Source organism: Impatiens glandulifera, chromosome 7 (genome assembly GCF_907164915.1).
Source record: "Impatiens glandulifera chromosome 7, dImpGla2.1, whole genome shotgun sequence".
In the NCBI taxonomy this organism is placed as follows: Eukaryota; Viridiplantae; Streptophyta; class Magnoliopsida; order Ericales; family Balsaminaceae; genus Impatiens; species Impatiens glandulifera.
In genome coordinates this window covers 6,497,462-6,569,550 of record NC_061868.1, presented here as the reverse complement: position 1 = coordinate 6,569,550, position 72,089 = coordinate 6,497,462, and the positions used below count along the sequence as shown (strand labels likewise).

The following is a 72,089-nucleotide window of genomic DNA, read 5'->3' as shown; positions in this document are numbered from 1 at the left end:
TGGTTGTCCATTCGGAATGACTATGCGAGCAACTACCCTACCATGTCCAAACCCCCCCTGGGCAGCCTCATAATCAACCCTGTCGTACATCTTCTTCTCTTCCTAGCATCCCAAAATAGGAAAATTTCTTGAGATCTGACTGTTTACCTTGAACTCAACCACCCGGTCCAAGTAGCACAACTGATACATTAGAATAAACAAATATATATTACGTTAAACTAAAGGAAAAATTATGAAGCTAGAACCTACAGCAAATAAATTTCTACACTCACCAAAAGAAACATTAGTGGTCCATGGAAATATGATGTCTTTTTTTCTTTCCACTTATAAACACTGTCAATTAGTCCGTCTAAAGTAAACTTGCACCAGTTGTAGTCTTTAATTTTAGATACATCCTGTAGGGATTTCAGTACTTTGAATCTGTATATAAAAAAGGAGTGCCTCAAATCATTTAAGTTCGAAATAAAATTACAGAATTACTGCTAGGTAGTTTGGGTATACCTGCACTATGGATTTTGGGATGTCCACAAAAAACTAGATACCACAAACACCACGAAGTCCATCTTGAAGTTACTGTCTCCGGCTGTATTCTGTAGAATTTTGTCCGGCATTTTGTAGGTAGAAGGACCTCCACTGTTCTCGAATCCCCATCTCCTTCTCCACACCGTGAGATTGTCATTGTACTCCTTGTCGTCCGTGCGAATTCCTAAACACTCTGCCACTTCTAATTCCCCTCTAGGGATGTTCAATACACATTGAACATCCTCTTCATCAATCTGCATCTCCTCTCCACTGTGTAGGACGATGCTCCTCCTTCTGGGATTGAAGAGACTCACAATGCACCATGAGAATTTAAGTGGGCATTTTGATATGCCTAGTGAAAGAAGTGAACCAAATCCTATGTCCCTCACAGCATCATTATGTTCTTCGGATAACCTGTTAACCAGGTAATGAAGGCCCGATGGAGAGGTTCTACTCTTAAAATCAACATCAGGGTCACGAGTCTTTCTTCTTTTCTTCTTAACCTGGTTTTCATTAAGTGCTTCATTAGCAGTTGTGGCCAGTATATCCAATGGTGTCGTGGGCGTGCCTGATGCCTCGGGTTTTCTTTTCCTTTGTTTAACCCTACATTAACATGTGTGCAATACGTTTATTCCAAAAATTCGATGAACTACATAATCAGAACTGAAGCAAATATGTACATTTTCTAACATTAGCGTAACTACCTCAGTGTGTTAACTTCCGTCGTCGATTTAGTATATGGAACTATTTGCTTATCGGAATCCTGATTCTGAAATGATAGAGTCACATTTAGATTCAAACGAATTCAAATAAGTAAACGAAAAAGACCAACGCATGAAACCGTCAACACTTCTTACCATTTTCGCAGCAGCAGAAGATACTAACCGGAAGAGAAAGGGATTCGGAGTCGAACGAACGGAGATGACAGCGCTAGGTGAAAGAGTAGAGTAACCTGGGGGTATAACAGCCGGAGTCGGGCTTGAGATATTATATTTTCTAAATACGTGCTCAGTGTGAATTTATTTTCATGAGCCCGTTTGGGTTTTTACAAACATGAATAAGTGGTTTTTCATGAACTTCATACGAGGCGAAGCATTATTCGTTCATGAAATCTAACATATAATTCAGCTTTATGAAAATAAAGGATATTCAAATAGGCGAAGAAAGCTTCGCGTTTAAAGCCGGATTGTGCGAAGTATTCTTCGCTTAGGAAATCTTTTATATGATTCAGCATTATGAAAAAAAGATATTCGAATAGGCGAACAACTCTTCGTGTTTAAATTCGGAAGAACCGAAGAAATCTTCGCTCAGGAAATCTAACATATATAATACAATTTGAAGGATTGACATTTGATTGGATGGTAGCAGTTGAAATGTGACTTGTCGTATACAGGTTTCACACAGACTGAGACTATTTCATACAAGACAGGTGAATTGACATGACAAAAAGGTTTTGGCTCTTCATTTTATTTTTTTAATTTAATATAATTTAAATCTTAATTATATTTAATATATTTTTCTTTATATATAAATAATATTATATTTAATTTAATTTTCAACTTATGTATTAAATATAATTTTATTTATATAGAAATAATCTAATATTTAATATAATGTTAATTAAAATATTGAATTATTTGATTTATGATTAGACAATTGAGCGTGTATTTGGAGAATTTTGGATTTTATACAAAAACACACAAAGATCAAACAACACCTAATGGTATTGTTTTTACTGTTTCATTAATAATATATAAATTATGAATGATGTGTCCTGTCAAAAGGACTGCAGACTGGTCCGATTTGATATTTGATGATCACGGGAAATTTACTTTAAGAAAATGCATATCCCCGTAAATAAAAATTTAATAAAAAAATTAAAAATAAACATGAAGTAATTTGAGCGATGATTTCTTCGCTGAATTTCATTTCCAATAAATTTATTTAATATTTAATAAATGGAAATATTAAATTCATGGTAATTTTGGTCTTTACATACATGAGCCAGTGTACTTAAATGAGAGATAAACGGTCTTCTCATGGGAGGGTAAGGAGTTTTACATGAACGTAAGGTTAGAAATAATTGAGGCGAAAAATTCTTCGCTTTAAATCATCTCCTCTTAATTATAATTTTCATTAAAAAATTAAAAATAAGTATCAAGTAATTTGAGCGAAGATTTCGTCGCTGCATGTCATTTTTAATAAATTGAATTAATATTTAATAAATGGAAATATTAAATACATGGTAATTTTGGTCTTTACATACAAGGGTAAGTGTATTTCCATGACAGACAAACGGTCTTCTCATGGGTCGGTTGGGAGTTTACATGAAGGATAGTTTAAAAATGAATGAAGCGAAGATTTCTTCGCTCCTAACGACTCCCCGTAAATAAAAATTCCATAAATAAATTAAAAATATGAATGAAGTCATTTGAGCGAAGATTTCTTCGCTGCATTTCATTTCCAATTAATTTATATAATATTTAATAAACGGAAATATAAAATTCATGTTAATTTTAGTAATTTGTGGGTTATTAAAATGTTTTGGTGCTTCAATTGAATTTTTTTAATTAAATATATTTTAAATCTTATTTATATTTAATATAATTTTCTTTATATAGAAATAATATTATATTTAATATAATTTTATTTATATAGAAATAATTTATTATTTAATATAATGTTAATTAAAATATTGAATTATTTGATTTATAATTAGAAGATTGAGCGTGTTTTTGATAAAATTTGGGGTTTTATCCAAAACCACTTTGTGCACCTAATGCTATTGTTATTACTTTTTCATTAATAAAATATAAATTATGAATGATGTGTCCTGTCAAAAGGACTGCAGACTGGTCCGATTTGATATTTGATCACGGGAAATTTACTTTTTCTGAATGCATAGATATTCCATTTTTTAAAAAAAACTTTTCTATTTGCTATAAATATAGGGATTACATAAACAATCTTGGTCCACATGAAATTCGTGAGCATGAGCATTGTTGTTGTGAGTGTGTGTTTGTTTAAGATATTTTGTTGGGATCTATCTTTTGGGAAATTCTATGTGGTGGAAAACTTCTTCAATGAAGATCAATTGGTGGAAAACATCTTCAGTTACTACAAATTCTTCATACTTCAAGTAGAAACTACTGATCAAATGAAGATCATACGTTTCCACTACTGGTGGGAAGAGCCAGCTTTAGGAGATTCCCTGGGATGGAAAACATCTCAAGAGATATCTCAACAGGTGTATGACCACAGTTATGCGTGAAAGATCCGCTGTGGTCGCTTCAATGGAGATGCAGATGAATATTGTTATAATGTAGAAATTTTTATGAAACGTAGAAATGTTTATGAAACGTTGTAATGAAATTTAGTTCATCGAATTATAAAAAATAATTGTTATATATATTTTAATTCAGATTTCATTAAACATTTATAAAATAACGAATGAATAAATAAGAAAGTATTATAATATGTAATTCTGGCTAAGTATATATGTTTCCCATAATTGCAATCATTGCCATAATTGTAAGCTGAAGTGACATGTAATGTAAAATGTTTTGGCGCTTCTTCAATCATTTAACCATGGATGGGATTTATTATACAAGTGAATCCATATTCGTTCAATGTTGTTGTTGTCAAATCTTAGTAACAAGCGAATTGGACTTCGTTTCCTAACACTGGTTGGTTTAATAAACAAACTAACAAGCGAATCAATCTTCGTTCATAAAATCATTAGAGTTTTACATGAACGTGTCACAAATACAATATTATTTAAATAAAATTATCAGGCGAATTATTCTTCGTTCTCAAGCACCTGGTTAAAAATAATACACTAACAAACAAACGAAGATATGTTCGTTCGATTTACTCATTAGATACGGTTATATGAAGCGAACAAAGCTTCGTTATATCATTATAAGGGGTTTACATGAACACATTAGGTATTTTACATTATAGTTTGAATTGAAAATGACATTCAAATTGCAATCAAACAATCAAACATAACGACAATGATTCGATTTATATAACTTCAGAATATAATTACTACACAAAAACATTTCATAATCCGTTTACATAATTACAACACAGATTAAGCAACAAAAATGCAGTTCAAAAATATAAATGAAGCCCTAGTCTAATTCATTAGAGGATGACTCGTCAATCGGTATTGTCATCGACACGACCACTTGTTCGATGATGGGTGGAATGTATAGCTGAATTGCTTCGTTCATAGCATTGATCCATCGATTGGGGAATGAAACCGTAAGAGAATTTTCTATTATTTAAATGTAATGTAGGTAAAGATGATGAGGAATATGCATCAAGTCATCCGGAGGATTCAGTCCATTCGAAGGTATGGGATTCCGTAGGCCAAATTGTCTATATATGACAGTTGTGCAGTAGGAGGTAGATCCCTCCAGGCCCAACACAATGATGAATGGAGAACCCCTCATCTCGTACATCATTTGACTAAAGAGATACCACGGAACAATGAACCGAATTGGGTGAATATCATAGATATAATTTTGAAGCACGATTCCAGCGACCCTTTGCAATTGCAGATTTCCAAAGGAAGGGTAGGGAATTGAAGGACGGGGCAACCAATGCAATTTGTCTAACAACCAGAGGTAAAGAACCAAATGTGATCCACGTCGGGAATATTTATTTGCCTCTGGGACAAATTCGTTAAGACCAAGGAGTGTCTCAGCAAGTACAAGGCTAGCCATGTTTGGGGCGTTTCCCATCAGTGTAGGAACTACCTCCAGGAGCCTATCCGAAGGCCATCGTCCTACAGCCGGACATAAAAAAAAAATGAGCAAGAACCACAAGCATGATTAGTTTGCTTTGTGTGTGGCTGATGGTCCTCTCAACTCCCTGGACACGCCAAATGTACTCGTCTATGTTTGTCATATTGAGAAATCAATGTTGGAGGGTAAACAAAACAGCGTCAAACATTGTACATCCATAGAAGCTTTGGCAAATTTCGAATGCAATATTAGGTTCATGATTGATAGGCAAAATCATGAGTGCAAGACTCCCACACCTAAGGATTGAAGAGAACTCCTCAATCGTCGAGCATATGTGCATTTCCCCAATAACAAAAGAACAAGTCTGCGTATTCCATCTACTTTGCATGTGGGCCATCATTCCGTTGTGAACGTTTATTCGTAAAAGAGGTAGAATCTCATCTACATGATAAACACTAAAAGGGATAGGGTCATCGTTGATCAGACTTAAGTATCGCTCTAGTTGTTGCTGCGATAAAACCAGCATGTCTGGGTCCATCTCTATCTCCATCTTATGAGTATTACACTAAATGAATGAAGAAAATGAATCTAGTATAGACACCGGTAGAGAGAGATTTGGGAAGGAGAGAGTCAAAATAGAAAGAGATGTGAGAGTGAGAGTGAGAGTGAGAGTGAGAGTGGAGAGTGAGAGTGAGAGTGAGAGTGAGAGTGAGAGTGAGAGTGAGAGTGAGAGTGAGAGTGAGAGTGAGAGTGAGAGTGAGAGTGAGAGTGTGAGAGTGATGATGTTTATCAGCAGCAGTAGTTGAAGTAATAAATGATTTTTCATTCATGAATTCACATCCTTACATAACTCCGGTAGGGGCATTACATGTTGTGAAGATATCTTCGTTTATGAATTTGAAAACATATAGTTAAGAAGATACCTTCGTTTATGAATTTGAAAACATATAGTTACGAAGATAACTTCGTTTCTGAATTTAAAAATATGGGTACAAGAAGATATAAGAAGATATCTTCGTTTTTGAATTTGAAAATATATAGTTAAGAAGATATCTTCGTTTATGAATTTGAAAATATATAGTTACGAAGATATCTTCGTTTCTGAATTTAAAAATATGGGTACAAGAAGACATAAGAAGATATCTTCGTTTATGAATTTGAAAACATGTAGTTAAGAAGATATCTTCATTTATGAATTTGAAACCATATAGTTACGAAGATAACTTCGTTTCTGAATTTAAAAATATGGGTACAAGAAGACATAAGAAGATATCTTCGTTTTTGAATTTGAAAATATATAGTTAAGAAGATATCTTCGTTTATGAATTTAAAACCATATAGTTACGAAGATAACTTCGTTTCTGAATTTAAAAATATGGGTACAAGCAGACATAAGAAACATCAATAAATTAATTAAGTTATAATTCCATAAAGTACATTAGTACACTAATATCAATTGACCAGTTACACATAAGAATTTCTGTATAAGTATAATTCCGTATAACACATACAAATCTCTAAAATCTTGATCTAATTGTCTTCTTTAACTTAAACCTATTGACATTGTGCTCAGACATAAGAATTCTGTATAAATATTTGATCTTCAATGTACTCAAAGCTTCTTCGGCCTTCAAAAGAACAAGAGAAGTTATAAGAACATATAAAAATTTTAAATGTCATAGACTAACATATGGTATAACACTTACATTTTCTTTGTTGATGTCAATATCCCAATCCTTCACCGCTCCTCTAAATGTTTTCATATGTCTCATTAAATATACACCACAGTCTTTCTTGTTTGTATTGTCTTGCCATTTCAGCTTTGGGGCCGTTATCCTGTATTTTTTAACTTTTGCAACAATTTTTTCTAGGCTTTGCCTTTCCAAGAAAGTCCCAAAACTATCGACGTGTTTCTTCAAATTGGTATACTTGTCCAGAACTTTCATTTTATGCGGACGACCGGAGTTGTCTAGTATATCGATTCGGGAAGCAGCAGTATTCACACATACAAGAAAGAAATGACGGGCATGGACGACAGGTAGGAGTATCTATAAAAAGAACACAAACATTTATTATTTGATTGCATACTCGTTACTTGGAATTGAGGAATATGTACATACCAGGTCAGCGAAAATTATGTCTTCTTTTGTGACATTGAAGTTTCTCATGTCTTCTTCAAAGGCTTCGCAAAATTCGAAGCAAGTAAACTGCAGATTAACCTGCAAAATAAGTCTAGAGTATCAAAGTCAAGTACATTGAAGGATACATAGCACAAAAACAAGAGAAGCACTTACATGTGATATTGTTGAAAAACAAATTATTCGTTGTTCATGCCTTGGAAACCTACTGAATTTTTAGTGCAAAAGTATGGCCCAAGCGTCCACCACTTCGCTCGCAATTTCTTCCTACAGTTTCATTGTTAGAAATAGTTGACGGGTAATATTACCCGGAGGACCTTCGTATAGAACGTCACTGCAAAATAGATTCATTTAGAAGAACATAACTACTTTCATATTTCATATTTCTAAAATCATGCTAAGTAACTTACCTTTCAGCTAGGTCTTCAGAAAACACAAAATCGGCCAATCTCTATTCCTTGTTGGTTATTTTGTGGTACAACTTATCCGCAACCTCTTTCATGTAAGGGGATCGAAGGTGCACTGGAATTTTTGTAATCTTCCTCTTAGGATAGTCTCTAATGTTGACGCGTCCCCCCCCCCATCATCTTCATCTTCATCTTCAGAAGATTCATCAGCTTTAGAAGCCTCACCCTCTTCCTTCCCTTCACCTTGATTATTTGGTTCAATAGTGGGTGACTGAGCTTTGTTTTCCTCAACCTCTTCCTTCTGTTCACCCTTATTATTTGGTTCAACAAGGGGTGACTGAGCTTTGTTGGGCAGAACTGCATCCTCAAGATCTTTCTGTTGAACAGGGAGTAATTGATCTTCATTGTGCAGAATTGCATCCTCAAGATCTTTCGGTTGAACAGGGAGTGACTGATCTTCCTTGTGCAGAACTGCATCCTCAACATCTTTCGGTTGAACAGGGAGTGACTAATTATCTTCATTGTGCTCAAGTGAATCCTCAAAATCATTCGGTGTTGCACGGGGTGATAGATTATCTTGATTCTCCTCAGCTGCATTCTCACAGGTGTATTCAACCAGGGGACTACTGATTTTCAAGCCCGCACTCTCTAAAGTGTCCCCAAGTGCCTCACTTGGAGGATCTTCCCCACTTACACGAACCTCAGCATCATTCACCGCCTTCAAGTGTTTCATGAACCCTTCAGACTCTCTTAGGTTCAGGAAACTAGCCTCAAAAAAGGCTTCGGATCGATGTTGCGTTTCTCCAACTCCCCTGATAGGTAATTAAGCTGTTGGGATGTATCTTTAAAAGTTTGCAGGATTTTGGATGTCAACATCTGTAGATTATGAAAAACATATTTTATTAGTCTCGAAAACAAGAAACTATAGACAAATGTGAGTCAATTTCTTGTTTCCACATACCTCATCATCGTCTTCATTTACTTCTACCAAATGAACTGGATTCTCATGTTCTTTATCTACTAGGCGCGCCCTTGCCCTGCCCAGCCCAAAACCCCCGGCACGAGCTTCTAAGGTGGTAAACTCTAACAATGTGATGTCATCCCAACAAGAGATGAATGGAAATTTCCTTTCATAAGGATGACGTACACCTTCCATAAAAACACCATCTAGGTAGCAAATCTGGAGTAAAGGAATGGGAAACATGTTAGTAGATATTTGATACCTATAATTATAAATCATATACAAGAGAGGAATTATTTACAAATAAAAGGGTTAGAGGTCCATCAAAATATGGATTTTTATCTTTACTTTCTTTTTCTTTCCCACTTCTTACACTTTCAACCAATCGTTGTAATGTGAAGTGGCACCAGTTCAGCTCCTTTATGTTATCAACATCCATTAAGGATTTGAGAATTTTGAACCTGAAATGAATAAAATACATGTGTGAGTAATCATAAATACAATTAGATATATAATAGGTTTGAATACATGTTTACCTGGCTCGTGAATTTTGAACTGGACATAAAAAACTTGAGACAACAAAGACAACAAAGTCGATTTTGAAATCGTTGTCTGCACTTGTGTTACTTAATATCTTGGGTATCATAGAAAGTGTTTCAGGAGCTTTTGAGTCTTCCCCGGTCCATCGGGTCTTCCAATCCCTAAAGAAATTAAAAAAATCAGGGTCCTTAGTCTTGTCCCCCCAGCGGACTCAACTACGTTCATTGGCCCTCTCGGGAGGTTCATCACGAACTGGACGAGATCTTCATCGATAAGGATCTCCTCACCGTTGGCCAATACCAGAGAACTCTTATCTGGGTCAAAAGATTTAATTACGTGTCTCGAAAAATGCCCTGGGCAAGTGGAGACACCTAATGTAAGATGAGAACCAAACCCGATTTGCTTCACAGCTTCCCTCTGTTCTACGCTCAATTTAGGAATCATTTGATAAAGGCCGTGAGGGGATGATCTTGTTAGAAATGCCACTTTCCTTTTTTTGATGGTTTTGGTTTTTTGGGGAGATGGTGGTAAATCTTCATCGACTGGTGTAGTAGATGGAGCAATATTAGTGGTTTCTGGGGGTGGTGGTGGTAACTCTTCATCGACTAGTGTAGTGGATATGGCAATAACATTGGTTTTTGGGGGAGGAAAGGTGGTGGTAAAATCTCATTAACATGTGTAGTACCTACAGCAATATCAGTAGATTCGACAGCAACTGTGGAAACTGATTCATCAGTCGATGACTTCGTATTCGTCTTCGTGTTCGTCTTCGTATTTCTCTTCCTCTTCCTTTCATATTTAAGCAAGTGAAACCTCGAAGTCATTATTTTCGGTGGGATAACATAAATTAGTATTCAACTAAATAAATGGAATCAACGGGTGTAAAATTAGTAGAAAATATATAAACACAATAAGATTAACCTACCTCTCTAGTTTATTGCCGGGATTGACATTGGATACAGGATTTGGGGCAGTTTCGTTTTCGTTTATGCTGTTACAAATTGACAAGAGGACCTCTCAGGAGTCGAAGGTATCCACTTCCATGTTGTTGCCTTGGTTTTCTGACATTTTTCAGAAGAAATCCTTGTAGAATAGAAGAAATCTCTAGGGTTTCAACGTTGAATATTTGATGATCGTTGGGAGATAGAGAGAGAAGAATATGAACAGTTGCTTATGAAAATGAAGAGTGGAAGCGAGAAATTGTAATTATAAAAATAAGTAATTAAAGCGAAGAAATATTCGCTCTATATCGTATCCTCGTAAAAAAATCATAAATTATTTTAAATATAAAAATAAGTAATTGAAGCGAAGATTTATTGGCTGCATGTAATTTCCCTTGGTAAGTGTATTTACATGAGAGGTAAATGGTCTTCTCATGGGAGGGTAGGGGGTTTTACATGAACGTAAGGTTAAAAATAAATTAAGCGAAGATTTATTCGTTTTAAACCGTCTCCTCGTAAATTTAAAATTGAAATTTTTTTAAATATTAAATTATGTAATTTAAGCGAATATTTCATCGCTCCAAGTCATTTCCTCTTAAATAAAAATTACAAAAAAAATTTAAAACTAAAATGAAGTAATCGAAGCGAATATTTATTCGCTGCATATTATTTTTAATAAATTTAATTAATATTTAATAATCCAAATTGTATGCTCGTAACATTTCATAAAGAAATTAAAATATAAAAATAAGTAATTGAAGCGAAGATTTCTTCTCTGAATGTCATGTCAAATAAATTTATTTAATATTTAATAAATGGAAATATTAAATTCATGGTAATTTTGGTCTTTACATACATGAGTCAGTGTACTTACATGAGAGGTAAACGGTCTTCTCATTGGAGGGTAGGGGGTTTTACATGAAGGTCAGGTTAAAAATAATTGAAGCGAAGAATTCTTCGCTTTAAATCGTCTCCCCGTAAATAAAATTTTAATAAAAAATTAAAAATAGGAATGATGTAATTTGAGCGAAGATTTCTTCGCTGCATGTCATTTTTAATAAATTGAATTAATATTTAATAAATGGAAATATAAAATTCATGGTAATTTCGGTCTTTACATACAAGGATAAGTGTATTTCCATAACAGGCAAACGGTCTTCTCATGGGTGGGTTGGGGGGTTTACATGAAGGACAGGGATCTTGGGCGGGGAAATCTTCGCTCCCTTCGCTTCTCACCCTTCCTTCTCACATGGCGCCCGGAGAGAAGTGATCTTCGCTGGATTATATGAATAATATATTAATTCCGTACGTTAACTGGCCATTCCGTTAACGACGTCTGGGGTGAACCCGGAATAAAACCCAGATTCCGGATTCTCCCTCTCCCCCTCTCCTACCCAGATTGATTTATTAATATAATAATAATGCTGCAATTTGATTGGTCCGTAACAGAGGAACACGAGAATCGGTAGCAGAAGATCCGGATTGGTTTGTTGTTCCTAATAGGAAGATGTAAAGAATATCAAAAGGAGGAAAGAGCCCACCTCGATAGTCTTAGAATTTTTTTATTCAAAATATGTATATCATTTTGGAGAGTAGATCAACTCTATTTTCTTTAAAATGTCAAATGTTAACAATGATCAATTTTTTATCCTTTATTTGTCTATTTGTTGATGTTGAGTAACATCTATTCAAATTTACAATTTGTGTACCTTTCTTCAAACTTTATATCAACAAGAGTACATATAAACATGTATTTACACATTTATTATAACAAATCATACAATTTATAAAGAAGACATAAATTAATTAAGATTTGGGCCTCCTCAAAATTGGTTAGAAAATAAGGGAAATTTAACGAAATAACCGATAATATGGTTATTTCCAAAATTAACATAGGTAGACTAATTTTTGCAAATATAACTTTTTTCCTATGGCAAAAGACACTTATACTCTTCAAATAAAAATTCCCTCTTTCTCCTCTTCCCTTCTCTTCTTTCCCCTTTCTCTTCCTTCCCCCTTCATTCCTCTCTTCTCTACGTCCACTAAACCATCACTCTCTTTCTTCATTCTCCGAACTTCGAGCCCTCGACGCCGAGACGTCCAAGCACACGCCGCTGAGGCGTCCCTTCTTATGCCTCGACTGTAGCATCCCGCTGATGGGTAAGTTTATATTGTTATAACTATAATAATTCGACGTATGCTTCTACATTGTTCATATTGATCATTTTATACTATGTTTATTGTTAGCGTTTGATCATGTACTGTGTTTATTGTTAGGCCAACAAGCAAAAATGCATTTTCCGCCTACGAAAAATGCATTTTTCGTAGGCGACAAATGCATTTTTTGTCTGCAAAAAAAAATTCGCCTACGAAAAACGTATTTTCGCCTGTGAGGCCATTTAACTTTCTTAACATTACATCACTTGGCTAATCTTGCAGAGATTGTTGGTTAAGTATGGGTCTTTGATTTCGTTGATCTGTTTTTTGGGTTTATTTTTATACCTGATTCTGACTCATCAAAGTCTGGTGGTGCTAAAAGAAGCAAAAAGAAGTGCTAGGAAATCGGTTGTTCTTCTTTGCTTAGGACTTTGAAATGAAATCCACTTTTCTGATAAATTAAAGCGCGGCCACTCTTTTAGATCTTTTTTCTGTTTGTGTTGTGTTTAGATATTTTGTATGTGTTTTAGTTAAAACTTTTGTTACAACTAGTTATTAAAGAAACACAATTTTACTCATTTTGGGTTGTTATAACTTACATTATTATGATTACTTTTTTTCGTCGTTAGAGTTTTATTTCTAGCACAATTGTACAACTGAATGGATTGAGGTGCTTTGAGCAATTATTGATTGAGATATAATTATGTAACCAATCATAAACCGTTTAATAAATTATCAAATGCCTATTTCTTAGGACAATTTGGTTTAAAATGGTGTTGTTTTCAAATTAACTTATGTAATGGTTAATGTAAAAATAACTTAATCAATTTAACCAATCAGATTTAAAACAACCATATTATTCGAACTGAAACAAGGATTATAATAAAATGGAACCATGAGACCATCTCTGATTTCAAACTAAATTCATTCACATTTTACATACAAAGATACATTTTTTTCTCTAACTCTTTCAGAAATCTGAAACAACAATTACATTTCACGTCTCTGTTTCCAAGCTAAATTCATTCACATTTCACATCTCTGTTTCTCTAACTCTCTCAGAAATCTGAAACAACAATTACATCACAGTTTATACAAAACAGTAAAAAGAGAAACAAATCAAGTTTATAGAACCATATACCTGCAATAAGAAACAATTGCAACAAGACCATCAGTTGTGAGGGTTGTGAACCCCTCACAGCTAACTAAAATCAATGTCTTCAAATTTACAAAGTTCAAAACTCTCATCAATCCAGTTTGCAAATAATGGGATAAGTCTAGTTAGTCCATTTCAAAGTTTTAAATTGCATTTTTCGCAGGCAAAAATGCATTTGTCGTAGGCAAAAATGCATTTGTCGAAGACGAATAATGCATTTTCCACCGTAAAACCATTCAGTCACCCCTAAAACCCTAAACTTAAACTCTAAATGCTAAAACCCTAAACCATTTTTTCATTTCAGCATGCATGCAAAAAACGACAGAAAAACGGGAAAATCTCACCTGAAAGATGAAGGCGTTTCGGCGTTGCCTCGAAGAGTTGATCGATCGGCTTCATTCGTTTCGTTGGTTCGCTTGGATCGTTGGGAGAGAAGAATAGAGAAAGGGGAATACCAAAGGTCGAGGGTCGGGGGAGAAAGAAGAGAAAGGGAAATGAAATGAGGAGAGGGAAATAACCCTTTTTTTTTTTGGGGGGGGGGGGGAACGGTTAAAACCATTTCATTAAAATCCCAAAGTGGGAGGGTCAAGGATCAAAGCTAGACAAACCTTAGTTATGATTTAAGGATGATAATCAAGCGACTTTAAAGAAAAATGATTAGTAGAAATCAAACATACAAACAGATATTACAAACAAAGATTATAAACTGTATCAAATCTTAATTATCTCAATCAGGATTTTTATTTCCATATCAACCTGTTGAGACTTGAGAGTATAACCCCATATTTTTATTTAAGGGTATAAGTATTTTTTGTTATGGGCAAAAGATTATATTTACAAAACTTACTCCCCTATGTTATTTTTGGAAATAACCCTATTATCAGGATTATTTCGTCAAATTTTCCAAAAATAAATTGTATTTACATATTAATAGAATTAATCAAGATTTGGGCAACGCTCTCTCACAAAAAAAGTAGAATATACTGACAAATAAAATCGAAAACAAAGAGCAAATAATCATCTTACAATATCAACTAATAAGATTTAATTAAAAACTGTTGTATAAGACTTGATTACCTAATACCTAGCTAGGCTTAGGAAAGAAATCAGCTGTTAATTAATAATTTTATCTCTTAATCAAAGAAGAAGACGTAAGTAAAAAGTCACCATATTATTACAAGAAACCATGCTAAGAAAAACATGATCCTTCTTCATTTTCTTCTATAAATATTATTACCCATTTAAATTCCATCATTAATCAACAATGACAACAAAAATGGCACTCGCCGTGTTTTAATCCCATTTTTGTTTCTTCTATTTCTACTCCATTTCCACATTCTCGAAGCAAACACGACCAATCGTGAAAACACTACACTAGTTCCGACTTCACCCTCTTTGGGTTCACAATGGTTAAGAATGACGGTTAATAACCCTAATGAGAAAACGGGTAAGGACCCAAGAGAGGCCGGTTGTAAGAACCAACCATGGATATGTAGGAAAGACAAGTACCCACCATGGGGCCGTCGGTTATGTTGCAAGAACCAATGTATGGATGGGAATAGTTGTGGGTCTTGCAACATTAGGTGCACCTTTGGTTGGCAATGTTGTCGCAAGTAATGTGTTAACACGAATATTAATCCGCATCTTTGTAGAAGTTGCCAATATAAATGCCCTATAGGGAGCCATTGTAGCAAGTATTGTTTTAACACAAATTTATGATTATTCGTCGTAGTTACAATGATCCTGATATCTAAAAGGTTAGCATGAAAATTAAAACCAAATAAATATTAGTGTAACAAAAATTCTCTAAGTTAAGTCGATCATACAATAAAATACAAATTACTTTTAGTCTTATTTTGGCACATAAGAAAGAAAACATGATTATAGGAATTTGAATTATTTATATTAACACTTAAAAAAAATAGACTATTTTAACCTAAGAGCTGCAAAATAATTGAACTGGTTTTAAAAATTAAAAAAACTAAAGTATCATGGACACAACAACATATACAAAATAATGACCTTATATCCATAAAATTATCATTCTAATTAAATTTATATAAATTTATATATTTTTTGGCTCGGAATTCGATTATCTAGTGTTTCAAAATCACAATTTATTTTCAATTCAACACAAAAAGAGAAACATAAATCATATCCAGAATTACAAATCTAAACATCTTTAATAGTGCAGTCGAATGTCAAGGCGAACATGAACCTTAATAAGTAGGAAGACTCGGGTCAACCTCACGAGCCCACGCCTCAATTCCCCCAACAATATCTTTAGCGGAATTGAACCCCATTTCATGAAGATACTTAACAGCCCTTTGAGAATCATTGCCCCTTCTGCACATAACATACAGAGAAAGAGGATGAACCGAACCAGTTTCATTTTTAAAAGATGAAGAAATCTCGGGCAGTCTAGCTTCAATGTTCGCAAATGGGATGTTGATCGATCGAGGAAGAGAAACTATCTTATAATGGTGTGCTGGTCTTACATCAACCAGTAGATGTTCTTCTCCTTTTGTAAATCTTTCATAGTATTCTTTACAACTTATTCTATCATCTTCAGAGAGTAAGTTTAACTTCAATGGAATCTGCAGGCGAAATAAATTTATTATTTTGTTTTCGAAAGAAAGAAAAAATAGACAAAAGGAAGGAAATAAGCGTACTGTGGTGAAAGGAGTCTGCGTGAATTTCTCGTAATCAAATTCTCGAAATTGGTTTCTGTTGAAAGTTGTATTTTCTCCGCAACCTTGACAGTGTAGTGACTTCCCTCTGATCTTAACCTGGCGATAAAAAAGAATGCAGTCTTAACTTCACATTTAAAAACTAGTATTAGATTCACTCAAATTATTCTCCACAATTGCGAATAAGCAGAATCAAACTAACCCTAGTTTTTAGATCATAATCCAGATTAAACATATTTTATTTTGTTCATGATCAGATTATTATTTAGTTCATAAACATAACAAATATAGATTTTTTCAGATGAAAAATAAGAAGTTGATATCAAAACAACACAATAGTAAATGTAAAAATTGTATGTACCACACGCATCCGAGCTGATAATGCATCGAAAAGCAGCATCCTCTCCGAGAGGGGTTCACCGATATTACTGGCAATCTTTATTGCTTCTAGGGCTTGTAGACAGCCAATTATGCCAGGAACTACAAAACAGAAAGTTTCAACAAATAAGATAAACCGGAATTTTCAAAATATAAATACACAATTGAGTTCAAAACACACCAACTCCTAGTACTCCGCTATCCGAGCATCTTTGACATGCTGTTGTTGGTGGCGGAGTTGGAAACAAGCATCGATAACACGGTCCTCCATTGTAATTGTAAACAGTAAGCTACACAAAATCAAATAAGTTATTACAGATTCAATGTGGTTTGATGGTCTGCCTTGTTTGGAAACATCTGATCCGGTGCTGGAGTTGGATTTGACAATAAAACGTCAACAACTTTATTTGAAAACAACTTTTTTTTGTCAAGTATCTCATTCAGATGTTGATTTAAATAAGATAATATTTTAAAACACAACTTAATTATACATATATTCATAAATTTATCGATGGTTTCTCGTCAAAACTTAGCTCTAGCTTCAAATGTTTCCAAATAGGGCCTGGATCTGAATTTAAGTCCAAATGAGAAAATGCCAATAAATTTGTGAATGTATCTGACTAAGTTCTGTTTTCAAATGTGGCCATTCAATGGATATTTTACCCAAAAAGAAGTGCTTCCAAATGAGTACAAACTTTAAACATTTCAAACAAAAAAAATCCCATTGATTCATAGGAGTTTTAAAACCATAAATTTACCTGCCCTTCCATTCCAATAGCAGCACCAGAGACAAGAGGCTACAAAGGAAAATTTCACATTTTAAATTCAAACATATCATATTCATAATAGAAACGGGGTATTAAATGTGAAGATCAATGAACTGAAAAGGCACATATAATTCGTTATGAAAACAAACAAAGATTAAACACGCAGTTACCTTTCCAAGTACCACACAACAATCGTTTATCATGTAACGGCTAGGTACATTATCTGTGGCATCGACAACTATATCATATCTAGGAAAATAACATTACAAGTTAAGTAAACAATAGTTAAGAACACATAATTGAAACAAAATACTAAAGAAACCCATAAATCAAGGATACTTGCTGACAATGTCCAATGCATTCGATGTGCGGAAAGCTTCTCTGTGTTCGATAATCTTAGAAGAAGAGTTAATCCTATAATTTCGAAAAGCCAAGTTATTAATCAATGACAGGAAAGCATACCAAACTGTTTTTTTGTTTTTGGTAGAAACTGCTTACGCATAGCAAGCTGCAGCAGCAGATTCGACTTTTGATCGTCCAATATATGATTCTGTGTGAATAATCTTAAGCAAAAAGAAAATAAATCCATGGTGAGATCAAAATCACAAATAACCAATGGTCTTCAAGAAACTCTTACCTGTCTGTGTAAATTGTTAAGCTCAACTACATCATGGTCAACTATTCCTATCCTCCCTATAAGATTAGATTTGCAAATTAGGTATTGAAGTTAAAGAAACTTCTTTTGCTAACATTGAACATTGATTTTTTAAGATTGGATTTATAGAACTTAAAATCTTACCCACGCCACAGGCGGCAAGGTATAATAGAGCAGGGGAGCCTAGTCCTCCAGCTCCAATGACCAAAATCGAAGACTTCAAAAGATTCGATTGCCCTGTAATAACATGAAACCCAAGATTCAATTCATTGAATATGTACATGGTGAAGTAAGCGAGTAATAGAGATTCATTGAGGAGTTCAAAATTGGAACCTTGAATGCCAAAGGAAGGAAGTATGAGGTGGCGACTGTATCTGTAAATCATATCAGATGATAAGCCATGATCAAAGGATAATTCGAGGCCATTCGATTTTGATTGAAACGAAGAGATCGAATTGGTATCGTCCTTCTCCTTGACGATGCGAAGCTGAGCTTCTAGAGCTGAAATTCGCCGGTCTATATCGAGCTTATCTGACTTAAGTTTCTCGATTTCGCGGTGAATTACGGAGGCGTCGCCGCCGTTGGACTCCATAGTTCAGTTGAAACTTGAAAGCACAATTTAGAAGTGAAGCGACGAAGACAACACACGGAAGCTAAAAGACACTACACTTTATAAACCCTAAAGACCTATTTTGAAACAATAATATTTTTCTAATCTAAATTCTGGTTTAGATAATTTTATTTAAATAATTCAACTTTTTCTCTTATATCATAATAAAATTTTATCAATGAAATTATTAAATAAAATATTTTTTTATTTTTTAAATATGCATATATATTATTTTTATAAAGTGCAGTGTCTTTTAGTTCCGTGAATGTGAAGTCTTCATTGCTTAATTTTTAAATTGTGCTTTGGAAAAAAGATCCATTTATATTAAAAATGATTCAAGTCGTTTGAACACAATGACAAAGAATAACCTTGAGATAAAAATAAAAAATAAAATAAAAAAAATGTTACTCAAGATTATTGAGCTCGTAAGTTCTCTAAAAGAACGATTAACTCACTAGCGGACTCTACTAACTTTTCGGAACGAATATTAGAATCATCATAATAATAGTATTATAAATGATACGCATCGGAGGACTACAATCATTAAAAATTCGACGATTTTTCTCTAACCAGATGTGCACCAAAAAATAATTTGATGGTAATCCAAATATGTATGTATGTCATATTAGCCCAGTAATACACTCTATAAAAGGCCCTAGATACTAGTTACCCTCGACAATGCAAAAACTTTATTATGGGATTGCTTCCTACGAAAAGTAAAACTCTATTATGGGATTAACTTTATTTAATGTTTAATTTCCTTCTATATCTAATTCAGTTAACAAAAACCACTAGACTGAGGATCAAGCATGTCATTAACCGTGACATTTCAACATATAGCAATGGAACAAGTTCATGATATGTCATAGCTAGACTTTTGACACTACATCAAATATCGTCCCAAAAATTAATCGATAAGTCATCCTTCACAATGAATCTAGATTACTCACAAAAATTTTCCACAAAGAATAAATTTCACTCAAAATGTTACACCCCGCTGGATAATTAGACATTTTAGTGAACCAACCAAACAAATCATGATCATACTTAAATCTGATCATCGATGCCCAAAGACTGCCGGCTCAGATGCAAATCTATTACACTATTTTAATAGAAGAAGCTTATTAAAGAAAATAAGATCTCAAATATTCAAACATCGTTGATTTTTAAAACATTTAACATTATCCCAACTAACTAGACAAAACGATGAGTTAGAAGATCCCCATAAAAATTTACACATTATTCTCCATTTTCACTGCTACATTTTTTAGAATAGTGAATAAAGACATCATATATGATATATGTTGGCATATGTGACAACACACTATTAATGATGATTAGTCGTTTCCTTTTGAAATTATTTTACTTTTCCATTTTGATAGTTTACATTCTATTTTAGTGATAATCGGATCTTAAGTGACTTTGGATAATAATTTAGCACTTAATGGCATACCAAGATATGTTGACAGAACAACATCAATTCTGAACCCCAACACATTTGTCAATCTCACCCTTCTTTTATTCGAAACAGAATTTGAGAAAAAATTGTTTTATTTATTAAGATTAACTCGAAGATCAGAGTATGCATCGAATAACCATAAAATATCCTAAATGTGTTTAAAATTCTTGTAGGTAGCCTGAACCATAAAGAGCGTGTCATCAAGGAAAAGTAAATGTGATATGACAAAAAGATATCTTTGTAACTCACAACTCACTCCACGGATGAGTCCCGAGTTTTCCATGAAAACTATCATTTTTTAAAGGGATTCCATAACAATAACGAACAAGAAATGAAAGAGTGGATCACCATGTCTGATCCCTCGTGAGCTCTCGAAAAATCCATGAGAACTTCAATTAACAATGATAGAAAATTTAATCGTCGAGAGGCAAAATCTAATCCAACCAATTTATTTCGCATTCATTCCCATTCTATTCAATACATTAGACAAAAACTCTCAATTTACGTGATCATAAGTTTTTTTAAATCTAATTTAATAAAAGTACATTTGTCACGTCTTAAATAGCTGAATTTATTCACTCATTAGCTATTAATACATATTCATAGATTTGACTATATTTTATGAATGTCATCTGATTAATAGATATAACAGACTCTAGAACTCTCTATAACTTGTTAGCCAAACATTTTGCGACAATCTTATAAAAAGACAAAAAAAATGATAGGTCTAAAATTCTTCATATCAATAGTTCTTGAAACTTTATGAATGAGACATATCAAAGTAGAGTTTCAACTCTTGTCAAATGATGAAAAATAATAAAAATGATCAATTGATTCCATTATTTTAGTCTTAGGGAAATGCCATGCCTTTTAAAAAAGTCAAAGTAAACTCGCGCATCCGACGTTTTATCGCTTATGCCCCCTTAATGGCCTCATCAACCTTCTCCAACATAACATTTTTTGAAACACAAACAAATGCCAATAAACCCTAGAAAGAGAGAGAAAAGCTCTGGAGATTTTTAAAGAAGCGTGATCGGCACAAGCAGAATGGCACAATCAGCACGGTGGCATGATAGGCACATACAACACGACACGATCGACACAGGCGACACAATATTGTTTTGCGCCAAAAGTCATAAAATTGGCGCCAAAATAACCATTAATCAAAGGAAGTGCAATGGGCACAAGAGTCACGATACGATCGGCACGGACGATAAGGGCGGCACTATAGGCACAGGCGATATGGCCCGATCTGCACGGTGACACAGTATTGTCTTGCGCCGTAAGTTTCTCTAGTCTAGGGTTTATTGTGCATAACACTACTTGAATTTACTCTCAATTGCAGTTTATTTGTGATCATCTCTTAAATTTTCCGTAATTACTTTGTTCTATTACTATGTTTCTATCATCATGAGGAAAGGGAAAAACAAAAGTAATAAATCTAAAAAAGTTAGAAAGTTTGTGTTGAAAGTAATTAAGGAAGAAGCACTCAAAGAATTTTAAAAAATTGTTGAAGAAGTCAGCAAAAAACAACAGGATAACAACACAAGTAAGCAATCTGCTCCAACTACTGTACTGTTGGGAAAAATTCTTTAGAAAATAATGTAGAAAAATAAGGGCATAACAAAAGAGTTTGGAATATACGCTATAATGAAAAAGCTAATATATTTGGGCTCAAGAATTAGATTACAAAGCTCTTTATGCATGCCAAAATGGGAGAAATTGTCATTAATAAGGAGCGTACAACATATTACAATTCAACTCAACATTCACTATCTTCAAGACTGAAATCTGCTGAAAAAATAAGAATATGAAAATTTTGTTCAATGGTCAATTGCTACAATAAAGGAGCTGATGAATGCTCCAAAATCTAAGTCATATAATATCAAGATCAACTCGACATGGAAAACTAATATAGTCTGAAAGAACAACAATGCAAAAAAGGCAAAAGATAATGCCTATAAAGGGAAAATCTATTTGGACAATACACAGATAAAAGTGGATGTACTAAATTCTTCATTTGAATTTAAATTGTCTTCTAAAGTAGAAAAAACTGTTTAAAAGAATGAGAAATGTAGTTGTGGAAAACTACATAGGAAAAAACAGAGATCCTTCCCAATTACTAAAAACGCATTGTTGAAACAATGGGAAGGAAAAGGGTTGGAGAAAATTTCAGTAAATGTCCATGATCTATATTTTCTTAAATTCAAGAAGAGATCTAATTTGGAGGAAATTCATGGAAATGGGCTTATATATATATATGATTCAACTATATGAAGTTGAAAAAATGGTTTGAAGACTTAAACCTATTGAGTAAGTCAAATGAAATTGCACAAATATGGTTCAAGCTCTATAATATACCTGCACATATGTACAATTCTAAAGCCCTTAGTCATTTTTGAAGTTTGTTGGATAGACCATTATACATGGACTCAATTACAGAAGGAGGAGAACACTTATCATTTGCTAGAATTAACATTAAGGTGCATCCTAGAAATACAATGCCGAATAGTATGACAGTAATAGACAGAAAAGGAAAACCTATTGTCATGGAAATCACTTATGAGTGGAGGCCATACATATGCTCTTTCTGTAATACCTTCTAACATGCAAGTCCAAATTGTGATTTGGCTAAGGGAGATAATCAAAAAAATCATAAAGGCAAAAAAATAAAGATGCAATAAAATAAAATAGATGTACCTATTATCGAAGAGCAAATTGTGGTTAAAGAACAAGAAACAGAAAATAAAGAAAATTGTGTACAAGAAAAAAACAGTACGAAAAAAGAGGTGAAACCTCAACCTAATCATGTTGAAAAGATAGTTGAGGAATCACAATCAAATCAAGTTGAAGTTGTTGCTGATGAAAATAGAGAGTAAGATACACAAGTTAATCAAGAGGAAGAAGATAAATCCAAAATTGATATAGAGGATTCCAGAGTTGTTGAGGATTTCAAAGCTGAAGCTAGAGAAAATAAAAACAATGATCTCGAAATTTATGTTGAGAACAACAAGGTGAAGAGCCCGGAAATCCTAAAAAATAATTCTTTCTATCAAATCAGAACGAGTTCATAAAAAGAAAGAATTCAAAATGAGAATATGCAGTATTCATCAACCTCTTTAGTTCATCCCCTTTCATTGCAAGAGGAAGAGAAAGGGGAAGAGGAAGAACAAGAGAAAGAGGAAGACGACCTGTTGAAATATCATATTGGTATGGAAATAAAAATCCTAATTTGGATAATTAGAATTTGATAACAATTTGTAATCTTTATTTGTAATCTACGTTTCTTGTATGTTTGATTGCTACTAATCAGGTTTCTTAAGGTCATTTAATTGTCATCCTTTAATCATAGCTAGTGTTTGTCTAACTTCGATTCTTAACCTTCCCACTTTTAAGATTTTAATGAAATGTTTTAAATGTTTTCCCAAAAAAAACAAAAACCTCCTCCAACATAAAAAAAAGTCTCTAATATATCTTTTTGCGCTATTAATTGAATCAAAATTAGTATCATTCAATTTAAGTCTAACCTTAAATGACTCCTCAAATAAACCCTTATAGAATTGGACAATACTCGTAAGGATTTCTAGTACACTATTATGAACTTCCTCATTGATCGAGATCAAATTAAGCACATTATTTCTTTCTTACACGTTAGATATCCTATGGAAAAATTTGGTGTTTCTATCTCCGACTCTTAACCATGTAGCTCTACTTCGCTGACGTGCCCCAATTTTCTTTCTCCTTACACATATCAAACAACTTACTAACAATGTGAATCCGAGGACTAATCTCATCATTAGAGAGTTCACGAATCTCCATAGTCTCATCAATGAAATAAAGCACACTCTCTCACAAACCAACTTTTGAGAAACTTATGCAAATTCCTTAAGTTCACAAAGAGGTTACTCGACGGATAATCAATCGATGTCTGACACACCCACCATGAATGCACACGCGGTATAAAGTCTTCCTTGATTAACCATTTATTTTTTAATGTAAATGGCCGACCTATTCTCTCCATCATTGGACGTTCCATCAAGATCGGTCAGTGATCTGAACAACTCAATGGAATGACCTTTTGAAATATATTAGCAAACTCTCGAAAAATTGATTTACTAATTAGAAATATGTCGATACGAGAATGAATGTGACCACCATTGTCATTACATCTCCTAAAGGTGAATTGATCACTTTCCAAAGACAAGTCGATAAGTTTAATGTCTTCAATTGTTTATGAGAACTCGCGCATTAGACTATTATGTATTGGTCCATTTTCTTTTAGACAGGGATTTAACTTCGTTTATGTCGTCCGCAAAAATAATTGACAAGTTCTAAAAATTAACCATATTTTAATCTTATTAAATAACTATATTTTAAATTGGGAAGAAAATGGATATATAGACTGTAAAAATTACCCATAAAAAATTAATTCTATGAGAAATAACAATAATTAATATATATTTATTTAAATGCTAAAGTTAGTGGAAATAAATAAGTGATTTTCCATTAAAATTGCACTAAGATTTATGATATTCACATTTAAATTAAGTAGACAATGACATCATCAATGACCATTCATTAATTCATTATGATTGTCTAATATTCACGATTTCCACGTTTCCATTAATAAGTTTTGTCATTCATCACCATCTCACCCAACAACTTCTTTATATAAATTATTTTAATTGCTCATATAATTAAAGTTAAAGGTTTATATTCTATTATTTAAATAATCTAAATTATTGAAAACTTAATTATTTATGATAATTTTTAAGAGTAATTTTTTTTTTTTGGAAAAAAATTAAAATAAAATATTAATATATAATAATAAAATAACTTTTAATTTATTATGTAAATGATATTTTAGTTAATGAATTAAATGATTTAATAAATAACAAATAGAGTGAAATAATATTTAATTAAATTTATTATTTAAATAATTTAAACTTAACCTATTAATGAAAAAAAATGAATCTGAATCTTCTCGAGAAAAAAAATTATTCAAAAGTATTATTATCAATATAATAATGCAGTAAAACAAACTAATATTAAAAATAATACAAAATAAATAAGAACAAAATAAAGAAAATTATTATTTTTATTTAGATTAAATATACTAAAATTATATTATTTAAAAATTTGGTAGAGGATAAATTTACTTTTCTTCAAAAATTCATCAAGTACATACATGACTTTCCTTTTATTATTCTCTCCAGACTACTAAATAAAATCGTTTGTATGTATGAATTTTAATGTAAATTTACAATATCTTTTACTAAATATATTTTTTTGTATCGTTGCAGAGAGTAAATCAACTTTCTTCCACTTGATATCAGCACTGGAAATATATTTAACAATAACAATTCAAACAATTTTATAGGAAAAAAATATACATATAAAGTTATATTTAATGACAGTTACCAAAATAAAATAAAATAAAAGGGCTTTAATCTAGAAAAAGAAGAGGAACTATGGGCTGGGCCTAACCTTCTTAAAAATTTTGTTTTTTAAATAAAGTTGGGTTTTCCCTAGTTCATTTATTGGACTTATTTTACGACAGAGTAAATTATTTTAGTTTAATCTCAAGTTAATCATTTTCTCATAATCATATTATTATTCAAATAAATAAAAAAAAAAGGAATTCGTTGCTGTGAGAAGAAATTAAAGAATTTATTTTCTTGAATGAACTATAAAGTTATATTCAAATGGAAGCTAAGTAGAGCTTATTTGTAAGAATTAGTTAAGTTTAATCTCAAATAATTCATTTAATCAAATTTTCATGAATCACATCTTTAAATAATTAATTAAAATACTTCATATTTCTTTTAACCTATACCAAATAATTATTTAGATATAATTTTGTTTTGTTTAAACGTAACAATTTAATTTTAAGGTCACTTTCTACCATAGTAATGTCTTCTTTCAAGTCTTGAGAATTTGAGACTTTATACAAATTTAAATTTTTGTGTCCCTAAAATAGTAAAAAAAATTTAAAAATTTAATAATATAAACTAAGATATAAATAGTTAATATAAAAACATATATTAAAAAAGAGATATAAAAAATTATATATATATATAAATTGTATAATATATATTTAATATTAAATAAGAAAAAAAAAGGAAAAAATAAGATTAATAATATTAAATATTACAAAATGGGGGCCTATGCAATTGCATAGGTTGCCTTACTCCAGGGTTTACTAAGGGTGAGCAAACGGGTAAACCCAACCCGTAATACCCAACCCGTAATACACAACCCGTATTACCTAACCCGTATTACTCAATCTGTATTCAACCCAAATTAAATTTACCCAACCCATATTATTTACTAATATGGGTTGGATATGGGTTGGGTATGGGTTGGGTTGGATAACCCAAATTATTTTTTTATTTTTTTATTTAACATGTATTTTACTCATTTAACACATTTTTATTCGTTTAACACGTTTTTGACATTATTAACACATTTTTTCACGTTTTTGGCACGTTTAACACGTTTTTGACACGTTTAACACGTTTTTGACACATTTAACACGTTTTCTACATTTTGATACGTTTAATACATTTTTCACACGTTTAATAGGTTTAACATGTTTTTGACACGTTTATAACACGTTTTTGGCACGTTTAACACATTTATGATACGTTGAACACATTTTCATGTTTTTGGCATGTTTAACACGTTTTAACACGTTTGATACGTTTTTCATGATTACAACACATTTAACACATTGTGACATGTTTTGACACGTTTAACACGTTTTGATACTATTAATATGTTTTTCATGTTTTTCACATTCTTGACACTTTTAACACGTTTTTAACATGTTTTTCACGTTTTTGGCACGTTTAACACGTTTTTGGCACATTTTGACATGTTCAACACGTTTTTGACACGTTTAACATGTTTCTTATATTGGTGACATGTTTAATACGTTTTCACACGTTTAACGTGCCAAAACGTGTTAAAACTTGTCAAAACGTATTAACGTGCAAAAAAATGTTAAACATGTCAAAAATATGTTAGATGTGCAAAAACGTGTTAAACATGTTTAAATATCAGAATGTGTAAAACGTGTTTAAATGTCAAAAACGTATTAAATGTGTCAAAAACGTGTAAAATGTGTTAACTGTACCAAAACGTGTTAAATGTGCTAAAATGTGTTGAATGAGCCAAAAACGTGTTAAACGTGTTCAACATGTCAAAAATGTATTAAACATGCCAAAAATGTGAAAAACGTATTAACGTGTGGAAACATGTCAAATATGTCAAAAACGTGTTAAACATGCTAGAAACGTGAAAAACATGTAAAACGTGTGGAAAACGTGTTAAACGTGTGAAAAACATGTTAAACGTGTTAAACATGTTCAAATGTCAAAACGTGTTAAACGTGCCAAAAACGTGAAAACTGTGTTAAACTTATAAAAAACGTGTTAACGTATTAAATATGTCAAAAACATGTTAAACGTGTCAAAAATGTGAAAAGTATGTTAAACTTGTCAAAAACGTGTTAAACGTATTAAACATGTCAAAAACGTGTTAAACGAATTAAACACGTCAAAAACGTGTTAAACATGACAAAGACGTGAAAACGTGTTATTAGTGTGAAAACGTGTTAAACGTGACAAAAACATGTTAAACATGTCAAAAACGTGTTAAAAATGTCAAAACGTATTAAACATGTCAAAAACGTGTTCAACGTGACAAAGACGTGAAAACGTGTTATTAGTGTGAAAATGTGTTAAACGTGACTAAAACGTGTTATACATGTCAAAGACGTGTTAACGTGTCCAAAACGTGTTAAACGTGTTCAAAACGTGTTAAACGTGTCAAAAACGTGTTAAACGTGTCAAAAACGTGAAAACGTGTCAAAAACGTGTTATAAGTGTGAAAATGTATTAAAAATATTAAAAACGTGTTAAACGTGTGAAAAACGTGTTAAACATGTCAAAAACGTGTTCGACTTAAAGTTGAAAGATGATTAATTTATATTTGATTATTAATAGAGAATTAAATTAAATTTATATAATTTGAGTAATTTGGGTAATCCTAACCCAACCCAAATTAAACTCAACACATACTCAATCCAACTCGTACTCAACCCAACCCAAATTAACCAACCCAAATTAATATTTTGGGTTAGGGTTGAGTTTAGGTAAACTCAAATTATGCTCACCCTTAGGGTTTACCCTGTCTTCGTGTAACTTAAAATTTTAACTTTTAATATTTTAAAATTTAGAAATAAATTCATATTTTTTAAATAACTTAAAATCAGGTAATCAACTCGAAAATTTCAACCTAACTATTTACTTATCAACATTGTAATGATTAAATTTTTAATAATGTATATTATATAATTGTTAAGATCATTGGTTTGATTTTCATTTAAAATGATATAAATTAAAATAAAAGTGATGCTATTAGCTTTTGTAAATCTCGGAAATATCTCTATGTGTCCCGTAGCCTAGCACGTGTCGAATGACACGTGGCAATACGGGGATCCGGAGTGACTCAAAATTCAATGTGTTTCAACCTCAGCTTGCGTGTCAAACATCTTTTTAAAATAAAACATTATTTTTTAAGATTTTGGCATGCAGTATCTAACCGCTTTTAAAATCAAGTATGTAAAAATAATTAATTTTATTCAAATTTTAATAATTTGGAGATTTTTTATAATCAAATGATAATTTGATTTGAAATACATTTTAAATTAATCGAATATAATTAATTTAATAAAAGATTATTTATTTGAAAAAAGAGTTGCCAAATAATTATAAAAAAATCAGTAAAATGTACGTGTATAAACATACTTTATACCTGAATTTCCAGAAGGGGTTCGTTATTTGATTACGTTCGAAAAAAAATTTTGCGCCATGTCCTCCGCTCCCGTTGAAAACAGTTTTATTTTTAAAGTAAAAGTCTTACTATTAACAATTTTATTTATAATATTTATTTTCTTTAATTAGTAGTTCGGGGGTCCTAAGTAATGATAAATTTAGATTACGTAAACAATTGTACAAAAATTATTTAGAAGAGCATAGATGTGATTGCAGTTATTTAAGATTGCATACAATATTTGAAAAATATCAGAAAAGTATTGGAATTTAAAAATAAATTCCAATTTGGACCTTAGTCAAAATATTTGTTTGGGAAATATCCGAAAAATATTTAAAAAAATCATTTTCTGACCTCTTAGGATTATTTGAAAATGGATTGGGGTTCTAAAATTACAAAAATAATTTTGGATTTTGAAAAGTGGAACCATGTAGGCCTTAGGACCAGAGCCCTAGGGCCTGGGTCCGTTTTTACATGCCTGGGACCAGATGGACTCGGTCTAGACCGATGATGCTCTAGATCGGGGCTCGGGACACTCGGTCAGAGGACTAGAGGGTTTGATCTTAGGGTTCAGAGGCTCGGTCTTGAACGCGGATTGTTTGGTCATAGGTCTAGGAGTATCGGTCCTAGATCTAGATTTCTCGGTCATGGGTCTTGGGAGTCTTGGTCCCGGGTCAGACCTCTTGGTCATATGTAAGAATCATCGGTCGGATTTCTCGGTCCTTTCTCAAGAACACCGGTCCTAGGGCTCAATCCTTGGTCAATTTTCTCGGTCCTTAGTTTCGATCAAGACCGAGAACTCTTGGTCCTAGTTCTCGGTCCTCAGTCATACAAGACTCGGTCCAAGAGGACCGAGTATTCTTCATTTGGTATAAAGATTGTGGGTTTGTATCTTTTGATACAGATCATGTAAACATGATCTATAAGTTGCTAACAACTCATATGGATGTAAGGATCATAACCCTTAATCATAAACTCGATCAATCAAGCTCTACAACGATTGACTTTTAAAAATGATTTTTAGGGAAAAATTTGGGAACTTTTGATTTAGGCCATCTCGTGGTCTGATTCTTGTTCCAACAACTTTAAAATGATGTTTACAATCGAACACGACCAAAACAAGAACATCAAACAAGCTTTGTAACAACTTTACAAACTGAAATTTAAACTTTATTTTTCTAAACTTTCAGATCGATCAAATGTAATCGGGATGTATCTTTTATGATTTTAAAATTATCCTAACATGTTCACAAGCATATTAGGCAACTATTTGGATCAAAATTCAATCTCAAAAGCTCAAGAACACGAAATTCAAAATTTTTAAATTTTCAAATCAAATTTGAGTTTTTTTATTGAGGTTTAATTGATGAAATTTCTTTCAATAGAAAGCTTATAAATCATCTAAGGATTGATTTCAACTAAAGAATGCACGAAATTGAGCCCTAAATAAGATCAACCCGATCGAACTTGGAAAATCTAATTTTGAATCACAATTTGAATTATAGTAGGTCTAGAAGATTACTAGTGAATGGAGAACACTCCAATGATCTGTAGGAAGCTTTCACAAGCCTTAAATCAAAGCTTAGAACGTCGGAGTAGTTTCTTCAAAAACCAGTTGCTGAAGTTCATATGAAAATCTTTAAATTGTCTGTAATATTTGGATTCTATTCGATGGATTGGAAGAATAACACCTAAGGAGTATTTTATACTAAACTATGTTGGTTATTGAGATCGAATTCATATTGAATTTGTCTTCTAAAATCATATTTCTTCGTTTCTGTTTTGTACTTAGCAAACTAGTTCTAGGGTAAGTTTTGACTTCTAATCTTAGGAGAATTGAAGGAGAGGGAAGATGTGCATGTTGGTGAAAGAATTGAGGGATAAAATTGAGTAACGACAGAGATAAGGCTTCTAGAAAGTCGTCGGCGTCGAACGCGTTTCTCCGGCCTCGCGAAGAAGATGAACAAAACGACGTCGTTTTGTTTAAATAAACGCATCGTTTGCGTTCTGTCCATCATTAGGCTTTCCGTTTGGCGTTTAGGCGTCTAGGCTAACGGGGTTAGCGTCCTTGTTAGTTGATCATGTGTGGACCCGGGTGCACACTCCTTTGGTTACAACCGGCTGTGTGGCGTCTTTCTGAACGCTGGATGAAAATCCAACACTGATCCGATGAATATAATTTCAGCTGCAATGAAGTCCTTTATTTTAGGCCACACTGGATTAGTAGTTTTATTTTTCTAATATAAGGGTTATTTGAAATCGAATTTTTAATATTTTCTTGCGTTTTTATTTACCAAATTAATACACAAAAATATTTTTGACAACATAATAAAAATTATGTTCATTTATTTTATTTTTGGATATTTATTTAATTGTTTTAAGCCATAAATTATACATAATTTTGTTTAAAATCATAATTAACTTATTTCAACCTTTTTGGGTTTAATTTGGATAAAATAAATATAATATTTTAATCTAAAATTATTTTTAATTTTATTTAATTTTTTAATTAGATTTTAATTATCATAATAATTAATCCTAATTTAGTTTTAACTTTCTATTTTGATTATTTTGAATTTAAAAATTCAAAATATTATTTTAAATTTAATAATTTAAAATATTATTTTAAATTTATTAATATTATTATAAATTGGATAAGTCATTTTTTTAATATTTATAGCTCTCTTAAAATAATAATATATATATATATATATATATATATATATATATATATATATATATATATATATATATATATATGTGTTCCTCTATGCAGTAGACTCCTTCTAGACAATTATCCTATTTTAGAAATACATAAAATTAAGACTTTAATTAAATTTGACTAAAAAAGAAAATATTATTTCATTTAAAAATTAATATAGGAAGGAAATATCGGTTGAGTTTGGTTATTTATTTAAATTTGAGAGACCAATTTAGTGTGGACTTTATTTAAGATATTATTTTTTTATTTAGGTTATTTGGATTTTACATATATAAACAAAAGAGAAAAGTAAAAATAAATTCAGGAGTTTGAGATAATAGTTGGAAAAAAATTCGTTTGTCGGAGTTTGCATCGTTTGATCGACTACAAGCGTTACAATTTATTAGTTATTATGAGGTTATGTTCTGAACTGTAAAAATTTATTTTCTAAAGCTTCTAAGTTAATTTAATAAAAATCAGAATTGCAAGAATTGATAAGGTTAATTTGTCTTGTTCTTTCTGTTATTTGTTGTTATTTGTCAAAGTTATCGTGTGACCTTATACAATTGTTTTTAGTTTGGTTATATCTAGAGTGAATTATTACTTATAATATTGTTGATTATAGTAGATTGTTAAATGTCATGTTCAGGTCTAAATCAATCGCGTGACTTTTATTCTTGAATTTTAAGAGGGATTTTTTCACGTTTAAACTTGTTTTTGTGTTGTTTCAATTTCATTATGTTTTTGTTCAAAATTTATTTATTTTTTATTATTATTATCTACGTTTTCATCCAAAAATATATATATATATATATATATATATATATATATATATATATATATATATATATATATATATTAATAGAAGATATTTTTATTTTCATTTCTCGAAATCCGGAAAGTATTTATGGAAGCAGTGTAGAATTATAAGTAAAATATATTAATAAAGTTTACATATAGCTATGGATAATGCTGAAAATTGCTATGAACAGGTGTCACATGATTTGACTGCCACGTAAAATATGGGTGTGACTCAGCCTGCCACGTGTACTATGATTTTTCCCATAATTTGTCATTTTCTCTCTCTCACTCCATTAACAACTAGAGAGAGAGAGAATGAAAAACGGATATCTCTTCCACCTCTACTCTTCCTCCGTCGCCGGCGGCCGGAACAACCTTCAGTCCCTGCCCTTCTCGTCCTTCGTGGTGGTACGTATGAGTATTTATTTGTTTTATTCTCAAGCATAATAATTAAGTACTAATTAAGGAATATTAACCCTGGTATATATATTATGAGTTAATTAGTAATAACCTAATTATTAAATTTAATTATTCTCATAATTATATGACAAGTTATTATTATAATTTTATAGTATAAAAATATTTCATATATTTCAAACACAATTCATATTTATAATCCAAAACTGAGTTTCTAACCAATGTTTTTAATGGATTTATGAAATTGTTTATTGTTTGTGTAAACAATTGAAACTTAGTATGGGCAGTGCAAATTTGGGGCCTAGACAAAAAATAAATTGTATTTAACTTAAATGTTATATTGAAATATAATAGTTTTTTTTTTATTTAAATTAATAAAAATAATGTAGTTGATAAACCTTCTAGCATGCTTCGTAAGGTTGCGGTTCTACTATTGCTTATAGAAATCGAATAGGGCCATCTCATCCTAGTTGGTCTTGAGTATAGATTTGAAGATTGAGTATATTATTCAATATTAATTTAGATGTCATAATATTTTGAAATACCTTAATTATCATAATATTTTAAATATACCTCCTTAATTATTGTTTTTATTTTGTGAAAGCGAATGATCTGTGGTCATGGAAGAAAAGTTGACACTGAAGAAGGAGATAGATTCAAGAAAAAATCGCCTTCCACAGCCGAAGAGTTCGAGAGGTTAGCCGAGGCTAAAGACATCGAAGGGGTTTTAAGTCAAACGATCGATGAGAAGACAAGAGAAGTTGATGGAGATGAAGATAGTCATGAAACCCTAGAGGATCTGGATGTGAATGAGGGTCCAGGGATTGGATTGCCCTAACTCAATCAAATGTTTTATCTCTTTTCTTTTTTAATTTTTTTCTAGAAAAAAAAAAGTAGATTACTAAATGGGCTATATCAGAGCCAACCCCGAGTTTTGGGCTGCTCTAGTCTCGGTAGCCTCGGTAGAAAAAGTTCGATATACTTTTTGTTGCCTTAGGTCTAGTTTTAAAAATTTATTAAAAAAATCATTTTTGGTGTTTTGAACTTTAAATACATAAACTTTAAATACAGGCCCTGGCTATAATATGGAGAGACATGAAATGTAAATGAGGTTTTGTAGTACTTTCTTTATTAGAAGGAGAAGTTGATAAATTAAAATATTTATTTAGAAAGCATGATAGATTATTCACTATGTCATCTTTGTCAAGATGAGATTGAAATCATTAAAAATCATTAAACATGTCATATTTGAATGTAGGTGCATTGAAATAGTATCAAAATATATTTGGATTCATTTTATCTTTCAAATTTTGGTTTAGAATACTATTTAGGATCTAAGTTTTAATCAACAATGTGTTTGTCATTGTTGTAATTTGGTTCATCTAATTAAAAGTATTTTTCTTTCTAGTATTTTTTTTTTTTTTTAAATTGTGTATTCAAAACAATTACATAAACTCTAGCATTTCAAAATTAAAAGTAACAATTTAGTGTAGCATTTGATAAAAATGAATCTAGGATCAACAATTGCTTTAATTTTACCAATATAAAACTAGTTAAATTGTAATTTTTTTTCTTTCTATTTTATTTAGGCAATAGGAACTTCTTAAGAGTTAAAGAATGTAAAATATAAGAGTTAAGAGTATAAAATATAAATTACTTAAAAATAAGAATTGCAATATGATCAAGATCAAATCACTCATCATTCATTCTTTTTCACTAATATTTCTAGATAAATGAATCAAAATAATTATATAAAATCAGTAATATAAAAAGAACACTAAATGATATCAAAATTAAATTGAACAAAAAAACACAGTTAACACAATCAAATTAAATTTTATATACTCATCTCACATCTCAAGAATGATAATTTATTCATCTCATATTTAAAATAAAAACTTCATACTATATTTCAAATTTATTTAGCCATTATAAGACCTTTAAATTTTTTAAAGAGCATTTCTTGGCTAAGAGTTTGTTTGGTATTGGTTTTTATTTGATGTTCGATTTTATCAAAAGATATCCGCTTAATAAAAAAAAAATTATAAAATTTTAATTGGTTTAATTATTAAAATGTCATTTTATATTTAAAAATTAAAATTTAATAAAAACATAGTAAAAGTTTTATTATTTAGTTAATGAAATTAGTAATTTAATAGTTAAAATATTATTAATGTGATATAAAAAGAATTTATAAAATTAGTAAAAATCTTATAATAAAAATTTTAAAAAAACCATCAAACTAGTTCCAACAAATAAATATCATGCCATAAATATATATATATATATATATATATATATATATATAAAAATATATATATATATATTTATTTATTACATGCTACTAATTTGATATTAATTTGAAACATCAATATCATATTAATTTAGGAGTTGTTTAAAATAATAATAATTTTTTTTTAAGAAAAACAATTATATAAAAGTAAAATTTTATCATTTTTTTAATAATTAAATAAAAATTAATAAATTATATTAAAAAAAAATAAAAATTAAGATTAATATCAAAATTTTACCGTAAAAAAATAAAAATAAAATAAAATAATTTTGGGCTTCCGCCCAACTGAACCCTGAAAATAGTCAAATGTGTACCAATGTTCATTGACGTGCAAATTAATACTTGAACTATATTGTTTTTATTAAATTTAGATGACGATGAATATAACTTTTGTAAGTAATAAAAAAAATAGCATTGAAAACGTATAAAAAATAAAATAAATTAACAAAAAGTAGCTTAGAAAACGTGACGAGATCACAAGGAAGAAATGGCTCAAAACCCGATTTTTCTGTTCTTTTATTTTTTACTTTTTTGAAAATGAACTCAATTGATGTTTGACAGCTTATTAGTAGTTTTTTTTAATGTTTTTTTTAATTTAATTTAAGACAATTGTCACAAAATTGTTTTTATTAGTGGGTGAAATTCCTCTTATCTTTTAAACAAATAATAAAATAATAGTGCATATTCACAAAATCTTATATTTTAAGAGCGTGTTTGATTTGGGGTTTGGAGAAATATATTTTGAAATTATTTTTTTATTATAAAATATTAAATTACTTTAAAAATAATGTTATATATTTTGAATTACAACTAAAAATTTACATTATAAATTAATTTCAAAACACAACCTCATTTCATATTTTTTTTTTAAGTGAAAATATATAAATCTAAATTAAGCTTAACCTAAGATTTAAAAAAATTAGCTTTCTTACATGATTTTATTGCTTTCATTAACCAGTGTTAATCTGTTTATTTGGGTTTATTTTAAATAGATAATCAATTGAAATAAATAAATTAGATTATTAAAATCTCAAATTTAGACTCTTTTATCTTATACACGAGGTCTTGACTCACATTTGTTTTTGAAATTTGTGGAGTGATAAATTAGTAAAAAATAAAGGTTTTTTTTATGTGGATGGTTTAGATTTATTTGAGATAATTTATTATATATTTAACGTAAGTTTTATATGAGGTTATTTTAAATAATTTAAAATTATATATGATCAATTTTTTAAATAATAAGTTAATTTATAATATTTTAATCATTTTATTTAAATAATTACTTGTACATTAAATACAAGAATTCAATAAATAAATATTAAATTACCAAAAATCAAACTATATCATTGTTTAATGTATAAAAAAGATTCCATATATTTTATCCAATGAAGCTTTAAAAGCAATAAGGCTAAATTAGCCCCAAACTTATAAAATATGTTCAAATCAAGTCAGTGAGATTTTTAAATATTTTTTTGCCAAATTTTCAAAAAGTAAAAGAAAAATAAGAAGTTATTTGTGGAAGATTATCATTTAAAAAGTTTTAAGAAAAATCACATTTTATATACTTTTTCTTTTTTTTTCCACTTTTTATTTCAGTTATATTTTTTAATATTAAAAACTAATAAATTATTTTCACTTTTCTACTTTTTGAATTATTAAAAAGTGTAAAAAAATATCAATTAAAAAAAATATTTATTGTAATCTTACTTTTTACTTTTTTAAGTTGTAATCTTCTTTGTTATAGTTTATTAAAATTAAAATTTTTTATTTATTTAAAAAGAATAATAAATGTATAAACATTTAATAAAAATAAATAACATTGAATGATCTGATTAATTAACAATTAGAAAAAAATTAATCCCTAATATATTAAACCGAACACGGTCTAGGTTTTAGACATTACTACTCGAATATTGTCGACGTTTGTATGTTTTTGCTTTGTCAAGTTATGTATTATTTGTATATATTTACTTGTAACGAAAGATAACATGACGACACCGAGTGTTTCATTATATATTTTAATTTAATTAATTTGGTTCGGTTTGGAGTGTAATTAGGTTTTGTTTGGTAACAATATTGTTTTTTATTTTTTTATTTTATCAAAATTCAAAATAAAAAATTAGTAAATTTCGAGAATCTTGAATTTCAAACAGGTCATGAAATCTTTTTCCATTGAATGATGTGGTTGGCAGATGGGTAAATGAAAAAACTTTTGGTTCAAAATCACACAATATAAAGTGAAGGGTGAGGATGTGAAAATGGCAGAGAATTGCAGAAGTTTGAGTGATTTCTTGGAAGTGAATTCGAGGTAAAATAGAAATGAAAAAATGTTGAAACTTTAGGACTCTCTCCTCTTCTCTCTCTCACTCAACTCACTCTCTGTACTGAGATATGGAGAACAATGAGGTTGAATGAGAGGGAGATGGAGAAAGTAATCTTCTTCTTATTTGTCGTCATTTTGTTCATGGGTTTTGCAAATCTAGTGATAATTTATCTTTTTTGTGGGTTTGTTTTCAGTTATGGCGAAAAAATTTCAGACGGCGGCGACGGCTGAGGAGGAAGAGATTGATCGTGCGATGGAGAGGGCGAATCAAGATGATGAAAGGACCATATCGGTTCCTGCAACAAATGTTGCAAATTCGATTCACTATCGAGGAGTTAGAAGACGACCATGGGGAAAATACGCCGCTGAAATAAGAGACCCTGTGAAGAAAGGTAGGGCATGGCTGGGAACGTTTGATACGGCTGAGGATGCAGCCCGTGCATATGATATGGCAGCGATCAATCTCAGGGGATCAAACGCTATAACCAATTTCCCATATCCAAACTATCATTTGATTTCACCAAACATTCTCATGGATAGTCCTCTTTCTCAACTTCCTCAGCAACTTAATGCCCAGAGACCTGCTTCTAGTGGTATGAGTAGCACTGTTGAATCATTCAGTGGTCCAAAACTTTCAAAACTTTCAAAACCACCTAACCCAAATCCCATTTCATCAATCGGGAAGCCTCGCACTCCCCCATTATCTCCTGATGATTACCATAGCGATTGTGATTCTTCATCCTCTGTAATCAATCATGGAAACAATGATTTCACTTCCAAAGGCAATGGCAATGGCAAGTATCCTCTTCCATTTGATCTTAACCTACCTCCACCAGATGAGACTGATGACTTCTCTAATCTCCATATCTGAGGATCATTCACTGGTTTACAAAAAAAAAACTACCCCAATAAGACCCTTTTTTTTTTTTTCTTTTTCTTTTTTTTATTATCATGTGGATTATATTACTTACCTAAAGTAGATGATGAATTGATGATGCTAATCATGGTAGACTTCTATATATCATTCAGATCTTTGTTTTTAATTTAATAGTATCTATATTTGACAATCTTGGACTTTCCATATCTTTGTTGTTCAAACAAGAAAAGATCCATATGGACCCTTACATTTATAAAACATCTGTCTATTTGATCTCCATCCATGAAACTTTTATACTTTGAAGTTATCATATGATTTTAGCTATTGCATCGTATGGGTTTGAATCTTTAGATTATGTGCTTCAAATTAACTTGTTTTGTATAGAATGAGAGGTTTTTTTTTATATATATTATTGGGTGATGATTTAGGTAGATGGTCATTTATGATTAGATTGAAGGATTTTCTTTTATCATAAAATTCGATAAGGATTGTTGTTGATTGAGATTGTGGAGGGTTTAAAGTTTATAATTAAGGCTTGTCGCTTATGATTGATGGAGTTCATTAAATTCATTGTACAATAAATTGTTGTTTATGATTGAGTTCGTCAAGGGTTGTCATCTATGGTTAAGAGATGTCATTTACAATGGAGTTCCAATGTAAGAGGTATACCATTTATGATAGTACATTAAGGTTTGTATAGAAGGAGAGGTTTCCTTTTTATATTAATGGGTGATGATTTAGATAGATTATCATTTGTGATTAGATTGAAGGATTGTTTTTTATTATAAAGTTTGATAAGGATTGTTGTTGATTGAGATTGTGTAGGGTTTTAGTTTATAATTAAGGTTGTCGTTTGCGGTTAAATTCATTAAGGTGTGTCGCTTATGATAAATTATTATTGTTTATGAGTAAGTTTGTCATTTATGGTTAAGAGATGTTATTTACAATGGAGTTCCAAGGTAAGAGGTATACCCATATATGATATAGTCGTTTGCGGGGTTTGCGGGCGTGTCGCTTACGATAAATTATTATTGTTTATGAGTAAGTTTGTCATTTATGGTTAAGAGATGTTATTTACAATGGAGTTCCAAGGTAAGAGGTATACCCATTTATGATATAGTACATTAAGGTTTATCGTTTATGGTTAAGGATTGTTATTGATTGAGTTCATTTTAAGGCTTGTCGTTTATGATGGAGTTGGTCGCGGGTTGTCGTTTGTAGTTAATGGACAACATTTATGATTGAATTTTATGGTTTATGATTGAGCTCATTAAGGGTTGTCATTTATGATTGAGTTTGTCAAAGTTTGTCGTTTATGGTTTATGATTGTCGTTTATGATTGAGTTTGTCAAGGTTTGTCGTTTATGGTTTGATTGAGTTTGTTAAGGTAATGTTTGTCGATTATGGTCAAGGAGCATGGTACATGGATGCCATTTACATCGAAGGTTGTCGTGCATGGTATATGGATGTCATTTACGTCGAAGGTTGTCGTGCATGGTATATGGATGTCATTTACTCGTGTATGGTTAAAAGATGACATTTATGATCGAGTTCGTTAATTATTGTCGTTTATGATTAAAGATTGTTGTTGATTGAGTTCGTTAAGATTTTTCCTTTTTCAGCACAATTGTTTGTTTGCCTGAGGTTCCAAAGTCTACCAAACAAGATGCTTCCAGTGGTTGAGTTCATCAATGGTTGTGATTTATGATTGATTCACTATGTTTTTTCTATTTGTGATAAATGATTCTCTTTTATGGTTGAGTTCGATAAGAATGAGCATTTATAATTATGTTAAGAATTATGATCAATTTTGTTGAGGGTTTGAGTTGTTAATCCAAAATCTAATTATTGTGGATGAATCAATTGAACTCTTGCCATTTGGTGATTATTTTTTTTTTAAATCTTGACACTTTGTTTATTTTTAACATCACCGTTAGAGTGGTCAGACGGGCCAACCCATGGTGGGGCGGACCTACCCACCAAAACCCATTGTTTGACAGGTCGACGGCGGGCCGGCTCACCATCCCAACGGACCGAAAATCCCCAACCAAAGGTGGGTTGCAGGTTAGGCGAGCCAGCCTGCGAATTGTCTCACTACAAATAAAAATAAATAAAAATCATTAATAGTTCTAGAAAACAAAAGTTTAAAAACATGATCAAATAGTTATAATACACACCAAATAAGAGTCATGTCTATCGTTACACATTAATTGACCATAGTTTAACAAAAACTAGAATTTAAAATTTTCATAAAATATAAATTTCAGTAAAATCAATGTTCTTTAAATATCATCGAGATATAATCCATGTCAAATCCTTCTCCTTTAATTTTCTCTTCAAAAGTTCCATCTTATCTTGGCATTTAAGTTGAGAATGATTATCTTAAATACCAAGAGAATATGGAACTTGTGAAGAGAAAATTGTATAAGATTTTTGAACAATATTCTAACAATAACAAAACAAGTTCTTCACAACCATGATCTTCTAGCACGCACATACCTCTCCAAAGTGTAAGAGTAGTTAAAAGAAAGAGCAAAAGAATCTTTGATGTAAGTTTTCTAATGTTTTTTTTACGTGTACTCTCTAATTAGTTTATATTTTTTTATTATAGCTATTTAAATTAATGTAGGAAATGATGGCATATGATTGCCAAGCAATTACAAGTATAGAAGTTCCACTATTCCTGAAAATGTGCAAGCTCTTATTTGTACTCGTAGTTTGTTACATAGATATGCTATCGATAATTCTATGTACAAAATTTTAATTAGGTTCTTGACTTATTTGTGACTTGTGATTTCATATATTAGTTTATTTTGATATGAATTTTTTAACTCTTTTCATTTTTGTGTATTTCATATGTAGATAAAAATCAAGAAGACACCGTAATAATTACATCAATATTGTCCAAGCAATGATCAAATATTTTAGAAGATGCTGACATTGAAGAGAAACAATAAAGGAGAAGGATTTAACATGGATTATATCTCGATTGATAATATTTAATAAATGTTGATTTTCCTAAAATTTCTATTTTATGAATTTTTCAAATTTTAGTTACTTTGTTGAATTATTTGGTCAATTAATGTGTAACGATAGACAAGACTTTTGTTTGATGTGTATTATGATTATTTGATCTTATTCTTGAACTCTTGTTTTCTAAAACTATTAATGATTTTTATTTATAGTGAGACAACCTGCGAACTAGCCCGCCTAACCCACAACCCACCTTGGGTATTTTCAACCCGCAGGAATGGTGGGCCAGCCCATCATCGACCCATCAAACGATGGGTTTTGATGGATAGGCCCGCTCCGCCATGAGTTGACGCTCTTGTTTGGAGGTGGTGCCAGTTAAGAAAGAAAATATGAAACAACTTCATAAAAAATTATTATTTGAATCAAGAAAAATAAATTGGGTTAACATTGCATTTTAAAAAGAAGAAAATATATTTGCTACCCAAATTAAAATTGGAGTTGCAAAATCTATATAGAGACTGAAAAAATCAACATAACCAAACCGACTAAATCTTTTAAAACCGATATCTTCTATAACCATGAGTGCAATATGATTGCATTTCAAAAGTTTATGATAAAATCGATACCCGCTGCAACCATGAATTTTCACAAAATGACATAAAATAGTTCAATTGTATTTTTATTATCTCTAATAATCAAAGACAATAGAACCAACTAAGAAAAAATATGTTATTTAATATTTAATAACAACGTGCCCTTAAAACACTTAAAACTAATTAAGGATCAAATCGAAAGAAGACAAAACATCGTTGTTTGAGTGTATGTCATAATTATGGTGGGTCATACCAGCTTCCTATATTAAAATATATAGATACAAAAATAATGATCTTAGTTGTCCCTAGAACTAAACTAGAGTCCATTCTCAACCTAACCAGTTAATTTTATGTATGAAACAAAAAGTTCAAAAATCTCAAAATAAATTTAGCAATTTCTAACAAAAAGTTGTTTCAAATGAACAAAAAGAATCAACAAAAAAGGCTGTAAGCTTAAACAAAATTTCATGTTAATGTACAACTACATGTTACAGGTGATCTAAAACAAGGAATAGTTCTATATTTTCTTGGCCTCAGAAGAAAAAAGAAGATCAAATAATGATATTAGAACAAGATATAGAAAACTGACCAGGAAGAACGTTTTCTCAGACTTTTCCTTCGTATTGGAAGTTGGTTTTATAGTCGTGTTGCAAAGCTGCCAAAGTATTTCTGCAAGGTCCCTCTGTAATAATAACCGAATAAAAAGGACCTCAATAATACTGAGCCTTCAAACAAAAACGTTACCTTAAAAAAAAAGGCAGTTTTTAATAGAATGAATGCATGTTTATTTTACCTCCAAATATGGTGTGTAGATACTGAAGATCATCTTCTGAACAAGCATCTATTAAAGCATATATACCTGGTCTCATTGCTTCATCTATTTCCCTACCATAATCAAAACTCAACCAACTATTAGTATCCATATTCATTTCTTTTCAACTGATTTTTTAAAATGATTTAGGTATGAAAACTTGAACCTATATAAACTAGAATTCATTTTCAATTTCAACTTTGACGATTTTGTAACCAGGTTTGTAACAAAAATATTGTGCAAAAATACCAAGGGGTGTGATAGTTCATCTTTCTGAATGGTGGCTTGAGATCATAATGGAAAATTGGTTAACTTTAAATGGAATACATTTCCTTTATAAGATCCAATTATTTGGCAATGGTTCATGCAAAGGAATTTGGGTGACAAAATAATATGATTGAATCATTTACATGTTGGCTTAAAGAGAAATGACTGCTAAAGATTCAAATGGGAGCAAGGCTTTTCAGTTTGGTTAGCGTATACCAATCAAGTATCACATTTTCTTGCATATTGGGGGCTTGTCTAAGAGCTTGTTTGAATTTGGTTTCTTGCAAAAAGTGGTTTGTTTGGATATTATTTGGGTAAAATGACCATAATATTCTTGCTATTTAAAATTTTAAAATGTTATACAAAACTAAAATAAAGGTGTTTTGTACATTAATTGATGATTGGATGGAAGAAGTGATTGATGATGGGATAGTTGAATCCAAATAAACCACATCAAACAAAGCCCTAGGTGTGTTTTTAGTATTTCATCAGGTTGTGTTGCTATATTCTGATTTGTCAAAACTATGTTTCTTCTTAGTTAAAATATTATATTGGACAAAATAATAGGATAATTACTTCACACGTATTATTATTACCTTTTTATGCCCATTTTAAGGGGCCCATATCCTGAATAGGTCCTGATGTAAATTGATAGGAACAAAGAACATTGTCCACCAAACGCATCCTTCTGCTGGCGTATCTACATAAATTTTGCAATGAAATTTTCATACAGCGTAAAAACACAACTACTATACATTGTCGCACTTCCTCAAACATTGCACATAATGACACTGTCTCAGATTCCATTTAGAGAGAAGTATATGATAAATAAGCAGGCATCAAATTTGATAATTCAATTCAATTCAAAACACTTATTCTATATTTCTCATCTCAGATTCCTCTTATTTCTCTGTTAAAATATAGGCATCCTTGTATAGCTTCTTCAATTTAGCGATAAAAAGAAATAGGTTGAATGAAGTAGTTCGGGTTCTTTCTCATCTATGGCTTTGTGAATTCTATCTAACAACCCTAATTATAATTTTGTCATATATCCTCACAACCCTACCAAATTGATCTCTATCAGAAGTATATTATTAAATAATGATAATCATAGTGAATACAAAACAGTCATTAAATTTTGTTAAGCTTCTGTTACGGTTGTAAACATTAAGGTAGGGTCAGTATATGACTGTAAATATAGTAAGTGGCATGATTGTAAATAGTTATAGTAAATAGATATAAATAGCATAGATTCCTTGTATTACAGTATATTGAAAGAAATTGAAGTTTACAGTCTAACATTAAGACCACTATACATGTATTTGTTATTTGAATTTCCAATGGACATCGATAGATACATTTCCAAAAGTAGCGGCGGTGATCTACAAAACTGACAGATGATATAGACTAAAAGAATACCCATTTGGAAACACTTTCTGTTATTTCTGTTTTTGTATCTGAATCCATATCCATATGAAAAAACACCAATAAATTTATGAATTTGTTTCCAAGTGTATCTGATGGAAATGCACAGAAACTTGAATTTGTTTCCAAATTTATATGTTCTGTTTTCAAACTTGAACTCGTCTGTATTCACATCCAAATGAGATATCTTAGTGGGAAAAAAATGTTTCCAAATGTACCACCATGCAAAAACATGTTAATATTTCATCGACGTACCTCTTCGTATATTCTTCGGAGAAAATAAGCACATTTCACCCCCTCTTGAAGTTCCCACGCAAAGCATCCTTTTCCATCAGGTATCTCCAAACAATGCAAAAGAATGGAAACAGAATCTCCTACTAAAGCTACATTGTGCACAATGTCACTGTCAAAACACAAAAAATGGAAATCAGTGCAAATGCGTTAAAACAAATGCATAAAGTTTACTAGTTGCTCAAAAGACAGCCTACCTTGTGCGATGTTTAACAACTGTACATAGTAATCGACAACAAGCAGCAAATAGATCTATGGATAATCGCCTGTCTACAGCATGCATTTCGTCTTTGGTCTGTAAGAAGTGTTTAAATACTGATCCAGGTATTCGCAAGGAAAGCACAACATGATAAGGGTCCAATTGGTATAAGGAATGCCTCCCGAGAACCCTAGTCATAACCTCTATGCACATTAGAATAGCTGCTCCTGAATCAGGATGAACTGGGCCTTGACTGATGATAACTTTTCCATAGAAGATTTGAGGGCATTGCAAGTGCAAGATAATGTTGGACAAGCAAGAAACAAATTTCTGTATGTGTCTTTTGATAATACTCAAACGCTTCCGCCCTGAAAATTTGAAGCACTTTTTTCACATGACTTATGCACAAGGACTTCAAATTGATAGAAAATAGAATGTGCTCCACAATTAATTAGCTATTCAAGGTTTTGATATTTTTTTTACCGCCATACCCCCACTAAACTCAAGGTGTTTTTAGTGGGAATCGAACATGAGACCTCGGCCTCTCAGGTGAAGAAACTTTTCACTTGAGCTACCATGGGCGGGTTAAGTAGTGATTCAAGTTGTAATTGTATGTAAGCAAATATGGAAGTTTTTATGCCATATCAAAACTAAATCAGTAAAACTGTTTCCAAATAGGCTAAGATGTAAGATGTTTAAATTCACTACGAGAGTAGATTTATTTAACAGGTGGACAATTTTGCACCATATCAAGTTCGCAAGTACTTATGTGTGCTAGGGTTGGTGTATTAGCTGTTGCAAGTAATTTTAAATAAGTCCTTAACTTTATAGTATTTGTATACTGTTAATGTTATATGTGTTAGGGATGGTATATGAGCTGTTAGATGTAATGTTGAATAAGTATTTCAACTTTTATAGTATCTATATTGCGCTAGACAGTATTGCGAGATCAGTAATTAGGTGGCATATGGAGGACCCTATAAATACAATGTAAGGCCAGGCCACTAAGAATCATGTGAAATGAATGTTGAAAGAATGATTTCTCTGTACCCTCTCCTAAAGGGCTTTAGGCCATTCTACTTTCTAACCTAAAACCCTTCTCAAACCCTATCTATAGTAACATTATGCTTTTTTAGACCTTCATGGGCATTTTCCCTCAATTGAGAAAGTTTGTGTATAAATATTCCCTTTTTTTCCTCAATGAAATTGAGACTCCTTTTAGCAAAACCTATAAAATGTGCAGCATAAAGTTGTATAATACAGCCTATATCTGTCAAAACCAAATTTCAATGTATACAACAAACCTAGGGCCTTGTTCATCAATTAACTAAAATACCCTTACTTTATTTTCTTTAACCTTTTAAAATGCTAAATACAAAAGATATTTTAGTCATTTAACCCAAATAACCCACTTTTTCAACAAAAGAATATTTGTTTTCCGAAAAAAATAGATTATTTGAAAGGAGAAAACTACATCAAATAAGATCTAGTTTTAGATATTCAATGGTGGATCCCTAGTTCATCACCTCTCCAGTATACTGTTACGAGGGATTATTAGGGGTTAGGGTTCTTAACCCTAAAATAAGTTGATGGGTAGATGTAACCCTTATTAATAAATAAGGCAGTAAACCAAAATATGGAATATTAATTGATTTAGAATTAATAATTATTTATATAGAAATAAATAATTATTAATAAGGTATTGTTAAAAATGTGAGATTGACGGGCAACTGATTATGGCAGCTGGAGAGTATATAAGGAAAATAATATAATCTACAGAATATTCGGCTGAGGATTGATTATGGTAGGTGGAGGCTATATAAAGAAGAGATCGGGGGTCTATAGAAAACACAATAACATTATTCGAGAAATCTCTCAAGATCAACTTATCTCTATCTTTTCATTCTCCTCTCATTGTATTCACCCTAATTGTTAGGGTTCTATCTCTCCTCTATCAGTATCTTATATTCTCTTCGTTCTTAATTCTATTTTTATTATTTATATAATTTCAAGTTATATATACCTAATTCGAGTTTAAGGTGTATCATATACTTGACCCATAATGAGAAGAGGAAAAAATTACCTGTAACAAACTCGAGGACTAAATCTAGGCATTCAATAGCAGCAGCAACTATGGGAGAGACTGTGCCTCCATTTGTACAACCAGTACATACCTCATAGGATATGGTACTTTGGTGGGCGCCAACAAGTGCTCTCTCTAACGCCTGAATTGCAGATAATGTATGTAACTCTGGTGATTTTTTCATAAATGCTTTGAATGACATTCTCAACCTGCACTTGAATTCATCAAGATAACAAGATCCATATGAAAGGTAAGGTTCGCCTAATCTCGAATGCCCACTTATTGTCTTAGTGCTGGACTCCATCTCATGAACTGCTAAAGTAGCTCTTTTTCCCTGTAAAGCAATGCACCTTCCTATACCTTGCAAGTGTAAGTCTATGAGCTTGGCATACAAATCTCTTGACATAATTGAATCGGTACGAGGAAAATGATTCCCTAGCTCTTCTAGGAACATAACCACCCCATCCAACCAAACAAAAGAAAGTGGGTGAGGAACTTCAACTTCATTCACAAACTCTTGGAACAAAACTAGAGAGAAGTCAATAAGAATTGACACTGAGCTGGATGGTAAATCTGTTTTGATATTTAAATTCAGCCTCAGCAGAGCTGCAGAAACAATAAATATCTGCCTGAGAAAAAATGCAACCTCCAAGTTTTTCCCCTTGAGAAAGACCTTCAAGAAAGTGTTCTTTAAACTGCATAGCTTAAATGGATAGTACTTAGTAAGAATTGTGTTCATGCTATCAGGTATATCTATCGAGGATTTCTTTTTTCCAATAGACTTATCAGAGCAATCTCCAATCTCGTTGTCTTTGCATAATGGACCTTGGATCTTCAAGCAACCATCAATGTCATGGAAGACGGGAAGAGTCAGATCCCCATCTGCACCACTAGGCATCTGACTGTCCTCAACGAATAAAACACGTAGAACATAATCTAAACCACCTGACAACACATTTATGCAATATTTGATTTTCCCTATAACCTCACTCTTGGATCGACTAAAATCTACATTATCCAGGCTGGATGAGAAACCCCATAGGAAACCATAACAGCAAGAAATAGTAGAACTTAAATTATTGAACTCTCGAGTGCTGGCAGAAGATCCCAAATTTTCGTTTTGGAGGCTGCTACTTAAACAGAGTAGTGAGTTCTTCAACTGTTCAGTCAAAGTCTCAGCCACTTGGCCAATAATTTTCCAGGCATCAGAATCATCCATGTTACCATCATCATCAGAGCATCCTGGAATATCTTGTCCTTCAGAAGACTCCTCGTTCATATGTTTGTTTGCACTTAAAATATGATATTTACTTAATGCTAGAAATGTATATGATGTATGATCCATCAAAGAAAATATGACTTCTTTCATCTGGGAAGGTCCATTGTCAGATAATGAATGCAGAGACTTAATCAAGGTAGACAAAGATTTTGAAAGCCACAAAGCAGGAAATGAGCTCTGGTAAAAAATTGTAGTAATGATAGACGAACCAGACTCAAGAAAACTCTTATTCGCTCGACGGCAGGAAAGTAGCAACCTTAATAGCTTATATTGATTTTGCAAGCATAAAACGCCTCCACGTCGTAATAAATTCTGGACTATGATCCTGAAACATAATGCAAGAAACGTGAGTGGAACTTCTGCATCAAGTGATCAAAGATCTCGATATCTCAAGTAAAGACTTCGATGCTAATAAGGGGAAAACTCTACCCAGAATTATATAGCATATCAAGTATATTTTTATGGGAATTCTTCTTAAGAAATATGTCAAGAAATAAAATCGTTGACTAAATAAGCTACAATCAAACTATTGTGTATTGGGCAAGCTATAATTTATTCTTGCCAAATCATCCAGTCTGGGACTTTTTCTTGCGGTATTTTAAGTTGCAATGACCAGACCAGAAATTTTGTTTCTGCCGCTACCCTTTCAATATCACAATGACCTTAACCTAAATTTTCCTTGCCCACTGTTACTGAAGTAATACGTGCATTCTAGTATGTGAAAATGTATCAGTACAAGAAAAGGGAAAAATCAAATGTCTCTTTTAGAGTAAAGAGAAACAATCTAAAGTGAAAAGAATTTGAGATAGTAACTGCATGAAGCACCTAAACTAAGAAAAATTATCATAGATTAGTGACTTGTTTAGAAAAACATACACAATAACATTATTTACCTGAATATTAACACTACAGATGAACACACATAATGTCCCTCCAATGTAAGGTCAAAGGAGTGATAGCTATACTCAAATTGTATGGAAGCAATTACAATAATTCACATAAAAAATCAGATCAACTTCTAAATTATGCAATTTGAACTGAACAAGCAACAGGTATGCCACCTTCTTTCTGTGTACCATGTAGGGAGTGTGAGCTTCCATATAGGTAGATAGATGGAAGGATAAAACAACTAACATAGAAGATTACCTTTCAAGATTGAAGATACATGTTGTGTAAAGTGACAATGATTTAGAATCCATATAATCTTTTGGCTTCCAATACAGGAAATTGAGTAAGCCTTCACAAACTGTAAACTCCATTTTCAGAGACGAAGTGCTTTCTTCACTCTCTCCTGTATTTTTTAATGACTTAGAACATTCAACAACACAAACACTGAGAGGTTCTCCAACTATGCTCATAAACGCAGAACAGTCAAGTGGCAACATCAAATCAACATCTACAGAGCTACTAAATATTGCCCTGGCAGAGTTCTCCAACAATGAAGAAAACCTTGATGCCATGTGCCTGCAAACAAACTAGTAGATGAGAGAGTATTAGCATACTTATAGTTCCCAATTTGCAGGCATGGTAAAGGAACCCAACATCCCTAAAGGCATTCAACAGAATCCATAGAAACTTAAATAACAAATAAAAACTTACTCTTTGCTCATAAAAAATAGTATCATTGAGAAAACCCAGTGAGTCAAGATAACCTAGAATTCTCCTGTGATGACCAGGTTCATCAGAGCACTTCCTTCCAAAGTCGTCTGGCTCGCTTCTCAAAGAGGAAACAGAATGATCAATTAAAAGCGAAAGGAACTTCTTTAAATGCTTCTTTGAAGCATGGCCACACCAAATATCAAGACTTTGGGAAAAAAGCTTCCAAAGTGCATAAGGCAATGACCTCTTACCTAAAACACCAATACCAGAATTCCTCTCATCATATTGATGCAGAGACTGAGCATTACTGGTATTAGAAGTAGCAGCAATATATGATGATATGGAGTCTTGGTCTTTAACAAGTAAAGATAGGTGTCCCATTATAAAGTTGGTTAGATCTTCTGCTTCTTGCTTAAAACCTAGGGCGTGCTTCTTCAATTTTTTGCTTCCTTTACTCTTAACAGGACAAGTACTTTCATCCTTAACCTTGTTTCGACGAGAAGATTTAATCCATTGTGAAACATACTCAGAAGACTTCATCAACCTATTCAACTCCACAAGCCTCTGAATAGCGGCCATGTTCATTACATAAATCAGAGGAGCTTCTTCATTAGCTTTGTTACTAATATAAGTGGATGAAAGTGATTGCATAATTCTCAAAAGAGAAGCTGAAGGAAGGCCAGCCCAAGAAAAATATCCTCCACAAGTCCAGTCAGTTCTTTCCAACAGGTCTTTCCCGGAGTAGGCAGTAACTAAGTCACCCATCTCCTCTGACATCTTTATTGATGTTTTTGGAGGAGCAAAGCTGATCACTTGTCTGTATATGTATCTACAAGACATGTATAACCGAAAGAATAATAGGACAAGCCAATAACAAGATGACAAATTACTTTGATTGTCTGTATTGCCCCAATCTTCACCTACAACTAAGCGGAGGAGCTCTTTACAGCTGCCTGGATTTACTTGTACAAGTCCAGTAATAAAAGGGCACAACAATTTTATAAGATTGTTGACAGAAAGACCAATCATCTTACTGTTACCACTTGTAACGGTAAGGGAATCGAAAACCAACACATATAAATCACATATGGCTGTTCCTAGAAGTTCTGCTTGCGCGTCTAGCTTGGCAACCCCAAGTTTTAACCATTGCAGAGATTCGAAAATATCTGTTTCCAAAATACGGATGCAGCTGCTGGCTTGCCCTTCAGGTGTTGAGACTATAGCTTTGTGTATAGCAAGCCTAAACTCACTCGAAGTTAACAAAATCCTAATTGACTTTCCATATACATCGCAACCTAATGCAGGTGATTTTATTACATACTCGTTTGAGTCAGTCCTTTCTCCAAAATTATTTGGCAAAATCAGTGTCCTTGCAGCTTTACACATAGCTAAAATAGCATTGTTGACCTGCAGCGATTCAGTATGTAAGGACAGGGAGAAAACTACAACTAAGAAAAATAGATTGATGGAGAAAAGATTGAGGAAAAGAAAGGAATGGAAAAATAGTAAATCGTCTGTCTACAAATAATGATACTGCAGTATATTTATTCTCAGTTCTATTAAAACAATTGTGTTGATCACTTACCTGTCGAAGATCACTATAAAGATTAACAAGCTGGCATCCAAGATGAATGATATGGGTAGTTAATGTGTGTTCCTCTGGTGTTTGTGATGATGAGAGAGCAAGAGCAGCAAACGAAAATATTATCATCCATAAGTTTTCCAAATCATTCCTGATAACCTCATAGTCAATTTTGACTAAATACTGCAAAATGATAATGAGCTCTTTGGCTATCAAAAGTAGCATTTCCACTTCTCTTGTTCGACTTGAACAGAGAGCTAATGGAGAGATATTATTCACTCTACCTGACAAGGAAAGTACAATATCATAAATAACCTTTAGAAAATTCAGTGAAGCTCCATCAGAATCCTCCTCTACCCGTATATATACATTTTCTTGCACAAATGTATGAAGCACATTACTGGTAGTTCTGAGTGTAGCCTGAATCTCCGGCAAGTTATATCCTGCTTCCACTTCATCTTTAAGATAACTGTTAAACTCAAGCAAATAAGGTTCCAAAATCTGTGCAAAAAAGTTGAATACTGATTTGCGGGTTTCGGCAATCAAACTGTAACCCTTGTTGTTGGAATGTAATTTAGACACGTCACTAGGAGAATCTTCCTTCAATTGTAAAAACCCTCCAGAAGCTGACGTGCTTTCCAGATTTTTAACACAGTTGATAAATAAATGAAACAACTCCCCTACACCACCTAATGTTAAATAACGCTTCTGCAACAAAAACATTTCTAACTTGTCAAAGAGATGCCTATGATAACTTTTAATAATAACTTTGGCATCTTTTACAAGTTCATCACCGGAAATCGCATGTTTCCCAACTTGCAAGTTCATAAAACCATCAATATGAACTGAGTGGAACAGCCCATGGGACAATATATCCTTAATAACTTGCAATATATTATCCAACAGGACAGAGTCACGTCCATGAACATAACAAGATAACACATTCAACAAATGCAATAGAGGATCAAGGAGCTTATCCAAAAACTCATGGTAAACATTTTTTCGAATTGGATGAATCTTCAAGAACTTTCCGAATGGTTCAAGTACACTAAGTGATAACTGAAGGGAAAATAAAGCCACCTTATTACCATCTTTATTGTGATCAAGCGTCTTTTGGACAAGTTCCAATACCGCTCCAGTTACCAAAATCCATAAGTCTAAGCTTTCATTTGAAACACCACCATGAGATGAAAATACCAACTGCAAACAATCAAGAACAGTACCATACAGGCCAAATAATGTGGTCTCCATGTCTGGTTCAACAAACAGTGTGGAGGTTACATGTTTCACTATACAGTGAACAACCCGAAGGATGTCTCGTGAAATGTTCAATGAGAGATGTAGCACCAGAGACTTTTCTAAGCAAAATTTTAAAATCTCCCAGCATCTATTGTCCAAACACGAGCCCATGGTCTCTGAATGAGGCTTGCATTGTTCTGTTCTAATTCTCTTTTCTGAAGAAATCAGCAAGCTCTGGACCCAGTCATTGAGAAACGTTACAACTCTTGAGATGCTAACTGTCTCTAAATCTTCTCTGTCGTTATCTCGTTCAGTAACTCCCAATTTGACATAATTAAAGGCCAGCTCGACCTTCCTGCATTACAATTCACTATTGTCAGTAAAAGCAGAAAAAAGTTGAGTTTGAATAAGAAGCAAGAATATATAGTAAAACCAAAACAAAAACCCTATCGCAGAGTAGCTAGATTAGAAAATTAATCAACATTCTAATCAATCAAAGAGAAATTTAATATGAAGCACATGAACAGAGATAAGACAAGCACCAACTTGTGAACATTGGTAGTTTTGTTCTGAAGCACCAAAATCAAAGAAAGGTTTCTCCAAGGAGGACAATCTTCAAGCTTTTCAGCTGCTTCTATGTGTTGCTCTGACTTCTCTTCCTCACAATAATCGGAGCGAACGGTTTTTGCAGGTCTTTGCTGCTCTACCTCTTCTCGAGAGCTTGACATCTTCCTTTTCTTTTTCTTCATGGCCTTCTCCACCTCTCTTGTGGTTCGAGAATCAGCCATGATTGACATGGGAGTATTCCAAAAGTGTAAGTGACAAATTCTCCCGGGCCGATCCAATCCCCTACCTACCAGCTTAGCTTGTAGGTTCAAGACGAAGAGTCGCTGCCGCCGTTGACAACGTCCCAATTTTTTATCCCTGTTTTTTTCTGAAAAATGTGTCATACAAATAAGACATGATAAACAAAAATTGAAAGAATTAATATACATTAGCAAATCCATCTATTGCTAGACAGAAGGCCACCAATGTTATCAAATCATAAACATTGACTTACACTTCATTTCACATTTTCCAAATCTTGTTCTTCATCTATAATAGTATCATTTGTTTCTTCGTCTCTAAGAAACTATGTTTTTGCATTGAATAGTTTAGAAATTAAACCCACTAGTGACTTTGTCAATCCATACAAAACCTCACTATCTTAACAATTTTGTTCTTAATCTTAGTCATAGAGTACCTATAATAGAAACAAATGTTTTTTCTTAGCAATTATCATGCACATTAATCATTATTCACATTTAACCTAATTCCTAAAATCTAAATTCTAAACTAACATACTAATTACTAAGTATAAAAATGATTAAAATGGTACCTGGAGGCTGGAGGACCGCTGGACGGAGATTGAGCCGTGTTCTGCCGAGTGGTGAGGACTGTGAGATTCAGTCGTGCTATACCGCTTACCGAATGTCGACTGCCGTGATGGTCTGACGCCGGCCGGGGGTCGGAAGACTGAAGCTCCGGAGAAGAAGAAGAGGCGCGAATCTGTTGAAAAATATAAAATAAAAGGGTGGCGATATTGGGCCGTGGGTCTCATGGGTCTGTTGAAGGTTGGGCAATTTATTTTGTTAAGGGCTAGTTTTATTTGAGCTTTTATTCATAAATTTTCATTTAACACTTTAATTAGTTAAAAATGATCAGACATGACTATAACCTCAACTATTATCTTTAGTATAGGAATTAATATCACATTTAATTTTACAGTTATGCTTAATTAAGTTAATATATACGTTTTCTTGTTTTCATCATTTTTATAGTCGTAGTTTATTTCTTTTGCTGTAATCTTTTCATCTTCATCTTTTGACAATAAAAAATTTCTCTTCATCTGTTTTTTCACACTTCATTGTTCATCACTTTCTTACATTCCGCACAACAATTGGTATCAGAGCGGGATGGTTAAATCCGATCAGATTATCACTATTTGTTTTCTAACGAGAAGATGTCTTCAATGAATTTGAAAATCGAAAAATTCACAGGGCGAAAAAGTTTTGGTCTATGGCAGATCAAAATGCGAGCCTTGCTTAAACAACAAGGCGTCTGGGCATCATTGTCCAAGAAAAATGTGAATATAGTTGCAGGTCCTACAAAGGAGTCTACCTCTGGTAAAATCACTACTGAGCTTGAGGTCTTAGAAGAGAAGACACACTTAACGATTTTACTTTGTTTGGCTGATGAAGTGATTACTGAGGTATTAGATGAAGATACCGCAATCGGTATGTGATCGAAGTTAGAGGCTTTGTACATGACAAAGTCACTAACTAACAAGTTGTTATTGAAGCAACGTCTGTTCAGTCTTCATATGTTTGAAGGTAAGTCTCTTCGTGAACATCTTGATAAGTTAAACACTATATTATTTGAATTGAAAAATATATATGTTAAGATCGAAGATGAAGATTCTGCATTAATTCTGTTGGTATCTTTACCCAACTCGTTTGAAAATTTTGTTCAATCGTTCGTTGTGGGTAAAGACTCCGTAACTCTAGAGGAAGTTCGGTCAGCACTTCATACTAGAGAACTGCACCATAAGGCGAGCGTTGAAATTGTAGACAGTCAAGCATCTGGGTTGATTGTCAGCACAGTCAACTACAAAGACCTGGAAAGAAGAAGGATTAAAAATACAAAGCTAAGGGCCCTAGTGCTAAAGACATCTGCAATTACTGTAAAGAACCTGGTCATTGGAAGAATAATTGTCCTAAGAAAATGGGCAAATATTCTACGGTTGCGATAGCACATAAAGACAGAGACACCGACTCAGAGGAGGACATTGCCCTTGTAGTTAATGCTTCTCTACACCCTATTGATACGTGGATGTTGGATTCAGGGTGTTCATATCATATGAGTCCGAACAAAGAATGGTTCGATACCTATGAATATTATGATGGTGGAAACATTGTCATGAGAAATGATGCCATATGTAGAACGGGGGTATTGGAACTATCAAGATTCTGACTGATGATGGTAAGATACGGACCCTAACTGGCGTTCGGCATGTTCCTCAACTAAAGAAGAACTTAATATCTTTAGGCATTTTAGATGCTACAGGTTTCAAATTTAGCGGTGAAGAAGGAACATTGTGCATCAGTAAAAGTTCAGAAATAATACTGAAAGGTATCAAACAGAATACTTTATATATACTACAAGGTAAGACGCTGACAGGTTCCGCTGCGGTCGCATCCAAATCTGTGAATCGGCACCCTGATTTAACCAAGTTGTGGCATATGCGACTTGGACATATGGGGGAGATGGGGATGTAAATTCTTTCCAAACATGATCTTCTATCTGGCCACAAGGTTACCAACCTTGAGTTGTGTGAACACTGCATTTTCAGGAAAAAACATCGCAGTAAGTTCAGTAAGGGAGTTCACAAAACTAAAGGCACACTGGATTATATCCACTCTGATTGTTGGGGTCCTCCTCAACTTGAAGGTATAGGAGGTTATAGATATTTTGTAACATTCATAGATGATTACTCAAGGATGACCTGGTTGTATCTTATAATACATAAGAGCGAGGTATTTTAAGACTTTCAAACATTGGAAGGCACTGGTGGAGAATCAAACTGGAAAGAAGGTTAAGAGGCTGCGAACAGATAATGGACTTGAATTCTGTTCATCTGAGTTTAATGAGTTCTGTAGGGATATGGGGATTGCAAGACATCACACTATCTGAGGTACACCACAGCAAAATGGTGTAGCAGAAAGGGTGAATCAAACATTGTTAGAGAGAGTTAGAAGCATGCTCTCTAATGCGGGATTGGCTAGAAAGTACTGTAGCAAGGCTGTCTTAACGACTTGCTATTTGATAAATCGTGCACCACACACTTGGATTGATTTCAGAATCCCTTACGAGGTATGGTATGGTAACGTCGTTGATTATTCTCATTTGAAAGTCTTTGGGTGCACATCTTACTATCATGTTAATGAAGGGAAGTTAGAACCAAGGTCAAAATAGGGTATTTTCATGGGCTATGGAGATGGAGTCAAGGGATATAGAATCGGGTCATCTTCTAAAGGTAGAGTAATCCTCAGCAAGGATTTCACCTTTAATGAGAAGTTTATACTTAACTCCTCTATCAAGCCATCACTTTCTGGAGAAAATAATAATACCGAGAAATAGGTGGAGCTTGAGGTGGCTCTAGTTCAAGGGACAACTGACATGACACACGTTACTGATAAGCCATCTGAGGAAGTTTATCAATTTGGAGCACCTGAAAGTCAATCTGACATTGCAACACGACCTAAAAGGCAAATTAAAGCTCCTGACAGGTTAATTCATTCAATCGAGGGAAGAAAGATCTCAACTGGTCCTGGAAGTAGAACAAGCAATCCCTCTATGAATGATACTGAAGAAATGATAAGTTATGCACTTCAGGTAGCTGAAGATGTCATACATAACGAGCCATTTTCTTACAATGAAGTTGTTAATGGTGGTGATTTTGCGCAATGGATTGCTGCCATGTGTGAGGAAATGGAATCACTTCACAAGAATAATACATGGGAGTTGGTTATTTTACCTAAGGGAAGAAGAGTCATTGGGTGCAAATGGATTTTCAAAAGGAAAGATGGAACCTCTAGTGCTGAAGGGACCAGATATAAAGCACGATTAGTTGCAAAGGGATTCAGTCAAAAGGAAGGCATAGACTACAATGAGATATTCTCACCTGTAGTCCGACACACTTCTATCAGGGTACTACTAGCTATAGTAGCATATCAGGATCTGGAACTCGAGCAATTAGACGTGAAGACGACTTTCTTACATGGTGAGATTGAGGAGGATATACTGGTGAGTCAGCCTGAAGGATTTCTTGTTCCTGGTAAGGAAACACATGTTTGTAGTCTGAAGAAGTTTTTGTATGGACTTAAACAGTCTCCTCGACAGTGGTATAAGAGGTTTGACAATTTCATGATTGAACATGGTTACAATAAGAGTGCATATGATTTTTGTGTCTATCACAATAAAATCGGTGATGGTTCTTTGATTTATTTACTCCTGTATGTAGACGACATGTTAATCGCAGCCAAGAAGATGTCGAAGATTCAAAAGCTGAAAGACCTTCTCAGTTCCGAGTTTGATATGAAAGATCTAGGTAGAGCACGAAAAATTCTAGGCATGGAAATAGTAAGAGATCGAGTTCAAAAGAAGCTATTTCTTTCACAGAAGAGTTATATTTTGAAAATGTTGTCTCGTTTTGGGATGAGTACAGCAAAGGCTCTCAATACTCTTACAGTTGTTACTGATCATTTGTCTATATTCGTACCCTAGTCTGAAGCTGAGAAGTTATACATGTCTAATGTACCGTATGCTAATGCGGTGGGTAGTTTAATGTATGTCATGGTATGCATTATACCTGATATTGCGTATTCAGTTAGTGTTGTTAGCAGGTTTATGTCTCGACCTGGTAAGGAACACTGGCAAGCGGTAAAACGAATATTTCGCTATCTGAGAGGCACATTCGATGTTGGTTTCATTTATGGGAGTAATAACCAATGTCTCGTAACTGGTTATTCGGACTCAGATTATGTTGCAGATATCGATGGTAGAAGATCAATGACTGGTTATGTTTACACCCTTGGTGTTGTGGTTAGTTGGAAGGCAACATTATAGTCGACGATGACGTTGTCCACTACCGAGTCTGAGTATATGGCGCTAACTGAAGCAGCCAAGGAGGGTATATGGTTGAAAGGATTAATCAGTGACCTTAGTATCCATCATGATCAGACAATTGTTTTTTGTGATAGCTTAAGTGCTATTTGTTTGGCCAAAGATCAAGTGCATCATGATAGAACCAAACATATTGATGTTCATTATCATTTTCTTCGTACTGAGAGCATAATCAAAGTGAAGAAGATCAGCACACATCATAATCCTGCTGACATGTTCACGAAGTCGGTCCCACTTAACAAATTCACCCATTGTTTGACTAGAAAATAAATTGAGAAAATAAATGTAATATTTATTTTAAATGTTATGTATATTTAAAAAAAATCAATTTCAAATAAACACTTAAGGTTTAAATAAATAAAAAATTTATAATCGGGTGTAGCCGAAATCTAGAAGGATCGCTATAGTTGAAACCAAAACCATCAGATAGGCGCTGAATTTTCATCCAACGCATAAGAATCGTCTACATCGCCCATTGTAACGTAAGAAGACGCGTGTGCGAAGTAGAAAACAACTACTCCAACACCGTCTCCTCCAATCCGGACGGAACACACTGACGTTTTTATGTTTTAAATTGAATGTTTTTTCGATATATATGCATTTAAAATTGTCGAATACGGTTTGAATGACTAAAATTTTTATAATGGGTCGTAATAATTGAAAAAATAAAAAACAGAGAATTGATATTTTACTTTTACAATATATTTGGAAACCCAATTCCGGTGCTGAATTTGAAAAAAAAATATATTTTTTAATTTATTTAAAAAAATTAATATCTCATTGAAATATTAATTTAAATAAAATAATATTTTTATTTTCTTATAATTATATATATATATATATTAACTAATTTAATAATATTTATTATTCAAATCTAATTATATTCCAACATGATATATTTTTAAAGAGAAAAAATTATATTGAAATGAGAAATTATTGATTTTTGCTTATTATTTAAGTAATTAAAATAAAATATTGTTAAAAATTGAAGGGTTGAAACCTGTCAGTCATTAGCGTGCCATGTGGCTCATTACATCTTTGATATCTCTTTTTTCAAAACTTGGGTGCAAACATAATTTTGTTTAATCACATCTATTATATTATTTAATGAATGAAAATATTTATTCTTTTATTAATATATATTAATATTTATAAGTTTTTTGTAAAAGAAAAATCACATTTTTAGAATCATAATCAATCATAACTTTCTTTCACTCTTCAAATTAGAACAAAACCCTAATTAGCAAGTAAACTTTTAAATTTGATTATTAGTTAACTTAAAATATTAAAAGTGTATAACTTATTTATTTGAAAATAAAATCATTATATTTACTAACATAAAATTTATTTTCTTTCTGCACAAAGAACAAATATTTTAAATAAAGCTTTATTAATTAATGATACTATGATTGAGTAGTAGAATCCCAAAATAAAATAAGCATTACATGGTACATATGAATATATGATTGAGTTTTGCATATTGTTTAAGTAATTAAAATAAAATATTATTCAAAATTGCGCCATGTGGCCCATCACATATTTGACATCTCCTTTTACAAGCCTAATTAACAAGTAACATTGACTTCAATAATTCATATTATTATACATATAAAATAAATTGTACAAGAATAAATCATTTTAAAAATAACTAGTAAAAATAATATGAATGACAAAATTATAAATAATTGAGGATGATTTCAGATCTATTATTTTAAACCTCATATTTATTTTATGGTTATTTATTAATAAAAAACAATATTTTGTTTTAACGATTTCAAATATAATTAAGTGTTTTTTTTCTATGTGATATTTATAAATAAATAAAATATTTATGTCAATAATTTAACTACCGAATTTTAATTAGACGAGAGTTTTAATTATCGATTCTCTAAAATTCTAAAACCCTTAATTTGCTAAAAAATAATAATTAAATTAATGACATAAATATTTAGGTCTAACTTAAAACTTATTATTTGAACACCATTAGATGTCTAGTCTCTTAATCAAATATTGTTTTTACTCAAATTATCTTAAAAATAAATGGTTAAATTAAGACTCCTTATTAGAGTCAATTGAGATTTCGGACATTTTCTTTTAAATCTTACAATTTTGAGCTTTTTATTGTTAAAATTATATAAAACGAGGTTTTATTTTAACGATTTCAAACCGCGTTAAATTATTATCTACGTGATATTTATAAATAAATAAATTCTCTAGCGGCGGACCCGTCTGCAGCGGTATTACACCAACTACCACTTCTGGTTCCTGACCTGAAAAAAGACTCATGTCGTTAATTTAACTACCGAATTTTAGCTAATTGAAGGTTTTGACTATCGAATATTAGAAAATTGATAGTTAAAATTTTCACTTCGCTTGAAATTCGGTAATTAAACTAATAACATTAATTTTTTATTTATTTATAAATGTCACATATATAATAAATTAACGATATTTAAAATCGTTAAGACAACTTATTATTTTTATATCTTTAATAATAAGAAATCTTAAATTATAATATTTGAAAGAAATATGAATCTCAATTAATCCTTACGAAGCAGTCTCAATTTCACATTTGTGTTATATTAATGAGTTAAATCTTTATATTTATATTTTTATTTTACTATAAAAAAAACTAACAAAATAAATCTCTATCATCAACCTAAATATCAATCCTTATCATACTAATAATTTTTGTTTCAACCTTATTATACTTATATAGAATAAGAAATTAAGAAAGAAATGGATTCCTAAACATACAAATTTTCCAAATGAGACTTAAAACCTAAAATGCCTAATATTTAATGAATGTTCCATATGCTATCTCACACGTGTACCACCTCCACTTTATTCGGCCCTATACCCAAACACCTAAGCCACGTAGCTTAAAGGAGATCTGAAAAACTTTGATACAACTTTATAAATATGATAAATTTTAATTATTAATAATTCAATAAATATAAAATATGGACTTAACTTTAAAAATTATGATCTTATAATTTTAAAGGAGTTTAATAATTATTGGTTTTGGTAAATTTTTATTTTAGGTAAATTTTTATAATTTTAAAATTGTGATTATAAAATTTATTAATCTATAAATTATTTAGATTTACTTGAAATAAATAAAGATAATTGATTTTGTAATTATAATTATAATAGTTATTTTTGAATATCTAAAAATGACTTATTGGACAATATTTTGTATTTTTTTTTATTTTATGTTTTTGTGATTTTGTGATTTTTTATTTTTTCATGTTAGGTCTAGATGATTCTTATCAATTTTTTTAACATACCATTATATTATTATTTTTATATTTAATTATATAGTTATTATTGTTTTAAAATTAGATCATAAAACAGATATCAGGTATCATTAACAAGAGTGTTAATTGTGTTTGGACTCATTTTAGATAAACTAATTAAAAAAATATATTTAGATCCAAATAAATTAATATATATATATTGATCATCGTCCCCACTCTTCCTTCCACCTGCAACTCTCTAATCTTTCATACCACCATATCCTCTAGACCCATCTTCTTCCCCACTTCAATGGGAGACCAAGAATCGGAATCACCATTTCTGATCAACCCAAACAAATCAAGGCTCTCCCGGACCATATCTCGCGACGACGACGAACTCCATGAATTCCGATCATGGCTCCGGTTAATCTGCGTCGACCAGTCAACAAAGACAACAACTTTCCTTTCTTGGACAGTGTTCATCATCTTTGCAATCATCGTCCCCTGCATCTCCCATTTCTTCCTCCCCTGTTCTAATTGCGATAGCAAACACACCCTTCCGTTTGATGCCGTCGTCCAATTATCTCTGACCGCCATAACCACACTTTCGTTCATCTGCTTAACTCGTTTTATTAGCAAATTTGGTCTGAGAAGATTCCTTTTCTTAGATAAACTCTGCAATGAAAGCGAAACTGTTAGAAAGGAATACACCGGAGAACTTCATGTACTTTCTCTATCTCTCTCTTTAGCTAATTATTTAATTTGATTTATAAATATATAATTAAATAGTGAGTTATATGAACTGATATTTAATATTGATTATTTTACAGAGATCATTTAAAATTCTGTTCATATTTCTTCTCCCATGTTTCACCGTTGAATGTGCATACAAAATATGGTGGTACGCATCGGGTGTTAACGAGATACCCTTTTTAGGAAACGCGATTGTTAGCGATATCGTAGCTTGTACCGTCGAACTATGTTCGTGGCTTTATCGGACGGTTGTGTTCTTTTTGGTATGTATATTGTTTCGTTTGATTTGTTGTCTTCAAATTCTACGCCTGCAAGATTTTGCTAAGGTTTTTCAGATGGATTCTTCTGATGTGGAGTTAGTATTGAAAGAACATTTAAGGATTAGACGGTATTTAAAAATAATTAGTCACCGTTATCGGTTGTTTATTGTTTGGGCTTTGATTATTGTTACTATTAGTCAATTTGCTTCTTTGTTATTGACTACAAGATCAGGGTCTGAGGTTAATATCTACAAAGCTGTTGAAATCACGGTAAGTTATTTTTCATTGTTTTTAAATAATCCATTTCTATTTCAATTTTTTTTTTTGTTAACCTTGTCAAACTGGAGTCTTTATTCGGTCAATTATGTTTTAAAGTTTTTTAGTGTTAAAATTATAAAATACAAAGTTTGTAATAATTGCGTTTGGGAAACCCGACGGTACAAGCTACGATATCACTAATAATTGCGTTTCCTAAAAAGGGTATCTCGCCGATGCGTTTGTAAAACCAAATTACAGTTTGTAAAAAATATGGGTTTTTAAATATTTTGTTTAGTTAAAATTAAATTTCATAAAAATAAAATGTTTGATTGGATTTTTTTAAATATATATATTTAATAAAAAAAATATTTTTTTCATCTCTTATCAATCATTTATTTCAAACTAAAATATTAAAATAATTCGTATTTAAAAGTAAATAAATTATTTTATCTTATATATTAATACTATTTGATGAAGATTTTTTTAAAAATAATTCAAGATTGATTCAAATTAGTATTGGCTTAGAAGGTTGGATATGGATGAGGTTCTATGTAAAATAAATGAATTATTTTTAATATATTTTTTTAAGACAATATAAAGATTTATAATAGTTTAAAGTTAAAATTAACATAATTGGTTAGTTATATTTTTTTTATAAACTTATTAACTACAAATGAATTGTTTAAATATATATTATTTATATGGTTCTCTAGGGATTATGTACAAATGCACAAGTTATATTTCACCATAAAAATACACCAAAACTATTTTGGTTGGAATATGGTTCTTAGGGATCCTGTACAAATGCACAAGTTATATTTGACTATATTCAAATTAACTCCAACCAAAATAGCTTTTGGTGTATTTTTATTTTGATGATGATGAATTGATTAGAAGATTAAAAATAAAATAAATTTAATACGATTGTTTTTTACAACAACAATTGAGTTTTTAGAAATTTATATATATAATATTTTTTAAAATAAGTCATTTTGAATTTATTTTTAGAATTGCATGCATATTTAAGTTATCAATTAGATTTTTAATTACAAATTAAAGAAGCAAAATGAACTTTTAACCAACATTTTTATAATTAGATCTAAGATTTGTATTAACAGAATTGTAACGACATTTTGGTGTAGTTATGTTCGATCAATCTTCTTACCGGACTTACAATCATTCTTCGAAGTGCTACAAAAATTACTCATAAAGCTCAAGCAATCACCTGTCTTGCAGCCAAATGGCACGTTTGTTCCACTATAGATTCATATGAAAATGTCGAATCAGAGACTCCAGTAGCAATCATTAATCATAATCCTTCATTCTCAAGAGGGTCATCTGAAGACGATGGAGAGGAATTTGACGAAGATGATCTTGACAATACAAAGATGATCCCAGCTTATGCTCGAAGCACAATCTCCTTCCAAAAACGTCAAGCCTTAGGTAAATACTACAACTATTTCGAACATTTTAGAAGTATTGAATTGATCTAACTTATGATTTTTTTTTTTTTAAAACTTGGATTTGATTTGTAGTGACGTATTTCGATAAGAACAGAGCTGGAATATCATTGTATGGATTCGTGTTGGATCGAGGATATCTTCACACCATTTTTGGTATAGAGTTTTCACTTGTACTTTGGTTGCTTGGAAAGACCATTGCTAGTGTTTAAAATGTGGAGTAAAATGGAATAAGGGAGTTCAACTAATATAGCCCATCATTAATTAATGCTTTTCAATTTTTTTAAGTATATTAATTAATTTATAATATTATTGTTGTTTTTGGGGTCTGTATTTGAAATAGTTTACTCTTTTACCCTTAGATTAAAGCAAAACTAAATATAAATTTTAAAAATTGAACTAACATAGAAACCTAATAACTATTATTCAAAATCACTTTAATAGCTAAAAAATATGTAACTAGTTTCACTCGGTTAATGAAAATACTTTAGTTTGGACATTAACTAGTTAATTATGTCACTTATAGATAGTTAAAATTCAGATAATGGATAGTTAAAATTATTAATTCGTTGAAATTCAATTGTTAAATTAGTGATATGAATTTTTTTGTTTATTTATTTATAAATATCACGTATATAATAAATTAAAGATATTTGAAACCGTTAAGGTAAAATCTTTCTTATATAACTTTAACAATAAAAAGTTTCAAATTATAAAATTTTGAAATATAATTATGAAATCTCAATTAACCCTATTAAGGAGTACAAATTTCACGATTCATCGTTATTTTAATTGGTTAAATCTTCGTACTTTTATTTTTATTTTATTATAAACAAAACTAACAAAATAAATCTCTACCATCAACCAAAATATCAAGGATCATAATAATAAGTTTTCCTTCAACCTTATTATAACTATAGAAGAAGCAATTAAGAAAGAAATGGATTCCTAAACATACAAATTTTCCAAATGAAAACCTAAAATGCCTAATATTTAATGAATGTTCCATAAGCTATCTCACACGTGTACCTCCATTTTATTCGGCCCTATACACAAACACCTAAGCCACGTAGCTAAAAGGAGATCTGAAAAACTTTCATACAACTTTATAAATATTATAATTTTTAAGTATTAATAATTCGATAAATATAAAATATGGTCTTAAATTTAAATATTATGATGTTATAATTTTAAAGGAGTTTAATAATTATTGGTTTTTGATAAATTTTTATTTTAGGTAAATTTATACCATTTTAAAGTTGTGATTTTAAGATTTTATTAATTTATAAATTATTTAGATAAAATAATGTAGATTTATATTTACACATTCAAATAAATAAACTTAGATAATTAATTTTGTAATATATATAAGTTTAAAAGTTGAAGATTAATGATCCTCGCACAACCCAATTTATAAGACAAAATGGACCGGATTAAAGAATCCGTTAACACACGAATCATACAAATGAGTTATAAAATAATATGAAAAGTTATGAAATAATATAAAAAGTCACAAACTAAACAAATTAAATTAAAGAGATGAGAAATCTTTTTTAATTATTAGTCTCTATATTTTTTTAAATTAATTTTAATTTTTTTTTTTTTTTTTGTTTTTTTTTTTTTTTTTTTTTTTTTTTTTTTTTTTTTTATGTTTTCTCAATATTTATCATGTGCAACTTTATTTTGATTTTTTAATTTAATATAATTATATATTAAATTTTAAAAATATTTTTTTACCTTAGTAATTAAGAATATTTTTTTATCTTATTCTTTAATTAAAATCTATATAATTTATTAAAAAAATAATTTTACACCGTTTATAATTAATTAATTTTCTTTTATTCATTATATATTATTCCATTATTTTAATTTTTTAATTAATTTAATATAAATTATATAATTTTATATTATATTTTAAAAATATTTTTAATTTTAATTTCTTAATAATTTATTAAAAAATTAATTTTATATTTTTCCTTCTTATCTATTATTAATACATTTAATTAATTTTCTTTTATTTATTATATATTTTATCATTTAACATAAATGATTAAATATATGCACATACATAATTCTCCATATCTATTATATGTATCACTATTTTTTTTATAATTTAATATAATTATATATTAGATTTAAAATAATTTTATCTTAGTATTTAATTAAAATTTTTAAATAATTTATTAAAAAAATAATTTATAAATTCTCTACCTATTTTTTATTTATATAATTATTTTTCTTTTATTTATTATATCTTTTACGTATTATTCCATTATTTTATTAATTTAATATAATTATACATTAAAATTTAAAAATATTTTTACTTTAGTCTTTGCCAATTTATTTTTTGGAAATATTCGAAAATTATTTTGAAAGAATTTTTTAATTATTCGGGATTTTTAAAAATGGTTTAAGGTTGGAATTTGAAAATGGGAACCAAACATGCCTTAAACCTGGTTTCCTAGGTCCTAGGTTGGAAACCCCTCGGTCTGGGTTCAGGATCTTCAGTCGGAGTGTAGGAGTCCCTCGGTCGGGGTGCTAAGTCCTCTCGGTCCTTAACTAGAAATCTCTATCAGGTGCTAGAATTCTTGGTCGGACGCCTCGGTCCTAGGTGATAGTCATCGATCTTGGGCTTGAGAGTTCTCGGTCGGGTGCGATACTTCTCGGTCCTAGGTATGACTTCTCGGTCTTGGGTGGAAGTCATTAGTCTTGGGTTCATGAATTCTCGGTCGGGTTAGAGACTCCTCGGTCCTAGGTCGGACCTCTTAGTCTTAAGAGGAAGCCATCTATCATGGGTTCATGAGTTGTTGATCGGGTGCGAGACTCCTCGGTCCTAGGTCTAACTTCTTGGTCGGATGTAAAAATCCTCGTTCAGACCTCTCAGTCCTTATGAAGAACATTGGTCAAACCTCTTGGTCCTCGATGAAGAACATTGATCGTACCTCTTAATTCTAGCTGAAAAGCCTCGTTCGGACCTATCAATCCTGGCTAACTTTTATCGGTCGTACTTCTCGGTCATTGGGCTACCTAACGATTCTCAAGAACATCAAAATTGTAGGTTCTACAAAGCTCCTAGGAATATGTAGACATCATTCTAATGTATCAATCGACCTGGATGATGATCAATTTGTTCAAAATAGTTTATGGCCAAAAATCGGGTTTTGGTTTTAAAGTTGTTTTGAAATGTAAGGAGCTTGCCAATAGCTTCCTTATATTTCATATACATGATCGGTACCAAAACATGAATACTGGTTGTTCGTTTGGACTAATTCAAGAACTCAAAATTTTCAAAAATTTTAAAATCTTTGATTTTGATTAAAAATGACCGCGATGGGTCAAACATGATCTAAATAGTTGCCCAACATTACTAGAAACATGTTGGAAAGCTTTTTGGGAAGATGTTCTTGAGGATTAGCTCAAGAACAACAAAACCTGAATTTTGGATTTTCAAAATTCAAATTTGAGTTTTTAATAATTTAAGGTTGATTAATTGATTATAACCTAAATAGATAGCTTGTACCGTCGAACTATGTTCGTGGCTTTATCGGACGGTGGTGTTCTTTTTGGTATATATATTGTTTCGTTTAATTTGTTGTTTTCAAATTCTACGACTGCAAGATTTTGCTAAGGTTTTTCAGATGGATTCTTCTGATGTGGAGTTAGTATTGAAAGAACATTTAAGAATTAAACGGTATTTAAAGATAATTAGTCACCGTTATCGACCAAGAATTCTAGCCAAGGACCGAGAGGTCTTAGCACCCCAACCGAAGGATTGCTACAACCCAACTAAGGATCCTGAACCCGAATCGTGGGGTTTCTGACCTAGGACCAAAGGCTCTTAGCCCTCGACCGATAAAATGAACCGAAGACCTAGGACACCGGTCCTAAGGTCTATTTGGTTCCCATTTTCAAATTCCAAAATTATTTTTGTAATTTTGGAACCTCAAACATGTTAGGATTTGAATCCCCAAAATCTGACCTGCTTGAAATGATATGTAAAAATGCAAGAAAAGAAGAACACAAGAAGACACAGATTTATAATGGCTTACTCAAATAAGCTACGTCCACTTCAGCCGCCGCCAAATTTCACTATGAAGAAAAAGAAGTAATACAGAGTTTTTGCCTCACACTTTATCTCTCTAGAATTCTTTCTTCTCAATGTAAACCCTTAATAATAACATATTTATAGGGTAAACATTCAGGTAATAAAACCTAAATAAATCTTGGTCAGGCCCAAGCCCAAACCAAATACAAACTCAATAAACTATAATTAATTATTGTAGAGTTTATTATAAGTGTAAGCTCCATAACTCAATAATCTCCCACATGGAGACTAACTTCATCATCTCTCGATCGGTAGCGGTTTCCATCTGGTTTCTTAATGAAGAAGACCAACTGAAGTTGCACACAACTTCAGTTTCTCATTTGTCACAACTTTTGTCAGCATATCAGTTGGATTCTCACTCCTAAGAATCTTTTCAAGGGCTAACATTCCATCTTCTAAAGCCGATCGGATGAAATGATAACTCCAACTGAATTATGATGTTTCAAACAGCTGTGAAAGTCACTTTGTATAAGACCTCTCTAAATCCTTATCTGAGAGGAACAACAATCATTGTTATGATTCATAAAGCCCTATTATAATAGGCATCAACATATGTCATTATTGTATGTTATCCCCTTAAAGTTTGTTGTCACCCTTACCCATAGTAAGTCTTATCCTATGATAGGCATCCATGGAAGTTATTATTATGACCATTCTCCAACGGAAAATTCCATCTCGTGATGGACATAACGTGATTATTATCAATATTCCCAAGAGAGTACTCCCTAGTCAAACCCTCATTGTTATGGTAGGAGTATTGTAATAATCCATCCCTAACCAGAGTCCTATTTACTCCTAAGCATAAGACTATTGTGTTAGTCTATCCCTAAAAGAATCTAACCAACGAATGATTGTGTGTCGATCTGACGTATGAATCAATGTTATGATTCATCCCAGCATTTGTTGTCATACAGGTTCTATCCTTCTACTTTATAAGTTAGGATATGAATTTTAGAATATTCAAACCTCGAACCCACGTTCTCCCAAAACAGAAGTTTGTTTTATTCAAACTAGGTTCGTGGGGGGCATTCTGTAAGCATGAAAATTTGACATACCCTAATTTATAAATAATACTATTAATTTATAATATTAAATAATATTTTAAATTCAAAAAAACCCAAAAAGAGATGAATAATCAAATTAGGTTTAACTATTGTGATAATTAAACCCTAATTAGAAAAATTAAATAACAAACCAAAAATAATTTGAGGTTAAATATTGTATTTATTTTATCCAAATTAAACCCAAAAAGAGGTTAAATTATGTAATTATAATTTTAAACATAAATTATGTATTATTTATGGCTTAAAAACAATTAAATAAATACCCCAAAATACCCAAAAATAAAAGAAAGGATCGTAATTTTTATTATGTTGTCAAAAATATTTTTGTGTATTAATTTGGTGAAAAAAAACACAAAAAGGTTAAAAATTTATATTTTAAATAACCCTTTTAATAAAAATAAAAGTGATAATCAGTGCAACCGAAAATAAAGAAATCAACTACATCATGATTCTTATCTATTGGATTAGCACTAGATTTTCATCTAGCGTTCAAGAAGACGCCACTACTACCGACTATAACCAAGCGCGCATGCGCCCAGGTCCACACGGGATCAGCTAACAGGATGCTATCCATGTTAGCTCGATCACCCAAACGCTGACGGGTCTCTAACGGAACGCCAACGGAGCGTTAAATTAAACGAAATGACATCATTTTGTTCTTCTTCTTGGAGAACTTCGGAGGCCCACGACAGATGCCAGTGATCTTCTAGAAGGGTTATCTCCACAGATACTCGACCTTATCCCTCCGTTTTTTCACCCATGTACACGTCTCCTCCTCGCCATCATTTCCCCTAGACTACGATGTTAAAACCTATACCCTACCTAGGTTGCTGAAGACAAAATAGAAATGGGTAAGAAGGATTTCAGAAGAGAAATTTCAAGTTGAATTTGTCCATGATAATCGACCTAGCTTGGTATAAATAGCCTTTAGGTGATCTTCTACCAATCCATCAAACAATCATCAAACATTATAGCTTGATTGGATATCTTAAAGAACTCGAGCGAACTGAATTTTTTTAGAAATCTTCTTCGACGATCAAAGCTTCGATCCAGGGCTTGAGAAAACTTCATACACATCATTGGAGTGTTATCCAATCACTTGTAAGCTTCCAGATCCACTATAATTTGAATTATGATTTTTATTGGATTTTTCCAAGTTTGACTGGGTTGATCATATTTAGGGTTCAATTTTGTATTTTCTTTATTTAAAACCAATCCCTAGATTATTTATAAGCTTTCTGTCTATGGAGATTTGATCAATTCAACCTTAATCGAATAAACCCAAATTTGATTTGAAAATATAAAAAATTTGAATTTTGCGTTCTTGAGTTTTAAGGTTAATTTTTTTATTCAAATAGTTTCCTAACATGTTTGTAAACATGTTAGAATGATTTCCAAATCATAATATCAATATCCCGATCATGTTTGATCCAACTGAAATTTGTGAAAAATAAAATAAAATTTTAGTTTTGAAAGTTGTTATAGAGCTTGATTGATGTTCTTGTTTTGGTTGTGTTTGACTATAATCATCATTTCAAAGCTATTGGAACAAGAATTAGGCCATGAAGTGGCCTAAATTAAAAGTTTCTAAATTTTGCATAAAAACGATTTTGAGAAATCAATTGTTATAGAGTTTGATTGATCGTGTTTAGGGTTAGGAGTTACGATCCCTACATTCATATGAGTTGGTTGCAACTTACAATCATCTTTTCATGATCTGTATCAAAAGATTCAAACCTGCAATTCTTCATACAAAATGAAAATCACTCGGTCTCCAACGACCGAGTCCTGTAGGACTAGGAATGAGAAACAGGACCGAGAATTCTTGGTCCTGATCGAGACCAAAAACCGGTATTCTTAAGTTAGGATCAAGACCTAGGACGAGTGTTCTTGAACAAGGACCGAGGAACCCGATCGAGGTTTCTAACATAGGACCGAGAGGTCTAACCTAGGACTAAGACTCCCAGGTCTACGGCCGAGGAAGTTAGATTTGAGAACAAGCCTCCTAAACCTAGGACTGAACAACTTGAGTTTAAGACCAAGTCTCTTGAACCCCAGGACCGAACCCTCTTGTCTCTTGACTGAGTACCTAAGCCCCGATCCAGACCACCATAGTCTAGACCGAGCCCGTTCGAGCCTAGATCGGTAAAAAAAGACCCAAACCCTAAGACTCTGGTCCTAAAGCTTGTTTGGTTCCACTTTTTAAAATCCAAAATTATTTTTGTAATTTTATAACCCCAATCCATTTCTAAATAATCCCGAAAGGTTAGAAAATGAATTTTAATTATTTTCGAGATATTTCCCAAACAAATATTTTTACTAAGGCCCGTTTTAAATTTATTTTTAAATTCTAAAATGTGTATAATATTTTTCTAGGATTTTTTTAGTTTTATATCAACGCAATCATAGGTACGCCTTTCTAAATATTTTGTATAATTATTTAAGTAATCTAAACCTATCATTGTTTAGGACCCCGGACTACTAATTAATGGAAATAAAT

At 31.6% G+C, this 72,089-nt stretch overlaps 4 protein-coding genes across 4 annotated transcripts; 2 read left to right on the top strand and 2 right to left on the bottom strand.

Annotated features, from left to right (window-relative positions):
• Positions 1 to 15,666: 15,666 nt before the first annotated feature.
• LOC124944938 (adenylyltransferase and sulfurtransferase MOCS3) lies at positions 15,667 to 18,713 on the bottom strand. Its single transcript, XM_047485286.1, has 11 exons — positions 18,400 to 18,713; positions 18,211 to 18,303; positions 18,049 to 18,104; positions 17,910 to 17,974; positions 17,751 to 17,825; positions 17,582 to 17,660; positions 17,403 to 17,441; positions 16,826 to 16,934; positions 16,628 to 16,746; positions 16,249 to 16,365; positions 15,667 to 16,173 (listed from the first exon to the last, which is right to left on the bottom strand). Exons 1-11 carry the CDS (start codon positions 18,656 to 18,658, stop codon positions 15,796 to 15,798), a joined length of 1,389 nt encoding a protein of 462 aa, XP_047341242.1. The 5' UTR covers positions 18,659 to 18,713; the 3' UTR covers positions 15,667 to 15,795.
• An 18,832-nt stretch (positions 18,714 to 37,545) lies between these two features.
• Positions 37,546 to 38,509, top strand: LOC124910636 (ethylene-responsive transcription factor 3-like). Its single transcript, XM_047451306.1, has 2 exons — positions 37,546 to 37,616; positions 37,703 to 38,509. The coding sequence occupies exon 2, from the start codon at positions 37,705 to 37,707 to the stop codon at positions 38,377 to 38,379; it is 675 nt and encodes a 224-aa protein (XP_047307262.1). The 5' UTR covers positions 37,546 to 37,616; positions 37,703 to 37,704; the 3' UTR covers positions 38,380 to 38,509.
• Positions 38,510 to 42,354: 3,845 nt separating this feature from the next.
• LOC124944706 lies at positions 42,355 to 54,240 on the bottom strand. The gene is made up of 11 exons (XM_047485035.1): positions 54,105 to 54,240; positions 53,273 to 53,660; positions 51,491 to 53,081; positions 49,906 to 51,312; positions 49,453 to 49,781; positions 47,028 to 48,631; positions 44,943 to 45,312; positions 44,710 to 44,857; positions 43,626 to 43,729; positions 42,745 to 42,836; positions 42,355 to 42,633 (listed from the first exon to the last, which is right to left on the bottom strand). Exons 2-11 carry the CDS (start codon positions 53,521 to 53,523, stop codon positions 42,557 to 42,559), a joined length of 5,973 nt encoding a protein of 1,990 aa, XP_047340991.1. The 5' UTR covers positions 53,524 to 53,660; positions 54,105 to 54,240; the 3' UTR covers positions 42,355 to 42,556.
• An 8,129-nt stretch (positions 54,241 to 62,369) lies between these two features.
• On the top strand, positions 62,370 to 64,718 carry LOC124946241. Its single transcript, XM_047486808.1, has 4 exons — positions 62,370 to 62,413; positions 62,900 to 62,972; positions 64,103 to 64,403; positions 64,496 to 64,718. The coding sequence occupies exons 1-4, from the start codon at positions 62,370 to 62,372 to the stop codon at positions 64,630 to 64,632; spliced, it is 555 nt and encodes a 184-aa protein (XP_047342764.1). The 3' UTR covers positions 64,633 to 64,718.
• The last annotated feature ends 7,371 nt before the right edge of the window (positions 64,719 to 72,089 follow it).

Bases quoted from the DNA above. Each gene is read 5' to 3' on its own strand.
- LOC124944938 (XM_047485286.1), bottom strand. From the start codon at position 18,658: ATGGAGTCCAACGGCGGCGACGCCTCCGTAATTCACCGCGAAATCGAG. The intron at 17,442-17,581 runs GTAACTGCGTGT...TTTCCTTTGTAG, and splicing joins GTTGTGTGGTACTTGGAAAG to CCTCTTGTCTCTGGTGCTGC. The intron at 16,935-17,402 runs GTAAATTTATGG...GATTTTGTGTAG, and splicing joins CTATTGGAATGGAAGGGCAG to CTTACTGTTTACAATTACAA.
- LOC124910636 (XM_047451306.1), top strand. From the start codon at position 37,705: ATGGCGAAAAAATTTCAGACGGCGGCGACGGCTGAGGAGGAAGAGATT.
- LOC124944706 (XM_047485035.1), bottom strand. From the start codon at position 53,523: ATGTCAATCATGGCTGATTCTCGAACCACAAGAGAGGTGGAGAAGGCC. The intron at 53,082-53,272 runs GTTGGTGCTTGT...ATTGTAATGCAG, and splicing joins AAAACTACCAATGTTCACAA to GAAGGTCGAGCTGGCCTTTA. The intron at 42,837-43,625 runs GTAATAATAATA...TGATTATGGTAG, and splicing joins CTTAAAATGGGCATAAAAAG to GGAAATAGATGAAGCAATGA.
- LOC124946241 (XM_047486808.1), top strand. From the start codon at position 62,370: ATGAAAGCGAAACTGTTAGAAAGGAATACACCGGAGAACTTCAT. The intron at 62,973-64,102 runs GTAAGTTATTTT...ATTTTGGTGTAG, and splicing joins ACAAAGCTGTTGAAATCACG to TTATGTTCGATCAATCTTCT. The intron at 64,404-64,495 runs GTAAATACTACA...TTTGATTTGTAG, and splicing joins CCAAAAACGTCAAGCCTTAG to TGACGTATTTCGATAAGAAC.